At 38.3% G+C, this 67,104-nt stretch overlaps 1 protein-coding gene across 1 annotated transcript; it reads left to right on the top strand.

The window, feature by feature from the left end:
- The first annotated feature begins 39,043 nt into the window (after positions 1 to 39,043).
- Positions 39,044 to 66,817, top strand: LOC141561873 (putative thioesterase PNKD). Its single transcript, XM_074301964.1, has 10 exons — positions 39,044 to 39,159; positions 39,267 to 39,458; positions 57,204 to 57,319; positions 57,579 to 57,691; positions 58,240 to 58,298; positions 59,888 to 59,980; positions 60,533 to 60,696; positions 61,303 to 61,389; positions 62,185 to 62,300; positions 64,479 to 66,817. Exons 1-10 carry the CDS (start codon positions 39,044 to 39,046, stop codon positions 64,650 to 64,652), a joined length of 1,230 nt encoding a protein of 409 aa, XP_074158065.1. The 3' UTR covers positions 64,653 to 66,817.
- The last annotated feature ends 287 nt before the right edge of the window (positions 66,818 to 67,104 follow it).

Genomic DNA, 67,104 nt, shown 5'->3' with positions numbered 1-67,104 from the left:
GGAAATATGCAACATTTTATACTGATGGCTCCTGATATCACCAACCTAAGGCAAGAAGTGAATCTTCTTATTTCTTCCTCTTGGTATATCCTTTCTAGGACCACTTCTGACAATTTACACTCCTGGTAATGTTCTCTACTCTTCACTCTGATACCACATATCCATACATATTCAAGCAAAGTTTCTTAAACCATGGATCACAATGCCATATGTAACTGAATGTGGGAGTCATGAAATTATAATTTCTTATCAGTATATGTTTGATTGGTATACCTATGTTATACACCTATAGGCCCAAGGTAATATAAAAATTTCTTGGATAAAAAGGATTATGAATGGAAACAGTTTAAGAAGCCCTATAAATAGATATCTATCTATAATTTGGCTTTTTGTTTGTTTGTTTTAATGTTTTGATGAAAAGAGTGTAAAATTGGAAACAGTTTGGAAACTTTTATTATCTTCCTCTGACTCCAGATCTCAATTCCTTTTTTAAAATTAGGCATCCTCTGCTAATCTTTAAAGTCTCCTGGATGTTATATGTGCAAATTTACCAGTCAAAGTCTAAAAGAGGCATACCTATATGGCTCAGTTTTTCTGTTCTTGGCTACTTACTTCAGGTCAATTTTTTTGAGTGCATAGGGAACTCCATTGATCAGGGTTGTCCTCATTAAGTCCCTTCTACTTTCTGGAACTTTCTCTCCATCCTTTCTTCATTCCATCCTCATCAGCCAGTGGGTTATTAGAAAGCTAAATTTAAAATGGCAGATTTAATGTTGATCAGGTCTCCCTTGGTGCTGTTACCTATTAGGAAGTTTGTTCCATTAAGGGAAGGCTAAGTTTCCATTCTGTTCACCAGTTTGGGCTATGCTAATATTGACTAAAGATCATTTCATTGCCCTTCACACATTCTGGTGAAATATAAACACATTAGTTATCCTAGCAATCTTCTCTGAACCAGGATACGTCAGTTCAAACAAAGCAGTGTTTTAATTTGTTAGAAAAGGATAAACTAGGCTGAGTTAATGAGTTTGTTAATGAATTTCCTTGGTTGAGGGTTTTTTATGTATAACTAATGCAAGTTCTACCTGGTTCCTTCTTTTCCACTGTGGCCAGGTCTGCTTCTTACCCTACCACAACTTTGCCCTATTACCTCAATCCAACAAATTCTATTTGCTTTAATGAGGTAGCCTTCTGAGTCAGGGATGACTATCTGGACTCCTCCCTCTTTTTTGCTCACTGGAGCTTGGTTCTACCTCTCCCTTCCCTTCCCATCCCATTTTATTCCAATCTCCAAACTCTGGGTGTCTTTCTTTCCTGTCAGCTATATTTTCCATTATTCCTGATAGCTAGTCAACTTCATTTCTTCTCACTATTTTACACAATCAAGATAGAAAAGGGTGGTTTCCTGAGCCCACCAGTATCCTTTCTGTGAATCATTGATTCAGTGTCACTCAAGAAACAGAGAGAGCCCTTCCTACAATAGGAGCTTCAGGTCTGGGTGCAGCTAGGCTTCCGTCCTGGGTGAACCCAACCCCCCAAAGTTAGACTTTTCTCTTCATTTCTGACTTATTATGTCCCAATTCTTTAAAGTCAGCTATGATTCATGTCTAGAGTTTTCCCTAAAAGGGGCCCAGTGAAAGGTATATTCCAAGTTTAACAGCCTAAAATAAAACTTAGGTTCTTCTGAAAAAAGATGTCATATAAATACCAAGTTTCAGATAACTATTTATTTCCTCTACTGAACACAGAGAAAATTCTTAAAAGATAAACAGTTGGCATAAAAATGCTTAAAATAACAAACAATAACCTATCACATCAGAAGACTTTTCTAGTTCTTAAATTTAACCTTTGTATATTTTAAATGTTTTTGTATATGTGTCTACCCCATTAAAGTTTGATCTCCTTTGCACTTTGACCTCCTGGGGGCAGGAATTGTCCTTTGTTTTTTGGGGAGGGAGTTTTTTTTGGGGTTTTTTTTAATCTCTAGAGTTTTCAGTGCCTGGCACATAGTAGGCACCTGATAAATTCTAGTTAACTGACCATCCACATTATACTCTCCTGGGATGGAAAAACAATTCTCCAGGACTGTGAGACATAGTCATATTCATCTCTATCTGCAATCTCTGATCAAGTGAAAAAGTTCAGGTCTCCTGGCAAATCAGGACAGGACTGGGTTTTCTGCATCTTTACAGCTGTGTTATGTTTTTGTCATTGTGGCGTGGCACCCCAAAAGAGAATAATGTAACATTGGGGTGCATTAATCCTTATCAAACCTCACCTGAAGTATCAAGTTAAAGTCTAGGTTCCAGGATTTAAGAAGGACATTTAGTAAACTGGAGAATTTCAAGAGTAGGACCTCCAGAGTTCATGGCATATAAAGACCAGTTGAAAGACATAATAGTAATAATAATGATAAGTAACATTTATTTGATGCCTAAAACACTGTACTAATTTATTATTTCACTTGTTCCTCAATAACCCTAATAAATAGATGCTATTATCAGCATCCCCATTTCACAGATAAGGAAACTGAGGAAAACAGGTTAGGTAACTTCCTTAAGATCACCCATCTAGTAAGTATCTGAAATCTTATTTGAATTCAGATCTTTCTGACTCCTAACCTACTGTTCTGTGCACCATGGCACTTCCTTTGCTGTCCAAATTGTACTACATTATTTCTTTGCTCAGTGTTCAATTCTCTTTGACTCAAATCCCTGAACAAGACTGGATAACACAAAAACAGAAAACGTATTGGGTTTAGAGCTAAAGGAACTGGATTCCAGATTGAGCTCTGTTATTTACTACTAGCTCTGTATTCCTGCGCAAATCACTTACCCTACTGGGGTCCAGTTTTTTCATCTGTATAAAATATATAATGAACTCTGGGTCTCTTCCAATTCTAAATCTGTGAATCCATGATCTAGATTGTCATAGGGCACTAACAGTGCTGATCTTAAACTGACCATGAGTCAGAGCTGTGACTCTGCTATGAAAAGATTGTGAGGTCATTTCCCCATTATAGCCAGCCCTGCCCAGACTCATGTCAGAGTCCTGTGTACAATTCTAAAATGGCTTGCTAAAGAGCAGAGAAGGAGTTAGGAGAAAAGCCAATGGGGGAAAGAAGCAGATAAGAATTAGGTTTAGTTATCCACAAAAATATATATCTGAAAAGGAGCCTCCATTCTTTTCCCAACTCTACTGATCCTATCCTAACCAACTACTCCACTCCACAGGGATCTCTTTATTCTCTGAATTTCTACAGGGTTCACTTATCTGACATTTCCTATATGATCTTTCCCTGTAAATTCACTTTCCATTTATGCAAAGTGGCCTAAAATGCTCAGAGGATTGTTTCTCACTACAGAAACATAAGTCAGGAATTTTGAATAAAAAATTTGATTTTCTGCTTTTCTTCCTCCCTTTTATTTGCATGAGACATTTACAGAATTGCAAGCTAAAGAGAAAGTATGGTATTTGAGATATATATAATTCTTTTCTTTTTATAATAGCCTTTTATTTTTTTTTAATACATGCAAAGATAGTTTTTACCCTTGCAAAACATTGTATTCCAAATTTTTCTCCTCCTCTCCCCATCTGTCCCTTCTCTAGACAACAAGTAGTCCAATATAGGTAAACAATCCACTTAATTCTTGTAGGCTCAATACCAGACACATAGTAAACTAATCCTTCATGTGCCCTGGATACACAGGTTCTTTCTCTATATATATCTATATCTAATGTATATCAGGTGTTTGTACAAGTGATATATCATTTTTGTGAATGGGTTTATGGGAGAGATGATCTATTGCTACTTTTCTTATTCTTCATACTTTGGTTAGCTGTTTTTGCTTTGAACTAATAACATCCCCTGTCTGAAAAATAAAAGTAAAAACATTGATGGGGACTCAGGAATTATCAAGTCTTTTATATTGAATGTAGAACACCAAGTACCTCAAACCAGATCAGTTTTTTGCTGGACCCCTGAGTGAGTAAGGAGTATAATTCCTATTCATTTAAATATCATCCATTGTGCTTGGTTTGGAAAATGAAGACCTGGTGACCAAATTTAAATCTGAGCTCTGCTACTTACTATTTTTGTGACCCCTTCCAAGCCAACTAATCTCTGAACTTTCCTCCTCTGTCAAATGAAGAAATGGGAACAATGATATCTAGCTAAATTTATGATCTTCAGGAGCTATAAATGTGTATTTTATTTTTCCAAGTGAACTATAAGTCCCTTAAGGGCAGGCTTTTACCAACTCCTTACCAGCAAGGTAGCTTTTCATCTAACAGAGGATTAAAGAATGTTGATGGATGATTGAGAGTGAGTAGTGATTCTCTTTTATCTTTATTGAGACAAAATTTGGCTTCCAGGAACCAATGAATGAAAGTCATCCCCTTTCCTGCAATTTATAGCCTCAGATAATTACCTTGGGGTAAGGCCCTAAGGGGTCATATTTGCCCAGGGTCAAATGGCCACTTTGTATAAAAAGTAGGACTGGAACTCAGCTTCCTGACTACTCTGCTAAATTGCCTCTCAGAGGCAGCATATGAGAAGCAATGCTATGATTTCGAAGAGTGCTGGAGTTGCTATTGATGTCTGATGGAGAGGAAGGGCCCTTCCTGAAGAAGAAGGGGTCTAGTTGGCAGTTCCAGAAGGCCAGAGCCAGTTGGCAGTCAGAGCAAAATAGCAGGAAGCAGGTATAAAGTCAGACGTTAGCAGTTCCCAGAAAGGATCAGCAGAGGTCAGGATTCAACCACTTTAGCTTGACAGTCTCTATATTATAAAGCAAGAACTGAAAAGTTCTGCATGACAAATAATAATTATGAAGATAGTATTTATGTAACACTATTAAAGTTTGCAAGAACTTTCCAAACAACCCAAAAAGACCACTTTGCCTCAGTTACCTAAATAATTTGGAATAAAGTCTTTTCTGATCTCTCCAATATGAATTCTTAGAGAGAATTCCTGTCTGTCTACCCTACAGCTCCAAGTCTGATCTCCAATACCCTTCAACCAGATTTGAACTCACTTCACATGAATCTTCCTAACCTTTGGCCCCACCCTCTATCCACTGCACCACATATTGGCTCCTTGGAGATATGTAGTTCTTTGAATGTTGTTTTCTGCTCTTAGACCATGAGACCCTTGAGAAAGACTGTTTGCCCTTCTTTGTATTTCCAGCACTTAGTATGATGCCTGTCTGGTATCTAGTAGGTGCTTAATAAATGCTTATTGATTTATTTCCAAGCCTTCAATGACCCACTCCAATTAAGCAATAAATTGACAAACTTTTATCTGAGCCTATCTCCCAGCAGTAGCTAGTAGTATGTAGTATGAGCAGTAGCAGTAGTGGCAGTAGTAGTATGAGACATACAAAGACAAGTGAAATAATCTCTATCCTCAAATACCTTTCTGTTCTTGAGGGACCCAATATGGATATAGCCTAACTCTTTCTTGAGGCTTTTCCAAGCTATTCAATCATAATTATTTCTTCCTCTACCATTCAATTTTTACCTTTTCTTTTTTTTTAAACAGGATTTTATTTTTGCAAATACATGCAAAGATAAATTTTCAACATTAATCTTAGCAAAATCTTGTGTTCCAAATTTTTCTTCCTCTCCCCTGCCTCCAAGACAGCAAGAAATCCAATATAGGTTAAATATATGCAGTTCATCTAAACATATGTCCATATTCATCATAATGTGCAAAAAAAAAAAATCAGATCAAAAGGGGAAAAAAACACAAAAAAGAAAAAAATAACAAGCAAACTAATAACAACAATAATAAGGTAAAAATAATATGCTTTGATCCACAGTCTGTTTCCATAGTTCTCTCTCTGGATGTGGATGGCACTTTCCATCACAATACTTCTCTTTTTTCATGTGAATTTTTATTGATACGTTTTGTTTTTATATTACATTATTTCTGAATATATTCTTTTTCTTCAAACTATCCCTCGTAACAACAATTAAACTTAATAATTAGCAAAGGGAGCCAAGATATTAAAGAAATCTGACATTATGTGCAGTATTCTACATCCATAGTCCCTTACCTCTACAAAGAAATGAGAGGAATGTGTTTTCTCACCTCTTTTTCCAAAGGACATTTGGCCATTATTACATGGCAGCAATTACATTGTTTTCTTATGACATCCTTTCTATTTGCCTGTATTGATCCTTAATTCATTTCATATATGCTTTATCTCTTCAATTATAAGGGCTTTAAAGACAAAGAAGAGCAGATTTCCTGTTTCATATTTTATTGTATCTAATATTTTGTGACCTTATTTGGGGTTTTCTTGACAAAGATATTGCAATGGTTTGCCATTTCCTTCTCCAAATTGTGTTTATCATAATGTAATAAATAATTATAATAATATGTTATAATAATGGTGACAGCTGGCATCTATAAAGCATCAATTGCTTCAAGGTCCTCAGAGTGCTTTTTAATAATAATGATGATGGAGCAGCTAGATGGGGCAGTGCATAGAGCACCAGCCCTGAAGTCAGAAGGACCTGAGTTCAAATGTGGCTTCAGATACTCAACACTGCCTACCTCTGTGACCCTGGGCAAGTCACTTAACCCCAATTGCCTCAGCAAAAAATTTTTAAAAATTGGAAAAAAAATAATGATGATGATAGCCAGCATTTGCATAATACTTCAAGGCTTGCAAAGAACTAAATTTATGTTTTGCATGACTTCACATACAATTTCATATTCTTGCTTCTCAATGAAGAAGAAAGAGTAGGAAACTAGGAAGGAAATCAGAATTTTTTAAAAAAAATTTATAGTGAAGGAATATTTGATCAAATAAATTATATATGTATAAATGTTTTAAAGAATTTTATATTTTCTCATTTGAGGTTCACAACAACTCTGTGAGATAGATACTACAGAATTTGTACAATTTTAAAAATAAAGTACCTCCCTTAACCGCAGTCCAAGGTTCTTTTCTTTCATTTAGGCAGCTCTAGTAAGCTCATCTTCTTCATCAAACTATCCTTATCACCATCATTTCCATTATCAACAATTTCTTATTACTACCTCAGTTCTTCCTTTCATTACTTCTTTGTTGGACTATTCTCCTACTCTCCGAATTGGTTTCCTAGTCTCATATCTCTTCCAACTCCAATCCATCTTCCTCTCAGCTTGCCAGTGATCTTCCTAAAATCCAGATGTTACTCATCAGTAACTTGATGTTACCCCTAGGGTCAAATATAAATTCTTGTTTCCCATTTTAAAAATTTCATCATCTAGTCCTGATTGTTCTTTCTAAACTCAATTAGTATTAGTCTTCCCTTCACACTGACAAAACTGGCCTACTTCATGTTTCCCATATTGGATATCCATCTCACTTCCATGCTTTTGTAGACTGTCCCCCATGCCTCCAATGTTCTCCGGTCTTATCCCTGCTTCCTGGAATCCCTATCCCCTTTCAAAATTCAGCTCATGACCCACATCCCATGTGAAGTTTTTCCTGATTTCCCCAGTTATTGGGACACCTTTCCACCAAATCATCTCGTACTGACTTGTGTTATTTTCCCTCAGTAGAAGGTAAATTCCTTGAAGGCAGGAACTGTTTCATTTTTACCTTTAAATTCCCAGTGACTGTTACAATGCCTGGCAAATAGGAAGGCTTAATTAATTAATGATTTCAATTTGAATTAAATTGAATTATTACTGTGTGTGAGATATTGTCCCCAGTGTTTCAGAAATATGAAAAGCTCTAAAATACAGGCCCCACTGTTGCTTCCTGACCTTCCCTACTATTACAGCCTTCTGGGAACAGGAATAATGGAGAGGAAATCTGGATTTATCTAAGCTTGGCATAGGTTCAGCCTGCATATACTTGGCAGGTGTCCCAGGTAACAGTGTCGTAATACTCCATTCCAGTTATGTCCTGCTTTTCATAACCATTAGATAGAAAAGGAGAATAGTTTGTCATTCTTCCCACCAGATGGGGCACTGCTCCATCTACTACCAGGACATTTGAGATTGTTTTGAAAAATGCACAAAACAATCTCTTATGCACTCTGCCCACCCCCATAAGACCACAGGCTTCAAAGAGCTGGCCAAGAGGAACCCTCAAAAGCTGAGTTCTGAATTTGTTCAAGCGCAGCAATTCTTAACCCAAGGTCCATGAAACTGGTTTTTTGTTGTTGTTTTGTTTTTAGGAAATTAGGATTTCTTCTTTTAAAAAAAAAATAAAACTGTTTATTTACAAAGCATATGCATGGGTAATTTTTTTCATTATTGACCTTTGCAAAACTTTTGGTTTCAAATTTCCCCCTCCTTCCCCCCACCCCCTCCTCTACCTGATAGGTAGTCCAATACATGTTAAATCCAATATATATATATACATATTTCTAGTTATTTTGCTGCACAAGAAAAATCAGATCAAGAAGGAAGAAAAAAAACTGAGAAAGAAAACAAAATGCAAGCAAATAACAGAGAGAGTGAGAATGTTATGTTGTGGTCCACACTCTGTTCCCATGGTTCTCTCTCTGGGTATAGATGGCTCTCTTCATCACTGAACAAGTAGAACTGGTTTGAATCATCTCATTGTTGAAAAGAGCCATATCCATCAGAATTGATCATTGTATAATCTCCTGGTTCTTCTCATTTCACTTTGCATGAGTTCATGTAAGTCTCCAGGACTCTCTGAAATCATCCTACTGGTTGTTTCTTACTGAACAATAGAATTCCATAACATTCACATACCACAATTTATTCAGCCATTCTCCAACTCAGTTTCCAGTTTCTTGCTACTACAGAAAGGGCTGCCAGAAACATTTTTGCAGATGTGGGTCTCTTTCCCTCTTTTAAGATCTCTTTGGGATATAATAGTAGAAACAGTGCTGGATCAAAGGATATGTACAGTTTGATAACTTTTTGAGCATAGTTCCAGATCCATTCACAATTCCACCAACAATGTATCAGTGTCCCAGTTTTCCCACATCACCTCCATCATTTGTCATTATCTTTTCCTTCATCTTAGCCAACCTGACAGGTGTATAGTGGTAGCTTAGAGTTGTCATAATTTGCATTTCTCTGATCAATAGTGATTTGGAGCACCTTTTCATTTCACTACAAATAGTTTCAATTTCTTCATTTGAAAATTGTTCATATCCTTTAACCATTTATCAACTGGAGGATGGCTTGAACTATTATAAATTTGATATAATCAAAATTATCTATTTTGTGATCAATAATGATCTCTAATTCTTTGATCACAAATTCCTTCCTCCTCCACAAATCTGAGAGGTAAACTACCCTATGCTCTCCTAATTTGTTTATAATCTCATTCTTTATGTCTAGATCATGAACCCATTTTGATCTTATCTTGGTATATGGTGCTAGGTATGGATCCAGGCCTAGTTTCTGCCATACTAATTTCCAATTTTCCCAGTAGTTTTTGTCAGATAGTGAATTCTAATCCCAAAAGCTGGGGCCTTTAAGTTTGTCAAACACTAGATTGCTATAGTCATTGACTATTTTGTTCTGTGAACCTAACCTATTCACTGATCAACTTCTCTATTCATGAAACTGTTTTTGAAAATATTTTGATAACGTATTTCAATATGATTGATTTTCTTTTATAATCCTATATATTTTATTTTATGTTCTTAAAAGCGTCTTCCTGAAAGGGGATCCATAGGTTTCACAAGATTGCCACCTCAAAAAAGGTAACTAACCCCTTTGCTGTAATATGAAGAATATTCCATTCCCAATTTCCCAGCTTGATTTCAACCTTTCTATTCATATTACATAAGCAATCCACTTTTATTTTTTGGCCACAAAAAACAGTAGGACTAAAAAGAAAACTTTTAGTGCTTTTTTCCTTTGGGAACTTTGTTTCTGATCTCATTAAAAAAACAAAAAAACAAAATAAAATAAACAAACAAAAAAACCCAATTCTCAGAAAATCTCCTTAGAACATTTCCTTCCTGGGTGAGGAAGGGTGGGAGAAGCAGTAATATGAAGAAAAGGAGGCTGAATTCTGGAACTCTCTAGAGCTGACTTTACAAATAAAGGAAAAACAAACTAAAGTACTGGGGAATTAAACTTGTCTCGTGCTTCTCTCTAGATGCTGAGGTTTTCAGAAGCTGCCTTTCTCACTTCCCAGTCCATATTCATTTCTTTGCTCATTGCTCCACTGTTTAGCTGCTGTGTCTGGTTTTCCAGATCTAGCTTCTTTGGCTACCATGGTTCTTGGTATACATCATCACAGCAGCAGCAAGCTAAAGCTACTGCCAGCACTGGAGTCTCCAACTTGATCCTTCCATTTTGTTTCAGAAATCAAAACAAGTCCCACCCCTACCCCCAGCATTTGATTGCTGGCCTTTTCATCAAGAATACCTTAAAAGTTGGGGCAGCTAGATAGTGCAGTGGATAGAGCACCAGCCTTGAAGTTAGGAATTCAAATCTGGCCTCAGACATTTAACTCGGGTTTATCTGTGTGACCTTAGGCAAGTCATTTAACCCCAAATGCCTCAACCAAAAAAAAAAAAAAAAAAAAAAAAAAAAAAAAAAGCTTAAAAACTCCAGGTTTTTTGCTTTAGAAATTCTCCTCCAAACAACTTTAAAAGATGCTTTAAAATGAATTCTGGAGAGGCAGACTTCACAAAAAGCAAACAATTTTCTAGCCCAAGACAATTTAGAATGTCAGCAGGAAAGATCTACTGCATTGGAGAGAGTGTGGAACATAGCCCAAAGCAAGCTGCCCTAGCCCAGGTCACATTCCTGAAATCCAGCAGTAGCCTCAGGAGTTCTTCAATCAGCCCCATCAGGCACAAGCAGAGACTTCTGGAGCTCTCAGTTCACAGATGGTAGGGAGCTGGACAAGTGGTTAGAGAGAGATTATAGAGGTCCTTTTGCATTGGTTGTTAAATTGTCCATGCTCAAATCCGGGCCTATGTCCTGGACCAAAGTCCCAGGAGGAACAATGCCAGGGCTTGTAGCTGCAGGGGAGCCAGAACTCTGGTCACTGTTCTAAAAGTTTTCTTTTTAGTCCTACTGTTTTTTGTGGCCAAAAAATAAAAGTGGATTGCTTATGTAATATGAATAGAAAGATTGAAATCAAGCTGGGAAATTGGGAATGGAATATTCTTCATATTACAGCAAAGGGGTTAGTTACCTTTTTTGAGGTGGCAATCTTGTGAAACCTATGGATCCCCTTTCAGGAAGACGCTTTTAAGAACATAAAATAAAAGAGATCTTGGGATCACTCACAGATATAGAGCACAAACCAAAAGATCAGTAAACACACTTCTTAAATCATACCACCCTGGAAGAATTGAAAACTTATAGAGCCTCCCCTTCCTTCCATCCCCAAGGTCACTTTGAAAAGAGGTACATACATGATCTGATTTTTCTTGTGCAGCAAGATAACTGTATAAATATGTATACATATATTGGATCTAACATATATTTCAACATATTTAACATGTATTGGACTACCTGTCAGTGAGGGGGGGGGGAAGGAGGGGAAATTTTGAAACAAAAGGTTATACAAGGGTCAATGTTGGAAAAATTACCCATGCATATTCTTTGTAAATAAAAAGTTTTAATAAAAGAAAAGAAAAGAAAAGAGCTGAACAAAAAAACTCCCATAAAACCCTGAAGTTTGGGACAGTGCCCCCTCTATCCCAGGAACAGAGCCCAACTTTGAAACCAAATTAAAAGTAAAGAAATAGACTGGAAAAATAAGAAAACAACAACAACAACTAAAGAATCTGCCATAGAAAATTATCAGGATGATAGGGAAGATCAAAATACAAACTCAGAAGAAAACAAAATCAAAATGGCTACATTCAAAGAAAAAATGTGAATTGGTCTCAGTCCTAAAAAGAATTCCTGGAAGAGCTCAAAAAAAGTTTTAAAAATCAAATAAGAGAAGGGCAGCTTGATGGAACAGTAGGTAGAGCACTGGCCCTGGAGTCAGGAGGTTCTGAATTCAAATCCAACCTCAGATACTTATCACTTAATAGCTGTGTGACCCTAGGTAAGTCACTTAACCCCAATTGCCTCAAAAAAAAAAAAAAAACCCTCAAAAGGAAAATTTTGGAGAAAGAAATGAGAGTGTTACAAGAAAATCATCGGGAAAAAAGAGTCAAAAGCTTGCTCTAAAAAAAAAAAAAAAGGACATAAAAAATATTGAAAAAAATAGCACTTTAAAAAGTAGGATTGGCCAAGTGGGAAAAGATGCACAAAAATTCACTGAAGCAAAGAATCCCTTTAAAAGTAGAATCCAGGCACAGCTAGATGGTGCAATGAATAGAGCACCCACCCTGGAGTAGGGAGGATCTGAGTTTAAATCTGTCTTCAGACACTTAACATTTCCTAGCTGTGTGACCCCAGGCAAGTCACTGAACTCCAATTTCAAGGAAGGAAGGAAGGAAAAAAGTAGAATTAGTCAGATGGGAAAGAAGGTACAAAAGTTCACTAACGAAAATAATTCCTTAAAAATTAGAATGGCAAAAAAAAAAAAATAGAATAGGAAAGTAGAAGCTAATGACTCCATGAAACATCAAAAAACAATAAAACAAATATTAAAACAAATTAAAAGAATGAAAATATATAAGAAATATTAAATATCTCATTGGAAAACCATCTGACCTGGAAAACAATGAAGAAAGATAATTTAAGAATTGTTGGAATATAGATTTGTAATAAAGAGAGCCATCTACATCCAAAGAGAGGACAATGGGATCACAACATAGTACTTTCACCTTTTTCATTGTTGTTTGCTTGCTTTTTTATTCTTTCTCATTTTTTCTCTTTTTTCATCTGATTTTTCTTGTGTAGTATGATAAATGTGGAAATATATTTAGAAGAATTGCATATGTTTAACCTATATTGGATTACTTCCTATCTAGAGAAGGGGAATGAGGGATAGTGAAGGAGAAAAATTTGGAACAAAAGGTTTTACAGAGATGAATGTTGAAATCTATCTTTTTATGTATTCTGAAAATAAAAGGCTATTATTAAAAAAAAAGAATTATTGGAATAACTGAAAGTCATGGTAAACAAACAAAAAAGAACCTAGATAGCATCTTTCAAGAAATTATCCTATGCCCATCAATTGGACAATGGCTGAATAAATTGTGGTATATGAATATTATGGAATATTATTGTTCTGTAAAAAATGACCAACAGGATGATTTCAGAAAGGCCTGGAGAGACTTACATGAACTGATGCTGAGTAAAACAAGCAGAACTAGGAGATCATTATACACTTCAACAACAATACTGTATGAGGATGTATTCTGATGGAAGTGGAAATCTTCAACATAGAGAAGAGCTAATTCAGTTCCAGTTGATCAAAGATGGACAGAATCAGCTACACCCAGAGAAGGATCACTGGGAAATGAGTGTAAACTATTTGCACTTTTGTTTTTCTTCCCAGGTTATTTTTATCTTCTGAATCCAATTCTTCCTGTGCAACAAGAGAACTGTTCGGTTCTGCACACATTTATTGTATCTAGGATATACTATGACATATTTAACATGTATAGGACTTCCTGCCATCTAGGGGAGGGGGTGGAGGGAGGGAAGGGAAAAGTTGGAACAGAAGTGAATGCAAGGGATAATGTTGTAACAATTACCCATGCATATGTACTGTCAATAAAAAGTTATAATTAAAAAAAAAAGAACGTTAAAAAAAGAAAATATCCTAGAAAATTGCTCTTATATTCTAGAATCAGAGGGTAAAATAGAAATTGAAAAAATCCATATATCACCTCTTAAAAAAGATCCCAAAATGAACACACTGAGGAATATCACAGCCAAATTTCATTGCTCCCAGAACCAAAAGAAAACTTTGGAAGCAGCTCAAAAGAAGCAATTCAAATAGCATGAAGCCAAAGTCAGGATAACACAAGATTTAGCAATTTCTACATTAAAGGTTAAGATAACATGTAATATGATATTCCAGAGAGCAAAGGAACTAGAATTACAACCAAGAATCACCTCCCCAGAAAAACTGAATATAATCCTTCAGGAGAAAATTGAATATTCAATGAAATAGAAAACTTTCAAGTATTTTTGATGAAAAAAGCAGACATGAAAAGAAAATGTGACTTTCGAATACAATACTCAAGAGAAGCATAAAAAAAGAAAAAACAGGAAAGAGAAATCAAGGGACTCAGTACGGTTAAACTGTTTACATTCCTACATGGAAAAGATGATACTTTTAATCCCTAAGAACTTTATCATTATTAGGGTAGTTAGAAAGAACATAAATAGACAAAGAGTGTAGATATAAATTGAATATGAAAAGACTGATATCTACAAAATAAAATTAAGAGATGAGAAAGAGAGATACATTAGGAGAAAGGAAAAGGGAACAGTAGAATGTGGTAAATTATCTCATGCAAAAGAGATACAAAAAAAGTTTTATAGTGGAAGGGAAGAGAGGGGAGGTGAGGGGGACACTTGAATCTTATTCTTATCAGAATCGGTTCAAAGAGGAAATAACATACACATTCAGTTGGTATTGAAATTTGTCTTATCCTACATGATAGTAGGAGGAGAAGTGGGTAAGAGAAATGGGAAAAGGGATGACTAAAGGGAGAGTAGACTGAGGAAGGTGGTAGTCACAAGCAAATGGAGGATGGAGAGAATAAAAGGAGAGTCGGATAAATAGGGAGCAAATAGGATAGAGGGAAAAAATGCACCATAATCATAACTACAAAAAACTGTTTGCAGCAAGTTTCTCTGATAAAGGTCTCATTTCTCAAATAGAGAACTAATCAAATTTATAAAACTAAGGACCATTCCCTAATTGATAAATGATCAAAGGATATGAACAATGAACAGTTTTCAGATGATGTAATCAAAGCTAATTATAGTCATACAAAAACATTTTAAATCACTATTGATTAAGGAAATGCAAATTAAAACACTCTGAGGTGCCACCAGCACCTATCAGATTTGCTAATATGACATAAAAGGAAAATGACAAATGTTGGAGGGAATGTGGGAAAATTGAGACACTAATGAAGTGCTGATGATATTGCAAACTGATTCAACCATTCTGGAGAGCAATTTGGAATTATGCCCAAAGGACTATTAAAAAATTAGTGTGGCAATACCACTCCTAGGCCTCTATACCAAAAAATGAAAAAGAAAATGGGCCTGTATGTACAAAAATATTTATAGCAGATCTTTTAGTAGTGGCAAAGAATTAGACTTGAGGGGATACCATCAATTTGAGAATGACTGAACAAGTTGTACTATATAATTGCTTATTTGTTTTTTTCTAGTAAATTTATTTTTAATAAACATTATTTTATGAATATGTTGGGAGAGAAAAATCAGAGCTAAAGGGGAAAACCATGGGAGAGATAAAAAAACAGAATAAAAGAAATGAACATAGCATGTGTTGATTTACATTCAGTCTCCATAGTTCTTTTTCTGGATGTCGATCGTATTTTCTGTCCAAAGTCTATTGGAATTGCTTTGGATCACTGAACTACTGAGAAGAACTAAGTCTTTCATAGTTGATCATCACACATTCTTGCTGTTATTGTGTACAATGCATTCCTGGTTCTGCTTGTTTCGCTCAACATAAGTTCACAAAAATCTTTGAGGCTTTTCTAAAATCAGCTTGTTCAATTTTTATGAAACAATAACATTTCATTATCTTTATATATCATAACTTGCTCAGCCATTCTCCAATTGATCATTTTCTAATTCTTTGCTATGTGGTATATGATTGTGATGGAATACTATTACTATATGAAATGATGAGCAGGATACTCTCAGAAAAACCTGGAAAGACTTATATGAACTGATACAAAGTGAAACCAAGAGAACACTATATACCCAATAACATTAATATTATTCAATTGTAAATGACATCTATTCTCAGCAATAGAGTGATTATGATGAAAATTTTTATCTCTAGAGAAAGAACTGATGGAGTCTAGAAGCAGATTCAAACATTTTTTTAATGCTTTCTTTTTCTTGCATTTTTTCCCTTAATCTGTGTTTTTGTTTTCATAATATGACTAATATGGAAATATGTTTTGTATGACTGAACATGTATAATCTATATTAAATTGTTTGCTTTCTCAATGAGAGGAAAAGGGAGGGAGAGAATTTGAAATGCAAAATTAAAAATAAAAACAAATGTTAAACATTGTTTTGCATATAATTAGAGAAAAAAAGAATTTTAAATAAATATGTTTTTTAAAATTGGAACAGAAAAAAGCAGATCTATGGGCCTGTGTACCCAATATCACCATATTTTTCCACCCCATTCCCAGATTTGTTTGGTATCTTGAATACCAGCTCCCATGAAGGGAAGATGACAGACACTTCAATCTTATCCCATCCCCGGTGAGAGGGAAAAAAGAATGAGATTCAATATCCTTGTTGCTATTTAATTTCTTTAAAACATCAACAGTAGCCCTGTAGAGGAAATAATTCAAACAGACAAGTGGGTAATTCTTGGGCACTGGTTGCTGTTATACTTTATTGGTTCAAATGACCATGGATAAAAGTTAGGGGAGTAAATTGCTGTATGAGCAAAACTTGAATCATAACATATTCCTTAGAAATTTAGGACTTCATATTCTGAGAGATGCATCCCTATATTTCCTTATTCTTTTAATGCTTTCAGTCACTGATCCTCCCTTGCCCCTCTCCAAACATGTCACTCCGAGGTTCCATCTCTAGGTTCCACCTCATTAAATGTCAGCAGCATATAACAGTACACACAGCTTTGAACATATCTGTCCAAATTTCATTATATTCCATGGATTCCAGCGGAATCCAGTCTATTTCCCTGCTGAATATCCTATTATATTTCTCTGTCAGTGCCTAAGTGCACACTCTAGTTATTTTGACCTGATTTCTGATGGTCTAACATTACTGTAGTTTTTTCCTCAGAGCATCCTTTTGATATCACTGGAGTGATGGTCTCCTACAATCATCTTTTCTCCTGTATCCTTAAAATAACATGCTCCCAATAACACATTCTTAAAAAAAAAAACTAGTAAGGTTGACCCCTTAGCTTATCATGACAAGCAATCTAACTGGGAAAATAGGACACAGAGTTAAAATGGTCAGACATCACAGTACCTAGCAATCATCTGCTAAATGCAAGTTAATATTATGCGATGGACGTGGCTCTTTCCAACAATGAGAAGATTGAGACCAGTTCCAGTGGTCTTGTGATGATGAGAGCCATCTACACCCAGAGAGAGAACTGTCGGGACTGAGTGTGGATCACAACTTAACATTTTCACTCTTTCTGTTGTTGTTTGCTTGCATTTTTTTTCTTATTAATTTTCTTTCCTTTTTGATCTGATTTTTCTTGTGCAGAAAGATAATACATATTTATATGTACGCATATATTGGATTTAACATAAATTTTAACATGTAAAACATATATTGGATTGCTTGCCATCTAAGGGAGGGAGTGGGGAAGGAGGGGAAATTTTGAAACAGAAGGCTATGCAAGGGTCAATGTTGAAAAATTATCCATGCATGTGTTTTGAAAAGAAAAAGTTTTAATAAAAAAAATTCAAGTGAATACAATAAATAACATTAGAGATTCATGGAAAAGTAGAATTTGAACTAAGATTTAAGGAAGGTCAGGTCCTAAATCAAAGTAGAGAAAGTAGTAAGGGCATTTCAAGCATAGTGAAGTAGGTGAGCAAAGGTACACAAGGTAAGATTAGGTGATAGTGAGTAAATAAACTAACCTGATTGAAGTGTTTCTATAAAGAAATAAGGAGAGATAAATTTAGCAGTGCTTCTTGGTGGAGTTCTTTTAGGATTTATTGGTAGAGAGAATGCTACCTTACCTTCACCTCATCCTGTCTGAATATAGGATTGATTAGTAATCCTGGCTTCTGTATCCACTATTTAAAAAAAAAAAATGACCATCATCCTGGATCAGTTGCAATGTAAATATTTAATCTTACACATGTGTACATTAATCCAATTGTCAACATATATTTTCTGAATGTTCATATGTGTCAGAATGGATGTTGCAGATGGTCAATTTGAAAGAGTTTGAACTGTGTCAAATTATCTCCATATATTTCAGTTCAATATGACAGACTTTTATCGGACAACTCAGCAAACATTTATTAAATGCTTGCTTTGCTTCAGGCATTTTGTACTTAACCACTTTGTGACTGGGCACCTGAGCTGAGGGCATAAAAGTGAATAAGGCACAGTTTTCACCTTCAAGACATTGACTTCTAATAGGAGAGGAAAAACAGGGTAACTCACATCAACATTGGTGAGCCTTTCTTGGGAACAATCCTCTAAAGTAACTAGTGAATATTATTATTTCCATGTTCTACAAAGGGGTGACAGAGACTGAGGTGTGAAAATACTTGGGAAAGATCACAGAACTAGTGACAGAATCCAGTCCTCATATGTAAATAAATAGCCAGTTATCCTTTTTTTTTTATCTTGAGGGTTAGAGTCCAGTGTGTCAGCAATCTGGAAAATCTGCTTAAAATTTTTTGATCCTTTTAGACCAGAGAAGTCTGAATTATTATGGTATTAAAAGAGAAAATATGTTGATATTATACAATATTATATTCATATGTTTCTGAACTTTTTCTGTGTCATCTGTACTTTCCAAAATGTTCTCTTTAATCCTTATGCTAAAGAGAGATATATTGAAACCTTATTGGGGAAAGTCATGATATGGAAGAGATAACTATGTTAGAAGAGGGACTAGAGCTGCAATTTCATTGACTTTGGAACTTCATGTGAAGGAATTCCCTCTACCAACATAAATCAGCACTTTCTTTCTAACTTACTATAATCCTAGAGAGTAGACTAAAATAAAGCATCTTAAATTGTGGATTGTTAAATCCCATCTGAGGTCAAATAACTCAACGTGGAGGTCATGAAAAATTTGGCAACTATAAAAGCTATTCTACTAAGATTTAATTTTTTTAGTATTTTATTTTTTTAAATATATGAAAAGATAATTTTTAATATTCACCTTTATAAAACATTGTGTTACAATTTTTCCCCTCTCAGGGGGCAGCTAGGTGGTGCAGTGGATAGAGCACCAGCCCTGAATTCAGGAGGACCCAAGTTCAAATTTGATATCAGACACTTAACACTTCCTAGCTGTGTGACCCTGAGCAAGTCACTTAACCCTAGCCTCAGGGGGAAAAACAAAAAACAAAAAACCCAATTTTTCCCCTCTCTCCCTCCTTCTAACTCCCCAAGACAGCAAGCAATCTGATGCAGATTAAACAAATTCTTCTAAACATATTTCCATATTTGTCATGCTGAACAAGAAAAATCACATCAAAAGAGAAAAAAAAAAAAAAACATAAGAAGAAAACCCAGACAAACAACAATAACAACAAAAGGTGAAAATACTGTGCTTTGATCCACATTCAGTCTCTAGATTTGGATGTCACTTTCCATTGCAAGTCTACTAGAATGGCCTTGAATCATCTCATTTCGAAAAGAATCAGATCTATCAGAGTTCACCATTCCATAACAAAATTTAATTCCTTATGTAAAAATAAACAAGCATATCCATTTTATTAGTATGTACATTTGGTTTTGTCTTTAATAAATAGTAAAATTACATGTATGCCAAAGAATTGTTTTAAAGTAAATTTCTTTATGATTTATCATTAGTAAATGTTTGGTTTGTATATCTCTTTTATATATCTTTATACGCAAGATTGCATAAAAATTTCTTGGGCCAAAAGGAGTCAAAAGTGGAAAAAGTTTAAGAAACTTTGACCTAGAGCACTGAGAATGATTTGTCCAGTATGCATCAGATGTTAGCTCTATATCCATTAAGACACTCTCTCTTAATATGAGGTTGAATATAAACTATTCCCTAAAAAAGGGTACAAGGTTCTCTGAAAGCACAGAGGAGGGATAGGTTATTTTCAGTTTGAGGAAGGTCCCATAGAGGAAGTGATTGATTTAAGCTCTGATCCATGGGTAGGATGTTAAGAGATAAGATGGGGCCTAAGAGACTCAAAAAATATCAAGCAGCTCAGCTTGGCTGGATCATAGTATAGTCTGAGCGAAGGGGATAAACAGAAGCTTGTTGAAGGTGACAACCATTTGTTATTTTGTCTTTGTACCCACCTAGTGCCCAGCACAGGAATTGGCCCATAGAAAGTATAAAACAAATGTTTTGATGGTGGACCAAATGATTAAGGAAGGGGAAATAAAACTGAAGAAATGGGTTGGGACCAAGCATGGGAGGATTTTTACAAGAAGCCCTTCAAAGCTTTTTAGTCAAGGAGTAACAGGATCAGAGAAATTCCTTAGGAAGATTAATGTCTCTGCAGAGTGCAAGAGAAAATGAAGGAGACCAGATTAAAGAAAAGGAGAGCTATTAGCAAGCCATTCAAATAATTTAGAAAGGAGTGAATGAAAGGCGTTGGCAGTGAGTGTTGCATAAAAGGCAGAGTCTAGAGAAACACAGAGGGAACAGAAGTGACAGGACTTGATTAATTAGATGAGAAAGAGATTTTTAAATGGATCTGAAGTTTAATATCTAGGCAACTAGAAGGTAGAGGATATGACTCACAGAGATAGGGAAAATAGGAAGAGGAGCAGAATGGGAGAAAGATGATTTTACTTGGATGGATAAAATGTGTGATCTTAGGGAAATCATTTAACCTCTGTCTGTAAAATGGGGATAAGAGTCTTAAAATAAAATTATATTTCCAACCCCACTCTGTTCAATTAAAGGTAAACCCAGGAACTAAGACAAAAGGAATTTATTGGCACCCAAGCCATCAGGTGGTTGGACTAGAGCTGACTGTACTTAATTCCAAACAGGTAACTAGGTGACAAAGTGGAGAGAGCATCCTGGACTATGTAGTACCTGATCTTGACACCCAACCATCTAAAATTGACTGTGATTTCAGAGACAGTCAAATTATGGTCTGGAGTGAGTATCCAAGAGGTCCCAAGGACCACTAGAACCCAAATGCTAAAGCACCCACTTACTCTCATGAGCAATATCCTTTTAAAGTCAAGGGAGCTTTTTCTTTCTTTCTTTTTTCTTTTATTTTTTTTGTTAAAGCTTTTTATTTACAAAGCATATGCATGGGTAATTTTTCCAACATTGACTCTTGCATAACCTTTTGTTGCAAATTTTCCCCTTCTTCCCTCATCCCCTCCCCTATCTGGCAGGTAGTCTAATACATGTTAAATATGTTGAAATACATGTTAGAACCAATATGTGTATACATATTTATACAGTTATCTGGTTGCACAAGAAAAATCAGATCAAGAAGGAAGAAAAAGAAAAACTGAGGAAAAAAACAAAAACACAAGCAAATAACAGAGAGAGAATGCTATGTTGTGTCCCACACTGTGTTCCCATGGTTCTCTCTATGGGTGTAGATGGTTCTCTTCATCACTGTACAAGTAGAACTGGTTTGAATAATCTCAATGTTGAACAGAGCCATGTCCATCAGAATTGATCCTCATATAGTCTTGTTGCCATGTATAATGATCTCCTGTTTCTGCTCATTTCACTCAGCATCAGTTCGTGTAAGTCTCTCCAGGCCTTTCTGAAATCATCCTGTTGGTCATCTCTTATAGAACAATAATATTCAATAACATTCCTATATCATAATTAATTCACCATTCTCCAGCTGATGGGCATCCACTCAGTTTCCAGTTTCTTGCCACTACAAAGAGGGCTGCCACAAACATTTTTGCACATGTGGGTCCCTTTCCTCAAGGGAGCTTTTTCATGTTTCATCAAAGGTATATGGCTTTTGAATAATACCTGAAATGCATGATTACATCACTATGTCCCCTTCTAGTTGTATTGTTAGCTTTTCAACACTATGTAAATATCATCAACATGTAAACAATATAAATATAATATAGAATCTACCTATGGATTTGTATATCTTTGCATGTGCTTCTAGAATTCATGGTGTATATACAAATTACTTTCATTATCAGAAACCTAAATAATAGCTAATGAATCAAAAGGATGATCTATTCTTTTTTGATTTGTTGAAGACATGCCTCAATTTGTTTTACCATTTCTCAACTTGGGTGAGGGTCTATTTTTGTTTCTAGTTCTTTTTACAAAAAGTGCTGCCATAAATATTTTGGTGAATATAAGACCTTTCTTTTTGTCACTGAACCTCCTTAGGGTATGTGGCTAGAAGTGAAATACCTAATCAAAGGAAATCAACATTTTACTCATTCTCTTTATATTATTCCAAATTGCTTTTTAGAACTCTCAGGTCAATTGTCATCTCCACAAGCAATGCATTAGTGTACCTGTTGTTCTTTCTTTCAAGGCAATCAGTTTTAAGACACTTGCCCAGGATTGCACTGCTAGTAAGTATCTGAAATGAGATTTGACCTTGAGTTTTTCTGATTCTAAGGTTGATGTTCTATCCACTGTGCCACCTAGTTGCTCCTCTATTTTTCAATAAACCATCTGATATTGACTATTCATTGAATCAAAGATTTGGAGTTTGAAGTAATCTTAGAGACAACTGAGTTTAGTTTTCCTAATTTTACAGAATTGGAGCAGAGACCATACCCAGATATGTCAGAGAGTGACACAACCAGGATCGTGTAGTTAGCGAGTCTCTAAACAGATCTTCCTGGACTTAATGTATAGCACTCTATCCACTATAGCTTTGTCAAGTTTGCTAATTTTCTGGATATCAGTTGAAAATTTAGATTTACTTAGGTTTGCATTCCTTCTATTATTAGGGATTTAAGACATTATTTAATATGTAAAATGTCCCTAGGACCATGAACTAAAATAGAAAAGTATACGGGTAATTGACAACTTTTCTTAGAATCCTAGTGATAGCCCTGAAAGGCTGAGCTTTCTAGGATTTGCTGATTATAACCCCCCACCCATGAGTTTCTACTTTATTTTTTATAAAAGGGATTTATAAAGAAGATATAATAAAAACAGTTGATACAAAGCTTCCTCCCTCTCTTTGCCTCATAAGCTTAGGGTAAATTGTACCATAAATACACACAGAATTTGCAGGAAGAGTGGACACAAACTTAAATTCAATTACAATGAGGACAGAACCTATAAAGAACTTCCTAACTCCTTGTAGCAAAAATATTTTTGCTTTATGAAGCCTTCATGAAGTTCTTTGTGGAGTAGATAATTCAATCCACTAAGCTGGTATCTCTGCTGGTTTAGGGGATTTGCTGTTGGTCCAGTTTACTTTTCTACTACTATTGGTCATTACCACTAAAGGAGCTAGCTAGCTGCACCATTTAGCTCTTTTGTGCTCACATAGTTCCCTAGGGGCACATCCATCTGAGAATATTCATTCACCTAAGATCTGGAAAGACTAAAAAGAGACAGAAGAATTCATGTGTTTACAATTCCTAGAGCCATGTGGGAGATTGGGAGACACCCTTCCCACACACAGTTCTCAGTTCATAGTTATCCTGCCTCTTAGCTACTACAAAAAGAGGGAAAGCTTGGCAGATTGCCCCTATGATATACACATTCTGTTCTCCTGGCTCAGCAATCCCAGAGTCATCAGCTCTTCCATCTTCATGACCAATTAGAGAATTTTTCATATGAATTCTTCAGTCATAAATGACTGTTTTCATGTGGTTACTTGAACTGGAACATTTGAACACATTCCAAAGTCTGACCCTGCATAACCTAGCTCATTCCTAGTACACATAGGATTCTTAATAGTTTTCAGTACTTTGGTTTAGAACTGTTTGTTCCCATCCCTTGACCACCTAAAGTGATCCCTTTAAAAATTATTTTTAAAAATATTTATTATTTAATTTGGAATGTATTATGATACATGGTAAAATGAGGATAACATGGTTTAATGGATTACACAATGGACTTTGAAGTTAGGAAATACTGAGTTCCTGTCCTGCCTCTGACATGTGACTGTGAACAAATCATTTAACCTCTCAGTACTCCAATTAATTTTTTTTTTTTTTTGAGGCAATGGGGTTGACATGTGTTGGGATCACACAGTCGATAAATGTCTGAGGCTGGATTTGAACTCAGGTCTTCCTAATTCCAGCACTTTATGCATTTGCCACCTACCTGCCCCTTACAATTAATTTTTAAAGAATATAACTAACAGATGAAGTGCGAACCTGCAATAGTAGAGAGAATTGCTATACTGGGAGTTTCCTATAGTGATGAAATAAAATTTCTAAAACCTCCTCCATCCCCTCCAAAAAGGTGTAAGCTATGGATCCAATCCTATTTCATTTTAACCATGCTGCCATCCCCAATCGTTTTAGGAAAAGAAGGAAGGAAGGAAGGAAGGAAGGAAGGAAGGAAGGAAGGAAGGAAGGAAGGAAGGAAGGAAGGAAGGAAGGAAGGAAGGAAGGAAGGAAGGAAGGAAGGAAGGAAGGAAGGAAGGAAGGAAGGAATCTCAAAAGAGCAAAAGAATGTAGGAAAATTATTTATTTAATTTTTTAAGGGTAGGGAGATGTGAGAAAGTGATTTTAGATAGAGGAGGGAAAGATAGTTGAGAAGAAGAGTTTGAAAACAAAAAAGAGAGAAAGGATAATTAGTAGAACAAAGAAAGTCCTCAAGGGAAATGAGAAGGAATGTAATTAACATTGCAAGTCCTGTCTCAAGTGAAAGAAGGATAATATAAGCTTAGAGTACCTCAGTATCCTTTTGTGGCATGTTTTATGGAATTCTAAGGTTACAATTGTGTGTGTATATATAGAAATAAAGACAGAAATAGAAGTAACAGCTATCCAAAGGTTGAAGAACTTTATAGAGAAATGTTTCTAAATACAACCTATGTTAAAGATCAATAAAATGCCTAATATTATTTAAGTATAAGTTATTTATGTGTGGATAATTTTCAACAAATAGAATAAAATATATTTAAATACTGTTGTTAGCTTTATCATTGGAGTAAAATATAAACCCTCATCAAGGCATTATCTCTCAAATATAAAGGAAAGGAAGGAAGAGGGTAGGTAAAAATGCAGTGAAATGTTAGGGTAGGAAGAAGGGAAATTGAGAGACCTCATTCTGATGACCCCATTCTTCTCAGTAAAGTAGGAAGAAACAGCACTCAATACAGCCACTTCAATTAAAAAAAATTTTTTTATTGTGGTTGTTAATTATTGTGTGAGAATAATTTTGATAACCCATTCAATCTAATCAGTATCTACTCAGTTCATCATTATTTAAAGGGTATCAGTAATTCTATTAGTAAAGTAAGAATAGGATTAAGGTTGAATACGCTCTGATAGTTAATGCTGTTAGGATAAGAGTTTTGAAAAATTAATTCTCTAACTAATAAGATTTTTACTATGTAGATTTAGAGTTTTATACTTAGGCCTGTATTATTCTGCTTAGGGATAGAAACAGAGACTTGTTACACAGCACTCCCATCCTCCCCCATCCCTTTGTATCCTAGAAGCTTCTGTGTCCAGAAAACCACAGTTTCCCCATCCTTTTGCACCTGATGGTTGTTAACAAACAAGTGGAAAGCCCCCGAATCCTGTTGCCCAGTCACTGACTAAACACTCATGATTAATGACATGTGAAAAGCTTGATAATTAAACTTTGATGATTAATGGATATTTCCCTTGACCAAATGGAAGTTCCTTCCTTTAACCAAACATGAAATTCTACTTTCTCCCCTTGACCAGCCATGTAGATTTCCCTCTTCTGGAACAAATCAACCCAAGAATTGTATCTCCTCAAGCCAGTTTCAACATACTCTCAATTGTTATTAAAAAAAAAAAAAAAAAAAAAAAAAAAAAAAAAAAAAAAAGCCCAGCTCCATAACTACAGAGGCAAATCTTGGATCCAAATTCTTAAGAACCACCTAATAAACTAAAAATGCTCAGAGTATTTCAGTTCTTTTGTTGCATACTGGATTGGAATTCTGGGATCACAACTGTGTGTGTACATATGTAGAAAAAAAAAAAAAAACCCAGAAACAGCAACTGGTATTGAAGAACTTTATAGAGAAGTGTTACAAAATACAAACTCTATTTATATAGCCATTGTGTGGAGTTTAATGAGACATCGTCTGGGATTGAATAAAAAGATTGTCATGAATTTGTGAGACCTCAGTTGAAGTTAAATAATATAAATTCCTAGTGAACCACTGTTTTTATGATTTCCTTCAGCAATATCCTGAGGCTCAGAAAGAGGATAATTACTAAACAAAATAATTGTTTACACTTTAATTCAATCAAAAAGTATTGTGTGAAAGATACAATGTATAGCAGGTAACAAATGATGTGACTGAGGGAACAAAGATTTAATCTTCTAAGCATAGCAAATTATTAAGCAATGCAAGGCAATTGTCCAACAAACTGGGACCAGAGTTCTGCTGCTGGGGCCTGGACCCCAAATACAAGAGGAAACAAACATTAAAAACAATTCCTCAAATAAAGCTAATTAAGCAAACGGAAATTATACAATTAGTTGGGAGGGGGAGAACAAATAGGTACAATTTCCTGAAATCAAAGAAGTATTCCACCTTCTCCACGTATCTAAACAATCAAAGAAACATGGAAACCATATAGGATCCGTTTTCATATAAGACATATGGCTTGCTTGAGATATATAATTATGAGAAAACCCCTTGGGTTGATCTTCTTATCTGGTGTCTCTAAACAGTGGGTAGAAGTAGTCCAGCTTCCCTAGTCGAGCAGGGCTAGGTTCAAACAATGCAATAAGATATTTTTCCTAATTTCCACAATTGAACAGTTTTCTTCCAAAAAAGAAATTGAACTAGACTCATGATTGAATAGAAAAGGAACTGTGCTAGCTCTGGTCTTGAGTCACAAGTTCGAGTCAGTGTGGATGATTCAATTCCCAAAACTAACCACTTGTAGTCCTAATACCTTCAATTCCCTCATGCAGCTGTAGTCTAGTTTCAAAAACACTGGATTCTGAGTTAGAGGTCCCCTCATCCCAGAGTGGCAAACAGGGTTTAGAACTTGAATGGGATAACTCCATGTGGACCAGTTTTCCTTGGTACTCCAGTTTACTAGCTATATGACCACAAAGAGAACACTTTAGCTCTCTCCGGACCAAATCTTCGTCGTCGTCTTCTTCTTCTTCTTCTTCTTCTTTTTTTTAATTAAAGCTTTTTATTTCAAAATATATACATGGATAATTTTTCAACATTGACCCTTACAAAATCTTCTGTTCCAAATTTTTCCCTCCTTCCTCCACCCCTCTCCCCAGATTTCAAATAATCCAAAATATGTTAAACTTGTTAAAATATATGTTAAATCCTATATACATATATATACAGAAATATATACATATTTATAATTAGATCAAAAAGGGAAAAAATGAGAAAGAAAACAAAATGTAAGCAAATAACAACAAAAAGAGTGAAAAAGCTATGTTGTGATTCACACTCAGTTCCCACAGTCCTCACTTTGGATGTAAATATGGGCAGAAACTTCTTAAACTGTGGCAAATGCCCCATATCAAGTCATATAACTGAATGTGGGGGATACAAAATTATAATTTATTATCAGTAAATGTTTGATTTATATACCTATATTCCCATAAAAAATTTTCCCATTGGATTTTCCATAAGAATCTCAAAATCAACCTGTCCAAAACAGAATTCACTTATTTTCTCCAAAGCCTGCCTATCTTCTTAACTTCCTATTTGTATCTGGGACATCATTATCCTTATAAGATAGACCAATGCTTCTTAAACTGTAGGTCTAGATCCCATATGAAGTCACATAACTCAATGTGGGGATCACCAATATGTAATTTATTATCAGTAAATGTTTGGTTTGTATACTTAGTTTATATAACTATATACCCGGGGGGCACTAAAAAAAACTTCTGGGGTGAAAAAGGGTTGCAAGAGAGAACAGTTTAAGAAGCCCTGCTCTAGGCCTTGGTTTTTACATTAGTAAAATTAGTCTAACCCTCATTATAGACTTTTCCATTAGAGTGTAAATTCCTTGTGGACTGATACTTTTTTTTTTTTGGCCTTACTTCTTATCTTCAATATCCATCTTTAAGGGTTGTTTTGAGGATTGATGTAGATGTGTAATACATTTTCTAAGGCTCAAATTGCCTTAGCAAAGGCAGCAATTATAATGATTGCTATGGCTTTTTTCTTGCCTGGAGGAGTGTTCTAATAATTGTTGTGTTGTGTTGAATGCTAGGTTTTATAGCTTAGGAAAAACAAGTACCCCTGAAATAAAGAGCTGGAAAGGGGCCCAACAGCCAGGACCAAAGGGAATGTAGAAATCAGCAAGGTATAAAATTCCCACTCACAAACGCCTGGGGATTCATCTTCTAGCAGGTGTCTCATAATAGGTTCATTCTTATTAATTCCCATCTTTTTTCACTTCCCATTTTCTCCATCAAACTGGAAATATGTCCTCATATTATTGATTAGTTATAGCTTTACAGCCTTAAGTAGAACTTGATTTTTCTCCAGGAATTGGCCATAGTAGGTTCTTTCTAACCAGGCCAAATCCTTTCCTTGCCTGGGCTTTGTGAGATTGACATTAGTTGGGTATCAGATCCCTTGTAATCACAAGAAATGTTAAGGAGGAAACCCAAGACAATGGAAATATCAATTCAGTTAATGTTCTTGCCGACCTCCTCAGATCGAACTGAGATGCAGAATTTAGTGAGATTCAATGCCTTCATATAAGCCCACGATGGAAAGATATTATACCAGTGAGCATTGCCTATAGAGTATTATTAAGCCTGGTCCAGCACCCCTGGATATCAGTGCCTTAGAGAATCAGATTTTGAAGGAGAGATTATAATAATTCTAAAAATTATTATATATCTATGTACATATATACATATATATATGTATATCAAATGAGTGGCAGAAGGAAAATCTTGCAAACATGAGCCTCTGTTTGTGCAGGAAGTAGAGGTAGAACTCACTTGGAATTTTCAGAAAAGATCCAGAATCCTAATAATATTAACTAATATTTATATAGGATTAAAGTTTGCTCCTCACAACAATTCTGGGAGGAATGTACTACCACTATCCCCATTTCACAGATGAAGTCAATTGACTTGCTCAGGATCATCTAGCTAGTACAAATCTAAGGCAGAGTTCAAACTCAACTGTTTCTGACTCCAGTCCAGGGTTCTAACCATTGCACCTAATTGCCTAATAATTTGCCTAATAGCATTAAACATCTTTGCCCTGAATGAATCAGTGAGGAATTCTGTATTTTGAGCTGTGTGCTATATATTAATTGAAGGAAAAAGATCCTCTTCAGATTGAGATATGCCTATTCTAATAAATAATCCAAGACAACTCTGAAGGATTTATGATGAAAAATGTTACCTATATCCAGAGAAAGAATTTATGGTATACAAGCATACTTTTTTTTTTACTTTATTTTTCTTCACGATAATTTTTTTTGGTCTGTTTTCTTTCACAACATCATTATTACGAGAATGTTTTGCATGACTATACATGTCTACATAGTCTACACAAAATTGCTTATATTCTCATTGTGGGAGAGGGAAGTAGAGAGGGAGGAAAGGAGAGAATCTCAAAATTTTAAGAGGAATGTTGGAAATCATTTTTGCATATTTAGGGAAATAAAATACTAAATAAAAATGCCAATAAAATAAAATATGCTGATTTGTAGGACCCCTATAGGTTCCTATATATCCCCACAGGCTGTGTGGAATGCAACTGGGGAGCAAGACATTCAAATTACCTGGCCAGTCAATGTCCTCATGGCTACCTCAACTGAATGACTTTAGGGTTTAAGAACAGGGTGAAAAAAGCCTTCCACAAGAGGATTGGAATTCTGTTGTATCAAGTGAACCAGTCTGTATCCTGGAGTTTGCCCACAGACTAATAACTTAGTGTAATATGTGTTCCCTATTTTCCTCCTCCAAAATCTGGAAGAATCTTGGTATGTGGAAGTATTTTTGGTATTTTTTTTGAGAATTCAGATTCCCTACACTAAGATATAAGCATTCTTCCCTACACAGGAGTACTCACCTATTGGGAGTTCCTTTTTAGCATAAACCACCAGGTGGCTTCTCTGAGCTGCAGCTGCTCCAGCTCCTCTTCATTATCTCTTATGCAGGTATGAATTTGGACTGCCTGATGGTACCCTATCTGAATATCCCCTATCAGTCCCTCCATAATAGTAGAAACAAATAGGTCTATGTTTCCTAGAATTCCCAACCTTTAAGTGTATTGGCCCAGGTTCTTTCTTTTAGTGTAAGATTGAAAATAGAAATATTATCATAATTAAGTGATTTGCTATTTCATTTTCTAGTTCGTTTTACAGATGAGGAAACTGAGGCAGAGTTAAGTGACTTGACCAGCATCATACAGGTAATAAATACTTAAGGTACGATTTGAACTCGGGTCTTTCCAGGATTGGTGCCACATTCTTGTGAAAAAAAAAAATCTCACTTTTTTTTTTTTTGTACTAACTTTGTGGGAGTCACACAAACTAAAGACATTATAGATTAGAGTATATTTACAGAATGGAAATTTTTTTTAAAGCAATCTGACATTGCAAGGTCTGAAATTCCATCTCCAGTGATTACACAATCCTGTTAAGATCTATGTCTTCATCTTCAGTTTTGCCAAGGAAACAGATGTGTCCAGAGGCCATTTGCAGAACAGCTGCTTTCTGTTACCAACAGCCTTGGTATTCCTCCACATCACTATCCTTTGCCCCTCTGTTTGGAGGAGACATGAGCTTCAAAACCTCCATTTGAGGAAAGAATTCAGTTCATATATATTCTAATTTCTCACCTGGCTGCATTTTGTTGATCAATTGTTTCAGGAGGGTTCAACTTTCTGTGATACTTTTGGGGTTTTCTTGACAAAGAGCTAAAATGGTTTGCTGTTTCGTTTTCTAGTCCATTTTACAGATGAGGAAGAGTTAAGTGACTTCAGCATCATTCAGCTAATAAATATTTGAGGTAAGATTTGAACTCAGGTCTTTCCAGGATTATGCTCTATCTTTCCAAGAACTGTTCCTCCCTTCTCTTCCTCCCTTTAACCTTGCATTTCAGCTTCCTTTTATATGTTCTCCTTCACTGAAGCCTCTTGAGGGCAAGAATTAACTGTCTTTTTTATATTTGTATCTCTAGTGCTTAGCAGAGTAGACAGTAGGACATGAAACAAATATTTCTTGACAACTGCTTTCTGCCCAATCATCCGTTGAAACCTGAAATACAAGCATCACAGAAAGGTTCCTGATAGATTTCTGACACCATCCTTTGCTGCCTCTGGGCAGAGTGTGCCCATAAATTCATTCTATATATTCACTTTCTCTGTTCTCTCATTCCTCTTCTGGAATGATTCTTGGTAAATTAATGGATTTTTCCTTTGTATTGTTTCCTTTGCTGGTTATTGTTCTGCTACAGTACCTTGTTCCCTAGCACAGATAAAATGAGAGCTGTGGTAAACAAATTATCAACATTTTTTATTAATATTTCTTAACTTTATGCCAGTGCCTGGTCGTTAAAAATATCCTGGGGCAATTCAACGCCTGCCCCACAGTTCCTGTTCTATCTGGCACTTAGCAGATCCAGGAAATTGCAGGGGAAAGAATAAACTTGAAACTTGGGTTACACCAGCAATTACCCCCATGGATACTTGGAGGGAAATTGTGGGCAAAGATTCATTGGAAACAAAGTCAAAATATCTTCAATGAGTTGCACCTCTTACCCCACCATTATACTTAAGGATGGACATACTTCCACCAGGGATCAAATAAAAATAAGGGAAGAATGGCCCCTTATTATAGAAAAAAATAAAACATGTCTCAACTGAGTGTCAGTGTTATTTGTTAATGTCTCCTAGTTAGGAAGACAATGGTATGATTTTTCACTGGCCCTTTGAATATCTGGGTTGGACTTCTCCTTCCTACCCTGAACCACAGGCATTGAAGGATGATTTCCATTATTGTGTCAAGGGTCTAAGACACAGCACTCTAACCTGCCCTCCTCTGACTAAGTGGCCTATTGTGAATAGCTTTTCCCTTAGGCTATCAATATTACCCATAGCTCTAGCAAATGACATATTTCTGCTGTGTCCTTAAATTATGGCTTCATGGTTATGGAATATTATTGCTCTGTAAGAAATGACCAGCAGGAGGAATACAGAGAGGCTTGGATAGACTTAAATCAACTGATGCTGAGTAAAATGAGCAGAACCAGAAGATCACTGTACACTGCAACAACAATACTGTATGAGGATGTATTCTGATGGAGGTGGAGATCTTCAACATAAAGAAAAACCAACTCACTTCCAGTTGATCAATGATGGACAGAGGTAGCTACACCCAGAGAAGAAACACTGGGAGGGGAATGAAAATTGTTAGCACTAATATCTGTCTGCCCAGGTTACATGTACCTTCGGAATCTAATGCTTATTGTGCAACAAGAAAATGGTATTTACACACATGTATTGTATCTAGGTTATATTGTAACACATATAAAATGTATGGGATTACCTGCCATGGGGGGAGGGAGTAAAGGGAAGGGGGGGATAATTTGGAAAAATGAATACAAGGGATAATATTATAAAAAATATATAATAAAAAATTTTAAAAAATTATGGCTTCATGAAAGTGATACTACCACAGGCACACTGACATACGATTGAGAAGAGCTTTGAATTGGTCCACTCATACAAATCATTTAGTCTCTATCTGTCTGAATTTCCTTAATTTTAAATGGGAGTAATAATAGCACCTACCTCTGAGGGCTATATAAGGATGAAGAGAAGCCCCCTGAGCTTTTCTTGAGTTGTTTTACAAGATGAAGCCCCCTCTGACTTAACATAATTTGCTAATTGACAAGGATTAAGTGAGAAAACATTTACAAAATCTTTAGTACATTGCTGGGCATATAGTAGGCACTTATTAAAGGCTTGTTCCTCTTCCCTTTGCATGCTTGGTTTATGCCTCAAGAAAGTCAATGAATTTTTTTTTTTTTTTACAGTCCCAAACTCTTCATTTCAGTCTAATCTCCACAGCTGCCAAATTGTTATTCCTAAATCACAATTTTATGATGTCATCTCTCTATACAGCAAAGTCCAGTGGCTCACTGTTACCTATTTGGCATTCAAAGTCCTTCTGTGTGTTCCTAGGAGATGCATTTTACAAAAATCTTAATAACAGTTGACATTTATAAAACTTTGAGGCTTGCAAAAGCACTTTACACATATTATCTCATTTGATCCCCAAACAATCCGATTAATACTAACTTCATTTTGTAATAGAGAGGGAGGAAAAAAGGCAAGGCTCAGAAAGATTGTTCTTTGTCCAGGGTCATACAATTAGAAAATGATGAAAGTAATCCTTTTGGGGCTCATAAATCCCATCTAGTCTCTTCCTGAGGACTGAGGAATTTCCCATGGAGATGTTTAAGCATAGGAAAAAATATCCTGCCTGCAAGAGGGGCTTTCTACCAAGAAGGCATAAAAATGAATAAAGTGGTGTATGCTTAAATTTTTTTTTTTTGTTAAAGCCTTTTATTTTCAAAACATAAGCATGGAAAATGTTTCAACACTGACCCTTGCAAAACCTTGTGTTCCAAATTTTCCCCTCCTTCCCCCATCCCAGATGGCAAGTAATCCAATATACGTTAAACATGTTTAAATGTTAGATCCAATATGTGCATATATATTTATACAATTATCTTGCTGCACAAGAAAAATCAGATTAAAGAGAGAAAAAATTAGAAAGAAAACAAATTGCAAGCAAACAACAACAAAAAGAATGAAAATGCTGTTATGATCCACACTCAGTTTCCACAGTTCTCTCTCTGGCTGTAGATGGCTCTCTTCGTCACAAGATCATTAGAACTGGCCTCAATCATCTCATTGTTGGAAAGAGTCTCCTCCATCAGAATTGATCATCATATAATCTTGTTGTTGCTATGTACAATGATCTGGTTCTGCTCATTTCACTTAGCATCAGTTCATGTAAGTCTCTCCAAGTCTCTGAAATCAACCTGCTGATTGTTTCTTATCTTTTCTTCCTTCCTTCCTTCCTTCCTTCCTTCCTTCCTTCCTTCCTTCCTTCCTTCCTTCCTTCCTTCCTTCCTTTCCTTCTCTCTCTCTCTCTCTCTCTCTCTCTCTCTCTCTCTCTCTCTCTCTCTCTCTCTCTCTCTCTCTCTCTCTCTCTCTCTCTCTCTCTCTCTCCTAAGGCAATTGGGGTTAAGTCCAGGGTCACACAGCTAGGAAGTGTTAAGTGTCTGAGAACAGATTTGAACTCAGGTCCTCCTCTGACTTCAGGGCTGTAGCTCTATCCACTGCACCACATAACTGCCCCCTGCTGATTGTTTCTTACAGAACAATAATATTCCATAACATTCATATACAATAATTTATTCAGCCATTATCCAACTGATGGGCATTCACTCAGTTTCCAGTTTCTTTTCACTACAAAAAGGACTGGCACAAACATTTTTGCACATGTGGGTCCCTTTCTCTAAAGAAGAATATTTTAAGCCCTAGAATAAAAATTGTTATATGTTATTTTAGGAGCAGGAAAATTCTGCCCAACCCTTATCTCAGAAAAGGCTCATTCTGGGTTGAATTTCCCAGTCCGGAGGTACATTGGTTTCCTCCTTCCCAAGAGAAGTACTCCCCGTACCTACTGAATTTACTAGTTTCCCAGAGCACAGTGTTTTACATTGTACTCCTATCCTGGCTAGAATCTTTCAAATTTATCAAGTGCTTTCTCTCCCTAAGAGCTCCGCCCTAATCCTGATCCGATTATCAGATAAATACAATTGCAACACTTCCTGTGACATTCTTCTGGCTTGCCAACTCACAGCCCATTCTTGGAAGTAGCTGCCGAGCTAGGGAAAGTGGGAGTGAGGAGCCATTGGGATTACAATAAATGAAATGAAATAGCTCATAAATCAAGGGTCTTTTGAAAGGGAAATCATAATGCTTTGCATCCCTTTCTATAGCAGCTTTCTTCCTCTCTCCGGAGGCCTCCTTCTTAAAAAAAAAAAAAAAAAAAAAAAAAAAGAAGAAGAAGAAAGAAGAAAAAGAAGATATCTTTTTCATGTCTCCTAAATTTCTCTAGTGTCTCCCCATCCCGCCCCTTCCAGAGAGCCATTACATATAAGAAACACTGTTTTTTAAAGGAAAAGAAAAAAAAAAAGGGGGGGGGGGGAAACCAGTGGACTCATCCATATATTGGAAAAAGTCCAAAAATGTACGTAATGGTTCCTTTTGGGTTGGCAAGGAAGTGAAAATCGAGGTGATGCCCAACATTTGGAGAATGGCTGGAAAACTTGTGCAATATCATTGTAATGGGATATTATTATTGTGTTATAAGTAATGAAGGTTGGATTCAGAAAAATCTGGGAAGACATATGAACTGATGCAAAGTGAAGTGAGTTAAACCAGAACATTGTACATAGTAACATAGTAACATAGTATTGTAAAGATGATTAACTGTGAAAGGCTGGTGGTCTTCTGACTAGTAGACAAATATGACCAATACAATGATTCAAGACGATATTAGAGGATTCAGGTGAAAAATGTTATGGACTGACAGAGAGGTAATTATCTCAAGCCAGCTTGAAGCATATATATTTTTTTCACTTTATGTTTCTTGCTTTGTGTTGGTTTCCCCCCCCCTATAACATTGCTAATAGGGAAATGTGTTTTGTATGATTTCACATATATAACTGATATCAAATTGTTTGCTTTCTAAATTATGGGAAAGGTGCAGGAAGGAGAAAGCAAATTTGGAACTCAAAAAAAAATTAATTGGGCAATTAAATCTAAAAAGAAAATATTGACAATATTCCACACCCAGGAGCCTTCCACTTTTGCAAGGAAATAGAAAAGAGAAGTCTTCTTAAGTCTCTTCTTTGAAGCTAAGCTTTTCAGTCATTGCTGAATATTTTGTGGTTGTAATTTAAATTATTGTAGTCATTGTGTATATTTTCCTTCAAATCAATTAATAAACATTTATTAATTGCCTACTATGTAGCAGGAAGTGTCTCTGTTCATTTCAATTTGTGGCAGTTCATGTAAATCTTTCTATACTTCTCAGTATTTATCATATACATTGTTGTTTACAGCACAATGATATTTCATTATATTCATGTATCATAATTTGTTTAGCCCTGTTCCAATTGATGGTTATCTGTTATATTTCCATTTCTTTGCTAGCACAAAAAGTGCTGTTATAAATATTTTGCTGTATAGGTGGGAGTTGGAACTCAAGTTGGAAAACTCGGATTAACATAAGGGAGTCCGGTTTACTCAAGCCACAGTAGGCTTTAATGCTGTACCTTTGCATTTTGTTTAGTAAATGTAATCTATATTGAATCTGTAATTTTTTGGTTCATAAGAAGTTAGGGAAAAGAGATTAGGATCCAGTGGGAATGGAGATAAACCCATAAGTTTAAATCATGCTCAAGACTAGAACTCAGGAGGAAACTAAAAAGAAAGGCTGAAAAATGCAGGAACCAGGCAGATACTGTCTGCACATGTACAGAGGAAAGATAAAGATAGTCAGGTTTTAAAGCTTTGTGTTTGCACAGTTTTTCAGGTGATAGCTCAGGGCTGAGGGTACCACCACCTGGTGATATATATACATATCTACTATAGCCAAAATAGCTAGTCAAGTATTCTCCCTTACTGTCAATATAAGCAAAGACTCCTATGGATAGGACACAATCTTCTTTCTGTAAAGAGAAGGGAGACAGATGTTCTGAGCAACAATCCCTCCCCCAAAAGAGGGAACTAACTCCTAATACTAGGGCATTTATGAGAATTTACCCTTCAAGGAGGATAAGAGAAGGGACTATTTCTCTGGAGATTCCCAACTATGAGAGAGGGAGGAGAGTTCTCAACTTGTAGCTCATGAATTTGTTTGTTTTTTAATTTTCCTAACCATAACAATTCCAATATCATTGGTTTCCTTTGTAATCATGTATGTTTTATTTTGTGAGTTTATAAACATTATTTTGAGGAGGGGTGCAAAGGCTTCACCAGAATGCCAAAAGGGTCCATAACACATGCAAAAGTTAAGAACCTATATATCATATGGAGACCCTCATTTATCAGAATATGAGAATGGCCTGTGATTACTGAAAGCAGGAGGCTGGGAAAAGATGATCTTTGGAAGGTCTGACAAATCTTTCCTCCATCAGAAAGTAAAAAAAGGCAAGCACCAAGAAGCAATATGTCATCAAAAGGGAAGGTCAACATTCTCTCATCTTCAGTATGATATACTTAAAAGTCCAGTGACCTCAGTGTCAAAGGATCTGGGTTTGAATCCCATTTGTTTTCCTGTTTACAAAATGCTGTGGTTGAATTAGATGATCTATAAGACCCTTTCTAGATTTAGGTCCTATGGTTTATTTAGTTATTGCATGGGTCAATGGAGGTTTGATTCAGTTAAGATAAGGCTGCAGAATGCTCCAAAAAAAGAGAGGGGGAAAGGGGGGGGGGGGACAGGGAAAGGGAAAGGGAAAGGGAGAGGGAGAGAATGAACAAAACAGACCTTCTAACCTCTCTCTTGTGTGCTTGATTTTTGGAAAGGAGGAGTGGAAAGAGAAGAGAGAGAGAGAGAGAGAGAGAGAGAGAGAGAGAGAGAGAGAGAGAGAGAGAGAGAGAGAGAGAGAGAGAGAGAGAAAGAGACAGAGAGACAGAGACAGAGAGACAGAGACAGAGACAGAGACAGAGACAGAGAGACAGAGACAGAGAGACAGAGAGAGACAGAGACAGAGAAAGAGAGACAGAGACAGAGAGAGACAGAGACAGAGAGACAGAGACAGAGAGAGACAGAGACAGAGACAGAGAGACAGAGAGAGAGACAGAGACAGAGAGAGAGAGACAGAGAGAGAGAGAGAGACAGAGAGAGACAGAGAGAGAGACAGACAGACAGACAGAGAGAGAGAAGGACAAGGAGAACAAAGCAGACCTTTCTAGCCTCTCTCTGTGTTTGGTTTTTGGAAAGGGAGGAAGGAGGAGAGAGAGACAGAAAGAAAAAGAGACAGACTTTCTAGCCTTTCCGGTACTGAGAACAACCAATAGATACTTCCTTCTTTCAGTCCAAGAAAGCAGAGTCCTTTATTTTGAAACTCCTATTTGCAAAAACCTTCCTTAGCTTAGCTGGAAAATCAGCCAGGGAGAAGATTTGGCAGCTCTTCAGATAAGGGGATTGAGCATTCCTCACCTGTACTTTCAAAATGCCTGCAGTCCTGTGAAGTCAAGAAGAGGCACAAACATATAAGGCACAAGCTATAAGAGGCACAACAGGCCTTGGGAACGGACCAGGAGGGCAAAGGGCGCCCACCTCCTTTTCCTATAAATAGTCCCCGCTTTGCAGCCTGGGCAGATCTCATTTTGCTTTTGCTTCTCCAACCCACTGACTCCCTCTCGGCCCTTCCCTCCTCTTCCAGAGTGGAGGTGTGAGGCAGGAGTGGGGGGAGGGGGGAAGAGACCCGGACAGAATTCAGTCTCGAGAGCTCTGGGCACGAGAGGGAGCGGTGGAAAGACATAGGTTTGCCTCATCTGCTTCCTGCCTCAGTAGTCTCCCAGCAGGAGAGTAGCGAGCAGTAGCTGTGTGCAGCGTTTCCTGTCCTTCCTGGATCGGGGACAGAATGAACTTGGCCCCTGGCCTCCAATCTGATATTTGTAGCCTTTTCCATCCCCTCTCGCCCGCATCCCTCCCCCCTCTCCTCAGCCACCGTCGCATCTGCTCCCTCCCGGCTTCACGGGCCCACGGGTTTGAACCTTTTCGAAAGCACACATTATCTGGGTCTTTTTACCCCGCCTTCACGTCTCTGCACCAGAGCCAGCAACCTGGCGCGGAGCTAGCTCTCTTCCTGGAGGATGCAGTCAATAAATGCCTGTTGAATTGGAGTCCAGTGAATAGGACTAGAGGGAGCATGGGAGGGAACAACCGTCTCCCAGTCAGAGCCCCCCCGAAGAAGCCATAGATGTAGGGATTTCAAGGCTGAAATCGCAGCGGCAGGTCCCACTCCTATCTTTTTCTCCAAATCCCCTCCCCCTCCATTGCCTCGGCTGGGGGCAAAGTCAGAACGCCGCCCACTGCCGCTGCGTACAAATGACATCGGCCGCCTTAAAACCTGTCGGTGCAGGTCTTCGGGTTGGGAAGGGACAGCAAGCAGGGGAGGTGCTTGGCCCTAATGTCAATGGAGGGGGCGGGGCTGGAACCTCTAGGTCAAGGCTAGGGGCGGGGCCGGCCCCTGTGGTCCACTGTGTGGGAGCCCAGGGAGGGCTGTAGCCTAGCAGCGCCCCGCCCACGGCCCTCCCTCTCGGGTCCCCAGCAGAGCCGGCCCCCCAGCATGGCCCTGCTGGGGCTGCCCCGGCCACGTCGTTGTACCCGCTCGCCTGCTGCGGGCTCGTCTTTGTCGTTCTCCTCCTGCTCTTGTTAACCCGGACCCCGCTGCGGCCCGAGCCCGCTGGAGCATCCCCGGGCTGATCATGGCCCGCAGCGAGAGGCTGCTTTTTCGGATCGGGTGAGTGCGCTGCGTGAACGCGGGGGAGGGCTGGGCAGGGGGGCTGGGATCGGAGAAGGGAGACTGGGCCTGGCGAGGGACGGGTACGGGGGATGAGGCGGCTGGGGGAGGGGGGCGGGGGCGAGACAGACTGCGGGAACGGGAGGGGGGATGGCGGAGATGGGGGGGCAGAAACTAGAGGATGCAGGAGAGGGAGATCAGAGACGGGGGAGCTGGAGGGCAGAGACTGGGGCATCCGGATAGGAGAGGGGATGGCAGAGATGGGGGGGGGCAGAAACTAGAGGATGCAGGACGGGGGATGGCAGCGTTTGCGGGGCAGAGACTGAAGGATGCAGGACGGGGGATGGCAGAGATTGGGGGACAGAGACTGGGGGATCCAGGAGAGGGGAAATCAGACCAGGGGATTTGGAGGGCAGAGACTGGGGGATCCAGAAGAAGGGATGGCAGAGATGAGGGGCAGAAACTAGAGGATGCAGGACGGGAGATGGCAGAGATTGGGGGGACAGAGACTGGGGCATCCGGTTAGGAGAGGGGATGGCAGAGATTGGGGGCAGAGACTGAAGGATGCAGGATGGGGGATGGCAGAGATGAGGGGCAGAGACTGAGGGATACAAGAGAGGGAGATCAGAGATGGGGGAGCTGGAGGGCAGAGACTGGGGCATCGGGTTAGGAGAGGGGATGGCAGAGATTGGGGGGCAGAGACTGAAGGATGCAGGATGGGGGATGGCAGAGATTGGGGGGCAGAGACTGGGGGATACAAGAGAGGGGAAATCAGACTGGAGGAGCTGGAGGGCAGAGACTGGGGGATCCAGGAGAGGAGATGGCAGAAATGGGGATCAAAGGCAGAGGATGTAGGGAAGGAATTGGCAGAGAGAGGGGAGCAGAGCAGAGAGGAGGGAGATAGGTGGAAATGGGGGGATAGAAAGAAAGTAATCAAAGTAAGATAAGGGAGGTGAGAGTAAGGAGGTTGGGGAGAAAGTGGGGGGTAGATAGGAGTGAAGTAGCTGGGGCAAAACAGAGACTGAAGAAGCCTGGGAAGGGGGGGGGTGATACAGATATTGGGGGCAGGGAGGACAGTAACTGTAGAAGAAGGAGGAGGGGCACTGGCTTGAGGGGAGGAGGTGCTAGAAGAGAGGTGATGAGCTTGTGGGTTAGGGAGAGGAAAGAATTGCTAGGCTCCAGACAGTGGTAAGGCAGTGAGGCCTGAGTTGTACTAAGAAGAAGCTTGGAAACCTGCTCTTTTCTCCCATCATTGAGGGAGAAGAGGCTGCATCCCAGACCCTGGCTTTGTCTCTCACTTAAACAGCCTAAATAACATAACCCTTTTTTTCTGATTCTGGCCTGTGGTCACTGAGAGAGACCAAAAAGTTAAAGATTGTGGGATCTGGTCCAAATGACCCCCAAATTTCACTGAGCAGACCCCTCATTTCTTGTTTTATTGCAAAGTTCCCAAACACTTTAGGTCAGCCCTTGACTGAAAACTCTTTCTTTCTTCTGGTGATACAGAGAGGGATCTCTTGACCAGATCCAATCCCCTCCTCTTCTCCCACGCAGGAGAAAGGCAGAGATGGAAGAACAGGGAACTAGCAGATATTTAGTCATTGCTCTTCCAAGCAATGAAGGTCTTTCTCTTTCTGCAATGGGGGTAGGGTGGAGTAAGGAGAGAAAGAACATTAAATACATCAACGGCACAAAACAAAGGAGAAACCATGGATCTCAGCTTTTGGGCAGAAGCCTTGATGTTCTAATCAGAATTATGGGGGCTGGGAATAAGCTGAGAAGGCATGTTTGCAATCTCTCACAGAGCTCTGCTTGATATCTCAGGACATCTGATGCAGCTCCTAGATGCCTCTTCATGATAGCTGTCCAGTTAGAACTCCATAGAACACATTTATACAGACATTTTATTTGGACCTTGTAGCAACCTTGTGAGGTAGCTGCTATTGGAACCCCAATCTTCAGATGACAAAACAGACTAAGTGACATTACCAATATCTGAGTCAGAATTTGAAACCAGTACTCCAGAAGCAGGACTCTTATTCTAGCACCCTTTACTATCCCACACATTTGACTTGAAGTACAGTATCTGCAACTCAATCAATTGCTATTCTGATAAGGGACAAAATATGTGAAAATTCAGAAAAAAAAAAAAGGGGGGGGTGGTAAAATATAGTTTTTGTGATTCTTTTCCAGGTTTTCCTCCATATTATTCACATATCTAAATATACTATATGTGATAATTTTATGAGTATACAGAGGTTTTGTGTATCAAAATAACAAACTTTCGTGCTATAAAGAACATTTGAAAAATACATATATGAGGTGTGTGTGTGTTGTGTGTATGTGTGTGTATGTGTGTGTGTGCTTTCCTTCCCTTCCCCTCCCCTTTTTGCCCTGATTTCCATTTAAAAACAAAACACCTTCTCCTTGTTTCATCAGCATTTCACATCTCTACTTGGATGGATCAGGATGGCTTCCTTCTAACTCCCAACATTCATGAATTAGACAGTATGCAGATGATTTGAGGGACTTGAAATGAGACTTGTGATGGCAGAATTTTTATCCTCTCCAAAATCAGAATTCTGAGGGCTTGGGCATTCTAAAACTACTTGGTGTTTTAGTGGATTCCCAATTCAGTGGATTTTCCTCATTGTAAATATTAAAATCGTCTTGGTCCTCATATTGCCCAATGCTCAGAGCCAAACAGGGTGTCTGGCTTATAAACTCCCAGGCAGAGGTCTTCTGCAATCAGGGCTGGAACCATGGGTGGAGTTGGAAACATGGGAGGAGCGGCTGGTCTTGAGGGGTGGTGGTGACAGGAAACATCAAGGAAATAGGCAGGTGCTGGTGCTGTGGAGAGAGGCCCACTTAGGCAGGAAGGATGCAGGGGAGAACACAAAGGGATCCCAGAGGCTGAGATTTCAGCAGGAAAAGCACAGGAGATGGGGGGGGGGGGGGGTAGGGCAGGCTGGAAACCTGGATCTGGTATTGGGGAAACTGAGTGACCGAAGAAGGGAAGCTCAGACTTAGGGAAAAGACAGTCTTTGAAGAAGGGGGAATAGGGAAAGGAAGGAACGAGGAGATGGTATAGGGGAGCAGTGTTTGCTTGCCTAGGGAGTGCCTTATCTAATCTCTTCTTTCCTGATCTGACTTATTGCTAGTACCTTCTCCTTGAAATGATCTCCAATTTATCTTGTTTGTGAATAGTTGTCGCTCCCCCCATTATACTGTAAGTATCTCAAGTTTCTTAGTATCCCTCTGCACTTAGCACAGTATGTGCACACAGTAAGTGATTAATAAGTGCTTGTTGGCTTATGTACTTGCTAAATTTCTGCCAAGGAGGGCCCCTGCTCCCCTCCTGTCCTGTGCCATACCTACCTTCTTTGGTGCCTCTGCTATTATTCATTAATTATTCTAGTTGCCTCTTTAAGGAATGGAAGGTGAAGATGGGGAGAGGCAGGGAGAAATACAAAGATAGATAACATTCTCTCAACAAATTTATAATCTATTTTGGGAAATAGAGCCATACACAAGTAAAGAGAACAGAAAGGAAAAAATTTGTTAAGCACCTGTGTGCACACTCTGTGCTGTGTTGTTCGTTCCCATGATATCTGGGAGATAGTGCCATGACATGCCAGTGAATTAGATTCAAACGAGGGACAGCTGTACAAAGTCACCTGCCTCATTCTCTCTTTCAGACCCATCTGGGTCCAATGACCAGATACGGATCAGGACAACTGGAGATGGCCCTGGATGCACTGGGAGATCTTGACATTTAAAAATACGTTTTTTATTAATTTTTTTCTGATTACATAAGAATATTAACTTTTAAAATACACATTTCTTTATGAATCATGTTGGTAGAGAAAAATCAGAACAAAATGGAAAAAGCCTGGGGGAGAAAATAGTCATATCCTGTGTTGATTTGCATTCAATCTCCATAGCTCTCTTTATGGATGCAGATGGTGTTTTCTATCCAAAATTTACTGGGATTTCCTTGGATCACTGAACTTCTAAGAAGAACCATGTCTTTCCTAGTTAATCATTGCACAATCTTGCTGTTAGTGTGTATGATGTGTTCCTGGTTCTGCTTATTTTGCTTAGCATCAATTCATGTAAATCTTTCTAAAATCATAATTTTTTATACAACAATAATATTCCATTTCCTTCATATACCACAGCTTGTTCAGCCATTCCCCAGTTGATGGGCATCTACTCATTTTCCAGTTCTTAGCTACCATGAAAAGAGCTGCTGCAAACATTCTTGCACATGTGGGTCCTTTTCTCTCCTTTATGATTTCCTTGGGATACAGACATAGGCACTGCTGGGTCAAATAATATGCACAATTGTATAGCCCTTTGGGCAGAGTTCCAGATTGCTCTCCAGAATGGTTGGAACATTTCACAACTCCAGACCTTGAAGGCCTTTTTAAGCTAAGGCCTTTAATAGGTCTCAGTTTGACTGAGGCAATGCCCAATCAGTGATTAAGGCTAAGTAGCAATTAGGCAAAGAATGACCTCTTTCACTTAGTAAAAAAACATATTTATATGTGTGTGTATGTAAAATCTCATTTGATACATGAATTTATAGTATATGCTGAATGCCATCCTCACAGGGAGGGAGTAACAAGTGTCTCTCCTATAGGTCCTGCTACAAGACTCAGTTTCTCCTTTCTTCTTTCTTTGTGGAAGGTAAAGGAAAAAGTATATCCTCTAGAAATATAGCTCAAAAAAGCTTCTCCTTCTGTAGAGAGACAGCTAAGTTTCTCAGACTCAGAACCAGTTGGATTGGCAGTGTTATAATTATTTCACAGTATTATTATCTCTCTTTTACCATTATCTCTGTTTATTTCTCGGCCTCTTTATTAGCTGATAAGCTCCAGTCCCAGGCTTTGCCTTCAGCTAAATTTTCTATCTTCCCCAATGCCTAACATTATTCTGTAAGTAGTAAGCTTTTAATGAATACACAAGAAATCAATATGATGGAATGCAAAGAACAGTGGAGTTGGATTATGATCGGATTTTTAATCTTGATTGATTATTGCCTGGTGACCTTCACTTTTTCATGTCTCAGGTTTTTTTTTTATTTAAAAACTAAATTGGACTACATAATCTCTAAAGTCCTTCTGCCTCTAAATCATATGACAAAGTTTGTGAAATTCAGTTGAGTTCAGGCCTTCCAGCAAGCTGAGAATTTGGGTAGCTATCCACTTCCAAGAACTAGATTCTGTATCAACAGAATCAAACAGGGTTTATTATTTATCCAAAAGGAGAAACTCTTGAGTTGTTTTTCATTTTATGAATTTGCCTTCTTGCTACACTCTGACTTCTTTTGTGTCTTGTTTCTTCAGACAAAGAGACCACTGACTATCATATGTCTTGCAAAAGGCAACTCACTATCTGGATTTGATAAGAGCAACTGACTTGATTTCAACTAGAAAGTGAAGTGTGTGTGGGGTGAATGTTGAAAACTATCTTTGCATGAGTAAAGCGGGGGAGGATGGAAAGAATTGGAGTGAGTTGCCAATAACCCAGCATCCTATGCTTTTTAAACAAACAAAAAAAAATGTATTAACAACTTTTTTTGAACTTCACATTCCTTTCTGAATATATCACTTCCATTTATAGCAAACTATTCAATATAACAAAGAATTGTTGTTTGTCCTTCATTCTTGAAGAAGACCATAACATTAGGAAGATGATGTTATGATTTGCAAGTGAACTGTATTTAAATGGTTCTCCTCCAGAACCATCTGGATCCAATGGCCAGATATAGATCAGGATAACTGGAAATGGTCCTGGATGTAGTGGGAGACGGTGGCCTTTTTAAGCTAAGGTAATACCCGTTCAATGTTATGGCCTCTTTTACCTAGTCAAAAAAATAAATCAACATGGGAGGAGAAAACCCTTAGGGTTTCTGGCTAAACAGAAGTAATTGCTATTTACACTCACTCTGTCAAAGTGAGACTTGGGCTGGGCCCTATTGTTGGCCAGTCAGTAAGAGCCAAAGTGATTTGGGTTTAAGGCACAGTCCATAAAAAAGAAATCTAGCCTATTAAACCCCAAGATATCTTGCTAGGTTTCAGTCATCAAATGTTATATTACTCTGAACAGAGCATCCCCATCCTCTGGGTATGATTCTGGACAGAGGAAGAAGGAAAGAGGGAAGGGAGAGAAAGGGAAAAGGAGGGAAGGAAGGAAGGAAGGAAAGAAGGGAGGGTGGGATGGAAGGGGGTGCTGCTCTGTACAGTTTGAAATGGCCAATTGGGTCCCCAGTGGGGCAGCTACTACTGCTCACAGGTTATTTGTCCTCTAATCTCAACGAGAACAAAGAATAAATATAACAATAACAATATAACAATAAAATAAGAATAACAAAATTAGTGTAATAAAGTAACAAAGAAAAAAAAGGTAGTTCAAGAAAAACCATTAGCATATCAGACAGTTATGTTGTATGCCATATCCATAAGTCCCCCTGCCTTTATAAATAGGGAGAGATCATGCTATGTTTTCTTTTATGTATGGAGTCTCCCATGTATCTAGTGCTAAGGTGCCACAAAATGACATACCTCCAGTGGCATAGTGTAAAGGTTATGGGTTCTTCCTGTGGGTTTTGTTTGTTTTTTCCTGAGACAATTGGGATTAAGTGACCTGCCCAGGGTCACACAGCTAGGAAGTGTTAAGTGTCTGAGAACAGATTTGAACTCAGGTCCTCCTGACTTCAGGGCTGGTGCTCTATCCACTGTACCACCTAGTACCCCTTTCCTCTGGTTTAAAGATTCTTAACCTTCCTTGTGTCATGGACCCCTTTGGCAGTAAAGTTGTTGGACTCCTTTCTTAGATTAATATTTTCAGATGCATAAAATAATAGACAAAGTATTACAAGGGAAATCAGTTTTATTGAAATATAATTATCTTTTTTTTTTTAAATTCATGGTCCTCAGGTTAAGAAACCCACACTAGTTCCTCTTTTGCAGCTTTTTGAACCTCAAGTTTTCTCACCGTAATTTGAAGATAGGTACTTGTCAGCATACTATTTTGCAAAGCATTATATAAATTTTAGGTATTATTATTATTATAATTAGGAACAAGGACTGAGATCATGATTTTTTTTCTTATATCTCCTATAGACCTGGTCCAATGTTAGGCTTATAGTCTGTTTTTAATAATAGTGAATTGTTTTGAACTGATTAGGGTCAAGCCTGAAGAGAGAGAGAAGAACCAAAGCCAGATGGTTTTGTTGAGTGATTGGAAGGGCTGATCTTTTCTATAAGCAGGGATGAAGATAACTAAAAAATAGCCTTTTGTAGAATTTATTGATTGTAAGGAATCTGGGTCTTTTCTGTTAAGACTGGATCTTTCTATCTCTCTAGATTTTATCTCTTTTTGTATCTTTCTTTTTCATTCTCTTCCCACCCATCTCTCCATATCCTCTATAACCATCTCTCTCCTGAGGATGTTGTTTAGTCATTTTAGTTGCATTTGACAATTTATGACCCTATTTGGAGCTTTATTGGCTGGTTTACCATTTCCTTCTCTGTCTCATTTTACAGGTGAGAAAATGAGACAAATAGGGTGAAGTGACTTGTCTAAGTCATACAGCTAGTAAGTATCTGAGGCCAGATTAGAGTTCTGGTCTTCCTGACTTCAGGTCCAGTGATCTGTCCACTGTACACCTCATTCTTTGTACCCATACTTTCTGAAGAACTATGTCCTCTGCATTCTTATTTTTTGCCCTTTTCTTGGGTATAATCAAGTTCTGGAATTCTTCTTCCATCCTTTCTCCCCTAAAGGCACATGAGACTCCAGGTAATTTCATTTCCTGAGTTCTCTAATTTTCTCATTATGGAATCACATAATGACAGAGTTGGTAGGAATTCATGTATATATAATATATATGTATATGTCATGTGTATATATATTTTTATATCATGTAGTGTAATCCATGCCCAAAGAAAGTCTGCTTTACAATATATCTGACAAGTGGCCACATAATTTTCACTACTACTGTGGTAGCCCATTTCACTTGTGAACAACTATAATATTTAGAAAGATTTTAGAGGGTCCTTCCTTGAGATTTGTGTATACACTTTCTTCTGGGAGGAATATCAACCTGTCTTTGGAGCAAAGATAAGTCTTGATTGAAGCAGAAAAGCAAACATCACTATTCTAAACCAGGCCTAAATGAAGCCAGCCTATTGATTCAGGCTCAAGGGTTAAAATACCATGAAGCACTTGTGGGGAGAAAAACTCCAATTAAATACCATTTTACTAAATTAGAAATTAAAAGAAACCAGAAAGATACAAGGTTAAAATAAAATACTGCCCAGTTCCTCCTGCAGAATCTGCATAGCAACACCCAGAAAAGCATTCTCCTGAAAGGAAGAAAGAGTAAAATGAATTTTCCATCCTTAGTTTCCCCTAGTCTGTCTTTTTATACCTCAGGCTGCAAGGAAGAAAATAGCCACCCTGCCCCCTTAAAAGGCCAGCTTGTACTTTGTAAAACAGGTGATACTTATACCACAATTGGTACTTTATGCAAATCACCACTAAAGTTTCCCTGCTTTCATTCTGTGCTGGTCATTTTGTCATTCTTGCTGGTAGCTCCCCTTGACAAATGTTTTAACTGTTCTTCAACTTCATAGTTGTCATTCTTCTTTTTTTTTTTTAGCCCCTTTTCACCATGACAAGAACACAATACCTCATATTACAACTTTCATTCTCATGTCTTACCAGCTCTTACCAAGAGGATTAGGCTTTTTTTTTTTTTCTTTTAAAAGAATTCAGGACTAAGACATTGGTTCAATAAATGGGACTTGTCACTAGGATTCAGGATAGTTCTCTTTCCTTCATCCTTTTAGAACCCCTCCCTTCTGTCCTTCAGTCCTGGAAAAGATTTCTGTATTTGGTATTCTAGCTAAAACAGAAAAAAAAAAAAAAAACAACATACAACTAACCCTCCAAAATCCATTTGTTTTTAAAGCTGACATGATGAGTATGATAGCTAGTTAGAAGTGAAGGAATAAGGAAGCAATGCAGACCAGAGTTGATCTGAGGTCCCACTGACCACTGGGACTTCCCTAGCCTGAGCTTGGAGTTGATAGAGAGAGGGGAATGAAAAGGAAAAAAAAAAGAATTGGGAGAGAGACAGAGGAGGAGAGAGAGACAGTCAGAAGAGGAGAGAGGAGAAGGAGGAGAGAGAGAAAGAGAAAGAGAAATGGAGGGAGAGGGAAGGAGAGAGAAAGGGAGAGAGAAGGGGGGGAGAAAGATAGAGGCAGAGAGAAGAGAGAGGGAGGGAGGGGGAAAGAAGGGATGGATTTGAAGGAAGGAGAGGGAGAGACGGGGAGAGAGAGAAAGAGAGAGACTATCTCTTCCTTCCCTTCCTGCATCTCCAAAAGAAGGAGTAAGCTAGCCCTAAATCTGGCCCAATGGATGAAGGTACTTGGGATCATTAGAGCTTGCCTTTGCTACTGGATGGGCACCTCTATTGAGAAAGAGGAAGGAGGAAGGCTCACTTAACTGTTTATGCTGCTGTTTGACTTAAGGTCTAGGAAAAGTGATAGAGGAATATTTGTGTCTCTCTCCCTCTGCGTCTGTGAGTCTGTTTTCTGAGTTCAACCGAACTTGTGTACTTCGGAGTTTAATAATAGCAGGGGCAGCATCGACAAGCAGACATTTTGCATTCTGTGCTCTTTGTTGCATAGAATAGTCATGGTTGACTTCCCATCCCTGTGTCTGGCTGGCTGTTGTGGTGGAAGGAGGCGGGGAGAGGGTAATTATTTCAGGGCAACTGGTAGGTTTTCTCATCTTCGTTGCTGTTTCCTAGCAGAGAGTTTTCTCTTACTGTTGGCTCATGTTCTGGGAAACTTGATTGGGAAACTTATTTCTTCCCTTAAATGCATAAGATTGCCTTCAACCATTATAAAGCCTCAGGTCTCTCAGCTTTCTAGGGCCCATTTCTTTCTCTTGGAGAATGAAGAAATTGAGCTAGAAAGAAGGCAGAACCTCACCTTGGAGCAGAGAATTCAAGTTTTTTTCAACATTGGGCCTTGTAATCTGACATTTATGAGTGAGTTCATGTGTGTGTGTGTGTGTGTGTGTGTGTGTGTGTGTGTTTTTATTGAAGATAATGTTAAACTGAAAACAAGAATTCATTAGCTATTTAAAAATAGGAATTTCTTTTTAATAGAATCTCAGTTGGAAGGACCTCAAAGGTCAGCTAGGCCAGTTTGTACTTCACTAAGAACTCTCTCCACAGCAGCTGGACTGGCTAATCTATTTATTATGTGTCTTTTATGTTTAAAAACAAAATGAAAAACAATTCCTGACCTTAAGTAGCATATGTTCCTCCTTCATATTTAAGAAATGGAGAATGAAATTTAGGAAAAACAGCCAAACTGAGTTGTAAAGGGAATATAGAGCATGGTAAAGTGAAAGAAATGCTAAATTTAGAATCAGGGATCTATTCAAATCTAGACTGTGCCATTTAATTGACCTTGAATCAGTCATTTTCCTCTGGGCCTCAGTTTCCTCAGCTGTAAAAGGGGATTGGACTAAATGTCTTCTAGGTTTCTTTCAGTTCCAAGATTATATTCCTATGACTTGGAGAATAATCTGTATTTTTATGTGTCATTTCATCCCTCCCTTACCCAAATTAAATCCTATCTTATAAAAAATAACTGGTCAAAAATATCCTATACAGTGATTAAATCTCACTTTGTATACCATTGTCTACCCTAGTAGCCTTTTGCCTTTCTTCAGGAGATGGGAGATAGCCTATATTTCCTATGTGACTTTTTCCAATGTAAATATATTGATTATACTTCTTCCAACCCATTTAATTTGCTAAAACATAAGAAAGCATCACGAATGGATTACAGAAATGTGCTAAGTTGAATTGGAGTTGTCCTGTGGATTGGAGATTGGGAAACATAAATTTTAAGTGTAAAGCTCTTTTCAAGGTTATATACTTGTGGTATTTGAGACTGAAGATAAAATCCCCGCCTGACATCATATCTGTCAATAAATTTATTAAAATACACTGTGGAAACAATCTCTCATTTTGGATTTTCTATCCTTTTCCGTGTACTTCCAGTACCCCTTCTCCTCCTCAGTTGTCTTCCTCCCTGTCCACTTTTGCTGGATAATCACTGACCTTTTTCTTCCTTTTTATCCCAGATTCTTATATCTTCTTTCTAAGGGACACCCTATCTGCATTCCCCCAGAATTCCTTTATTCCCAGATTGCTGCCTCCCAAATCACAGAATCTCATATTTGGAAGAGATCTCTTGTAGTCATCCACCGAGGAAATCTACATCTAAACAAAAATCCTGTCAACAAATACATCTGATCAGTGGCCATCCAGCCTCTACAAGCAGAATTCCAGTGATGAGTAAACCCCATCCCAAAATAACCCACTTTGTTTTTGAATGGCTTTTGCATGCCTTTATCTACCTTAATATCTCTACTGACCTCCAATTGCTTGCTGGTTATTTTTCACCTGCACCTCTAGGCTTCTCAAATACAACACATCCAAAGTATGTTGCCTCCATATTTCCCCATTCCTTTTAGGTCATAACTTGGAGTCATTCTTTACTCTGTCCCTCTCCTCCCAAGTCAAATCCATAGCAGGTCTCCCTCCAGAAAATCTGGTCCCTTTCTCTCCAGTCACACACCATACACACCATCTCAGACCCTAGTCACTTCTTTCCTGAAACTACTGCCAAAGCTGCCATATTGTCCTGGTCTCCAAGCTTCTACTGCTTCCTTCATCTTCCGTGTATCTACCAAGATGGAGTCTCATTCCTCTTATTTAAAAGTCTTCAGTGGCTCTCTATTAAATCCAGGATGAAATAGAAACTACTCAGTTGGCCATTACAGCCTTCTACAATTTCATTGCAATGTAACTTTCCAATCGCATCTCACATAACTCTCCTTCAGGTATTTTGTGTCCCAGCTAAAATGAGCTACTAATTATTTCACACATTCCATTTTCTATTACCTTTCCCCAGATTATTTGTCCAAACTGGTTCCTTATGCCTGGAAAGCTCCTTCCTCAGTATTTCAGAATCCTTATCTTCTTTACAGGCTCAACTGGGTTTAACCTCCTCTCAAGCCTTCCCTGGTTAGTGTGGATCTCTGCCTCCATCTCTGTCCTCAAATTACCTTGTATTTATTTATCTGAGTTACATCTTCCCAGTAGAAAGAAAATTCCTTCCTGGCTCTTTTCAACAGTGAGGTGATTCAGGCCAATTCTAATAAACTTGTGTTGGAGAGAGCCATCTGCATCCAGAGAGAGGACTGTGGGGACTGAATGTGGATCAAAACATCATATTTTCACCTTTTTTGGTCGTTGTTTGCCTGCTTTTTGTTTTCTTTTTCATTTTTCACCTTTTTGTCAAATTTTTGTGCAGTATGATAAATATGGAAATATGTGTAGAAGAATTGCATATGTTCAACATATATTGGATTACTTGCTTTCTAGGGGAGGGGGTGGGGGAAGGAAGGAAAAAATGGGAACATAAGGTTTTGCAAGGGTGAATGTTGAAAAAACTGTGCATATATTTTCAAAAGAAAAAAGAAAAGAAAACTCTTTGAAGGCAGGGACTGTTTCTTTTGGTTTTTGTATACTCTGAACCTAATAGAGCATTTGGAAAAAAATCTTTGCTGTTCAGACCTTTGATCTTTTGCTAAAAATCTTAGCTGGGTCATACTTTTTTGTCTCCACTTAATATATGTGTGTGTGTGTGTGTGTGTGTGTGTGTGTGTGTGTGTGTAAATCTTAGCTGGGTCATATTTTTTTGTCTCCACTTAATATATATGTGTGTGTGTATGTATGTGTGTGTGTGTGTGTGTAAAATAAGATTAATTCATGAATTATATTTTAATTATAACAAATATAAAATAAAATGAAATTGTATAAAGTGAATAAATTTGACCTCAAGTTGGGTGCCTGATAGATGGTGCTCTTAATGAAGAAACTCCCTCTACCAACTTGTGTTGATCAAATTTCTGCAACTTAATAATGTCAAAGTTACCTGGGCCACTAAGATGTGCACCTTTTGCTAGAGTTGCCCAGCCAATTTATATCAAAGGTCACATTTAATTCCCTAACTTCTTGACTAGTGGCCAGCTATCTACTTCATGTCAGCAGACTTTCACCTCCCATGAATAAGTACTTAACAAGTACTTGTTGAAGGCCACAGAATGAACTTGAATTAGATTGTATTCAGTCAAGGCTCATCTCAAATCTGACTCTAGACTTACATCACTTAACATTTGCTCTTAGATTCAATTTTATTTGTTTTATGAAAGGGAGTGAGTATGCTTTCACAGAGGCAGATGAACTCAACCATTGTTCCAATCTTGGACAAATAGCCAAATATATTTCAGGTGGGGCCTTTCCAGTATCTTTCTGCTAAGAATACTTTCTATTGACTCTGGATATATCTTGTATATCCATAGTTTAAATTTGAATTTTTATTTTGAACAATCATATATTAAGCACCTACTATGTGCTAAGCATTTTACAAATATTATCTCAACTTAATCCTTACAATAAGCTTGGGAGATGGGAGCTATTATTATCTTCATTTATAGATGAGGTAACTGAGGCAAGTATCTCATTTAATCACAACTCTTGGAGGTAGGTGCTATTATTTTATCACAATATTATAGAGGAGGAAATTGAGGCAGACAGTTTAATGACTTGTTCAGTCACTCAGCTAGTAAGTGTCTGAGGCAAGATATGTATTCCAATTTCCCTTAATTCTGGGTCTAGAAGGGCTCTATCCACCACAATACCTAGCTGCCTCTAATTGCTTACATTTTGTCTCCTCCTACACACATACACACACACACACACACACACACACACACACTCACTGTGCTTAGAATGTGGATTGTGTTTTTGCCCTTCTCTATATCTTCAGCACTCAACTAAGTGACTGGCCTAAGTAAACATATAAATGACTGACTAGTTCCTAACTAATTAGAAAAAAAAAAGTCTTTCTTTTCCTAAAAATTTTATCTGACCCATATTTTTTTTCTCTTCACTGAGAAAAAAAAGACAAGTAAATAAATTTGGATTAATTTTGGATGCCTGAGTCCTCTGGAACTACATTTTAGTAAAAGATCCAGAAACCAAACTTCTGGGATCGCACTTGTCTGCCCTCCAGTTCAGGGACCAAGTAACAAAACACCAGATTATAAATTCCATCATTACATCTGATGCAATGTCACCCTGTGAATTATTCAATGTCCCTGGCATTAAGCTGCCTTCAGAAACAGAGAAACCTTTTTATTTTATGAGAGGGGAAAATGAGACCCCAGAGAAATGACCAGAGCTAAGATACAGGGATCTAGCTTCTCTCCTTCTTAAGGAGGAAACCTCAGGCATCTGGTGCCTGGTAGTTGGAAAGAGCAATCAAAGACCCATTGTAAAGAGCAGTAGTGTCTCAAAGCAATCTTAGAGGGGGGAGAGTTGGGAGCTCAAATTGCCTCATTCCAGCCCAGTTGCTCCCTGATGCTGACTGTCCTTATTCTAATCTCCTCAGCTTCCTCTTTCAGAAATATTCTTTGCTTTACTCTCCCTTACTCATCTCTCTACTTCCCCAATCCCACAAAAAAAGAGAACTGGACCATCCAGGAATCTTTGGTGTCTAGTTTCCCTTGATGTAGAGGTCAAGTTGTGATCTAAAGGGTTGGGGAAGTTTCCAGGGGAGAGAATTAAAAAAAAAAAAAAAAAAAGAATATACAATGACTGAGTCTGGAAAGCAAAGAAAAGGCCAGATGAGGTATGATTTATTGTATAGAGGTTAATTATTGTACTAGTATTGTAATGCATTGTATAGGGTTTGTTAAAATTCATTTCCATATAGGGAAGATAGGAAAAAAAAAAAAAAGGAATGAATAAGAAGGCAGGATTATATCATAGACTTAAAGGACCTGGAGTCAAATTCAAACTTTGCCACTTACTGCATGTGTGACCTTGAATAAATCAGCCTTGGGCTCCACTTTCCTTATCTATAGAGTAAATAGATTGAAACCTGTAAGGTTACTTGTAGCTCTAGAAGCATGATACTGAGAAATGACAAGAGGAAGTAAGAAGGTTAGGAATACAAAAGAATTTTTAAAAGTTAAATATTTTTCAATTATTATTTACTTTTTCCTCTACTCCTGAAAGAAAGAGAAAGGAAGGAAGGAAGGAGGGAAAGAAAGAAGAAAAGGAGAAAGGAAAGAAGATAGAGAAATAAGAGAGAGAAAAGAAAGAAAGAGAGAGAAAGGAAGGAAGGGAGGAAGGAAGGAAGGAAGAAAAAAAGAAAGAGAAAGAAAGAAATGAGGGAGGGAGGAAGGAAGGAAGAAAAGAAGGAAGGAAGGAACCCTGGCAACAAATAAGCATAGTTAAGCAAAATAAATTCTCATATCATCCATGTCCAAAAATGTGCCTTGCTTTGAGTCCATCACCTTTTATAGAGAAGAGGTGGGTAGTATGCTTCTCTATTAGTGGTCTAGTATCATGATTACTCAGTGAATTGATTCCCATTCTTAAATCCTTCAAAGCTATTCATTTTTAAAAAGATTTTTATTTTCAAAAACATATGCATAGATAATTTTCAACATTCAACATTCACCCTTGCAAAACCTTGTGTTACATATTTTTTTCTCCCTCTCTTCCCCCCCTTCCTCCCCTAGACAGCAAGTAATCCAATATATGTTAAACATGTGCAGTTCTTCTATACATATTTACATAATTATGCTGCACCAGAAAAATCAGATTTAAAAAAATGAGAAAGAAAACAAAATGCAAGCAAACTACCACAAAAAAAATTGAAAATTCTATTTTGGGATCAGTTCCCACGTCCTCTCTCTGGGTGCAGATGGCTCTCTCCATTACAAGACCATTGGAATTGACCTGAGTTACCTCACTTAGTCATTTAATAAGTGATTGTTTACCACCAGTTATATATAAGGGGCTGTGTCAATTATGGTGGGGAAAAGAGTAAGACTCAGTCCCTTCCCTCAAGGATTTTTAATTTGTGACAGTAACGAATGACCCAAATTTGAAAATGAAAGAGAGAACTTTAGAATGCCAAAGTTGGAGAGGACCTTTGAGATGCTCCAGCTCACCGAAGACTTCATACATGTATTTGCAGAAGTACAAATTAAAGGACTTCTCCAAGGAGGTCAAGGAAAGAGGGAACAATGTTCAGAAATATTGAAAGTAGCATTTTTTATTATGCTAAAAAGCTTGAAATAACGTGAGTGCCTATCAGTTGAGGAATGTCAAAAACAAACCATGTCATAGAAATATATGAATATTATTATTCAGTAGGAAATGATGAAAAGAATAGATTTAGAAGAAAATAAACCTGAAAAGATTATGTAACAGGCCAGGCCTGACTGGGCTGGTAGTTCAGGTCTGAGATTAGAACAAAATAAGGAAACCTTCTTAGTTATAGTAGGGAAGAACATTTAGAACAAGGGAAGAATGCTCTTTGAGAATACAATGTTGATTCATGTAATGTTCTTCTCTAAAATGCTATCTTCTCTGGGAGAGGTTTCTTGGGAAGCTTCTGGAGGCAACCTTCGTTTCAGTTCAGTAATCTCCCCAAATGCAGCCAGGTATTAAAAGTCCAAATCCTTTATTGTCTCCTTCCAAGTCTTGTCTCTTTTCCTGGGGCCCAGTGAGCTTTAATAAAGGCTTATCTCTCTCCTTGCTTCCAAGAGCTCCTGCCGCTAGTCATTTGCCTCTGCCAGCTTTTTATATCACTAGGAAACCATTATTTGTTGTAGGATTAAATCAGTGCTAAACTAGATTTAACCATTGTCTCCTCAATTCCACTTAGTACCTTGTTTCAAGTTCTGGCCCATAATATTCCTTGTAGGATTAAATCAATCATACTGAACCATGCTAAATTAGATAAATATTGTCTCTATCAATTCCACTGTCTTAGTATCTTGTAAGAATCCTAACAGATTCAGTCAAATATAGCTTCCTGGTATTAGTCATGCTGCTGGGTTGATGATCTGAAATCTCAGAAAGGAGCTTCTGATTTTTTTTGATGGCTTTTCTACTCAGGTGACAAGGAACCTACATTAATGGTTCTCATCTTTAGCCAGTCAGGGGTTGGAGAAAAAGCAAATAGTGATCATTTTGGCAAATTTATGAAGAAGAAAGAGGGGAAGAGATGAAGAAAAAGGAAGAGGAGGAGAAGATGAAGAAAAAAAGAAGGAAGAAGTGGAGATGAAGAAGGACAAAGAGAAGAAGAAAAACAAGACAAAGAAGATGTAGTACAAAAAGGAGGAAAAGGAGGAAGAAGAGGAGGGGAAGAAGGGAACAAATCAAAGAACTGAGTTATATTCAATAATATAGCATATTAGAATTGTATTAGATATTAAAACTATATTAAATTCAATATATATTTTAAAATATATAATAGAACTTTATAGTTTCATGTACAATCCTATTCTGTTCTTTTGAGCATGAAAATTTTCAAGTTTGTTGATGTTTTTCAAGTTTATTAAAATAAAAAATGAAAAAAAAAATTTTAATGCCAGACCACATGAAGGCCTGAATTTAGTATGGGAAAGGCTAAGAAGGTAGAGTTAGAAAGAAATGTGGTGGGAAAAAGAGGCTTTAGAACATTCATGCAGGACAAAATAAGAGTAGCTGCCTGAAACAAAGAGTTAGTATTAGGAAGCAGTGAGGAAGACAAAAGTAGTTTATTTTTCCTGATTCTTCAGGTACAACCTGTATGCACGTACCTGGCTGGGTTATCTCTTATACCGAAAACAGCTTCAGAGGGCACGTCATCGCTTTCCGGATGGTCATTCAACTGTCCAGCCCCGAGTCTTTAATGGTAAGCCAGATTCAATCTTCAGATTGATCCTGATGTCTTCCTCTTCACTCCTATCCCTGCCACCCCTCTGTATGCAGATGCTATTCCATTTGATGAAGTTGTCTATGTGCAAGACAAAAATGAAGTCCTCCTTGCCTTCCATCCTACACTCTCTCCAAAGATCCCCTCCAATGGGGAGGGGAAAATTTCCATCTTTCCATACTTTTTCTTAGTGCTCCTCCTTCTCCTGAGTCTCAGCACTGTTTTTTTGCCCCTCCAGGAGTGAAGGTGCTGCCCATTCCAGTCCTTCTTGACAACTATAGCTACCTCATCATTGACACACAGTCCAAGCTAGCTGTAGCTGTGGACCCTTCGGATCCAAGGGCTGTACAGGTGAGAAGGTGTTTGGTTCCCTATTGAATTTGCCCAGTATTTTACTTTACCTGACTACTCACACTCACACTCACATATTAAGGGATTGAGGATAGGGAATAGGAGCATCTGGATTCTCCCCAGATGCCTTGGATGCTAGGTCCTAACCCTCCCCAAAGATGGAAGGCCCTTCACCCTTTTCCTAATGCCTACCCTGCCCTTCCCTCATTGCTCACACCTACCACGTGTTCTTTTCTACCTAAGGTAAGGGATCTTTAAGAACATTCTCTGTTATTATCTCTTGGTGGTCTAAGGCTCCTTTCCAACTGTTGATGGGTATTATAAAGTAGCTGCAGTTAGAGACAGGACAAGTAAAGCAGATGAGACAATGGGAGGGATGGGATTGGCACATAATTATTCCAAGAACTCTTCTCTCCCTTACTACAACATACACATAATGCTGAGGTGTTGAATGTCTCCTGTTTTCTGCCTCTATTTAGCTTTCTCCCTTTGATTCTTCTTATGTTTTCTCTGACTCACTTCCCTATCTCTCTGCTTCTCTCCCTCAGGCCTGTATTGAAAAGGAAGGAGTCTCCTTGGTTGCCATTCTCTGTACACACAAACACTGGTAAGGGCACTGACCCAGAAAGTCCATGTCCAAAGGTTGAGGAGGGAGTGCTGAATGCCTCCCTTTCAGTCCTTCCCTCTTCCCGTCCCTAACCAAGCTTTGTGCTCAATCAGTAGGCTCCAGAGTGCAAGGTTAATGGTGAATCACCCACATAAAATTGACCAGGAAAAGCTGGGGTGGGAAAGGCTTGGGATGACTGGTCTTTGCTTTAGGTCATGCTTCAAATGGCACAGGATAATAATAATAATAATGCACGGTTTTCAGATTTGCAAAACACAATACTAAATATTTTATTTGATCCTTATAATAACAAAGTTGGTACTTTTATTATCTCCACTTTATAGATAAAGAAAATGGAACCAAATAAGGTTGTGATTTACCTAAGTTGATACAGCTAATTGTCCAAGGCAAACATTTGAGTTAAAATCTTCCTAACTTTAATTCAAGCTCTCTTTTTCCTGCATCACCTAACTGCCTCACCTAGCTAGAAAAGGGAGAGGGAGGCCACAGGCATAGGGAATGAGAAAGGAGTCTATAGGATGAGATGGGCATGTCTGCCCCACCTGAGACAATGCAACCCCCCCCCCTTAGACTTTTATTTATTGTTCATTTCTCTAGCTTTAGTTCCTGAATCAGAACCTTTTGCCAGGGCCAGGCTACATCCCCTATTGCACTTTGGGGGTTGGTAATTGGGTCTTTATGGCCTCTATCTGCATCCTCTGTGTTCCGGTTCTAATCTTCACCTTCTGGGCTTAAGATTCCTTGAATCTTTGAGATTCAGCGTGCTGGATCTTCAGGGCACTTTCTGGCATTTCTGGGCAGAGGAGTAGGGACCTTTTAGTCCCTGGACCTGGTTGGTATATCCAGAGAGTCCTGTGGTGTATTTGTGTAGTATTCCAATAGTTTTTTTTCTGAGTGTAAAACAGTGTCTGCTATCAATAAATTCTAACCAGATAAATTCCCTGTGAAGAGGCAGCATGTGGATGGTGAATGGAGTACTCACTTTGTAGTCAGCAAAACCTGGGTTCGTATGGCCCAGAAGCATATTAACTCTGTTAATCTGGGCAAGTCACTTAAGTCCCAGGCAACTCTCAAATGCAGGACTTGCTCTTCCCCTTCCCCCGAACCATTCTTTTTATTTATTATTCTTTCCTCAATAGCACTTTATTAAATGCAGGACTTCTGAAGCTTTTCTCTGTATCATGGACCCCTTTAGACCCCTTCTCATGTTTAAATGCATAAAAAAACTACTAAGATTACAAAGGATAACAATTCATCTAGAAATATTGTTAGTAAAATATTGCAAACAAACTTATAGGTCCCAGGTTAAGAACTCATGGTTGAAAAGCTTTAAAAATACACAAAATTTGATTTTTATTGTGGAGAGGTAGATTTCATGATGATGAAATTATAGGTCTAAAACAAAAGAAAAATGATTCTTAAGAGGTTGAGCTGTTTCTCTTTCTTAAATCTTGAATCTACCTAAAATACATGTCCTCTTCCTGACTCAAAACTGCAAGGATCAAATGAGAAAATACCCACAAAATGTAATGATTTCTCTGTCAATTGCCTTGCACTGTGCACTATAGGGACCACAGTGGGGGCAACAGGGAATTGAGACGACAGAATAGAGGATGCCGTGTCTACGGGAACCCTCAGGATGGCATTGCTCATCTCACTCAGTAAGTAGCCTCCCAAGGTACCCTTCAAGTCCCTTTCTTTCAAGAATTTCTCTCATGGAGACTTTAAAGAACAGTCCCAGCCTGCTCCCAGAGCCAGAGTCCACTCTCTTACTGAGTATTCTCCTTTTCTTCTTTCCCCTTCCTCCTGCCCCCTTCTTTCTCCACCAAGCTGGGCTTCTGTAGCCCAACAGATATCAGTTAAACAGAAGAGAGACTTTGAAGATTCGCTTTCCCTGCCTTTTCACCCTCTCCCTGCCTCCTACACAGATTTTAAACCAACTGAGCCCTTGAAAGGCAGGTCCAAACACATCCAGACCATTTCTGGGCCCCAGAACAAAGTAATATTCTTTCTTCCTTCTCATCAGGACTTCTGGAACAAGAGTTTAATCCTCTGGGTCAGAAACCTTGAATGCCTGGGTAACATAATCTGTCTTTAATCTAGGAAACCCTCTCCAGAGTCTACTTTTGCCCACTTATCTTGCAATCAGTAATGAATATGAGAAGGTTAAAATGCATGCTGATGTGTTTCCTTCTCTGTTCTCCTTTCTCCAGTCCCCTCTGTCACCGGGATATGGTGAGCGTGGGGAGGCTTCAGTTCCAGGCTCTGGCCACTCCAGGTCATACCCGGGGCCACATGATTTATGTGCTGGATGGAGAACCCTACAAGGGACCCTCCTGCCTTTTTTCAGGAGATGTTCTCTTCCTCTCTGGCTGTGGTGAGTCCCACCCTCAAGTGGATGGGTGTGAGGGATACTGGTGAAGAGAGGAAGACTCCTAGTGAATAAAAGGGAGGAAGGCACAGGGCCAGAAAACCAAGGGCCCATCAGGTTAACCAGAGGATGCTCCTGTCCACTTAATGAGAAAGGACCACAAATCCAACATGTAATGTAGCACAAAATCAGTTAGTTTTTCCTGATATCAAGTAAAGAAAATCAAGGCATGATCAATCAAGGAATCAGGACAATTCCAGAGGTATTAGCTCCCCAGCTCCCTATATGAAGGTCAGAAAATTGTTTAAGGGGGAGGAGGCTGAGAAAGAATCCCAAAATGGTGACTAAACCCTCCAGTCTATTAGTCTCCTCTGTATTTTCATTGTATATCTCATCCCATTCTCCTCTTTCCTCAGGCAGAATATTTGGAATTTTTTTAGCTTTTTATTTTCAAAACATATGCATAAATAGCTTTTAACACTCACCCTTGCAAATGCTTGTGTTACAGATGTTTTTCTCCCTCTGTTCCCCCCCATCCCTCCCTTAGACAGCAAGTAATCCAATATATGTTAAGCATGGACAATTCTTCTATACATATTTCCACCATTACAGGCAGAATATTTGAAGGGACACCTGCAACCATGTTGAATTCGCTGGACCTCATCATGGGCCTGGGAGATGATACCTTGCTTTGGCCTGGTAAGAGAATCATTGCTTCTACTCTATCTTTACCACTGCTCTTCCTTCTCCCTCTGCCTCCCAACTTGGGGGGGCGACAAAAACTGTCCTCCAAGTTAGAAAAATTGTCTCTATGAGATATTGGATACAAACAAGGACTTCAAAGTCCAAAAAAGGGAAAAAAACCCTGATAACTAGATCCCAAGATCCCAACTCTGAAAGAGATAATTGTAGCCTGGATTTGCCAGCTGAATCTGACACCGGGATGATTTTTACTCATTTAATCATTTTTCTACTCGGACTCACCCCTTTGTAAGCAATTTGGATTACATTCCTTCTCTTCCTCCAAGGCCAGTATTTTTACACCTCCCACCTAGCTGACTAGCACCAGTAGAAGAAACAACATCCTGCTGGAATATATCCAGAACAGATTGCCCAACTTGGGAATGATGGGAGGGAGGAGCACTCAGAACTAGCTTCTGATTAGCAGAAACCCAGCTCAAGATGTGACTCAAGGTGGGGTAGTGGTTAACTAGTAGCCACAGCTCAAATGAAGACAGCCTCTGATTGCCCAGAGAGAAATCAGTGTGAGGTCCAATTTTTGATTGCCTGTATTACATATTAAAGGGTGGGTTCTCTGTTGATTGGAACTGGATCCAAGACCTGCTCTGGAGAGGTTGCCTGTGGTTCTACACCTGTTGTTCTCACTTTGATCACTCCACCCCAGCTGTTGCCCAGTCATAGACTTCTGAGAGGAGGGGAATCTTTTTTTTTATCTGGTGATATCCATCCTTATTTCTCCCCTGAATGGTCCAGGTCATGAGTATGCCGAGGAGAATCTTAGCTTTGCAGGTCTGGTGGAACCAGAAAACCTGGCACGAGAGAAGAAAATGCAGTGGGTTCAACAGCAGCGCCTGGAATACAGGAGCACGGTGAGGGAGAAAGCGTGGGATAACTGGGAAGTGAAATGGTAACAGCAGTTGTAATAATTCACCTTTTTAGCTCTTCAGAACAAAGCTTCTTAAACCATGGTTCGTGACCCCATATGGAGTCTTATAACGGAATGTGGAGGTCATGAAATTATGATTGATTATCAGTGAATGTTTGATTTGTATGCCTGTTTTATATATCTATATACTAGGAGTTGCATAAAAATTTCCCAGGCTAAAAGGGATCATGAGTGGAAAAAGTTTAAAAAGCCCTGTTTTAGAGTAATCAGAGTACTTTCCTAATAATTTTCCAGTGGGTAAAGAAGGGAAAGTTTTATCTCTCCTTTGCAGACAATAAAGCATTCTCTTCATTTGACTAATGTAAATTGAATACCAGAAAAGTAAAATGACTGTGCACGTGGTCAATAACAGAGAGGTCTTCTTACTCTTGAGTCCAGAGCTTTTTCTAATCTGCCAGATCAGTTCTTAATGAAAAATAGAAATTACAAGGCCACCTCTCCACTCAGGCTATCCAGGAATACCAATTTTACTTATTTCTCTGGAAAACACTAGACTTGGTCTCATGAGAACTGGTTTACCTGGCTCTCTTAGTTACTTCAACAAATATTTATTTTTTTTAAATAATAGCTTTTTATTTTCAAAATACAGAGTCATGCACCCTGGCAAAACCTTATATTCCAAATTTTTCTCCCTCCCTTCTCCTCACTCCCTCCCCTAGATAAAAAATAATCCAATATATTCAACAAATATTTATTAAGCCATTAAGCACTTCCTCTTTTTTTGCCAGGCACTGGGCATATAAGGATAAAAATTATACAATCCTTAAAGGCAGTGACTTACAGTCTACCGAAGAGGATTATTATGCTATATTCTTCCCAATGGCTTTGAGATCTCAGACAAAGTCCACACAAGTCTTTTTAAGTAGAATGATAGAGAACACTTCACTATCCTTGGACTCAGTGAGCAGCCTCATATGACCTCTATCCTTCAAGTATTAAGAGAACTGGCAGATAAGTTTGAAAAGCAGAAGTACTCCAAAATTGGAGAAGGGAAAACATCCTGATTTTCATAAAAGGAAACACATAAAAGGCCAGTGAATTATAGGCAAAATTCAAGAGCACATTATTAAAGGAAGGGTTATTGACCACCTAGAAACTGGTCATCACTGTGATCCAGGATGGCCTCATTAAGAAAAGGAGACCTCATTTCCTTTCTTGACAAATTCCTAGATTGGTAGATCAAGGGAATTCTGTCTGTGTGGTTTTCCTAGATTTTAGCAAAAACATTTAAATAGCCTCAAGCTTTTCTTAAACCTTATGAGATCTTACAAGACTTATAGAGAGATAGCTAGCATAAACTATGTGAATTTTTAAAAAGGTAAATGGTCAGGACCAAAAAGTAGTTATTGAGTTGATGACAACTTAGAGAGAGTTCTGAGTGGAAGAATCTGTTTTTGGACCAGTAGCCACCTTTATCGATGATTTATATGACAACGTAAATGAGCAGATGATACAAAACTAGGAGAAAATACTAACATCCTGGATGAGAGTCAAAATTCAAGAAAAGTTTAACAGTTGAAACACTGGTTCAAAATTAATCAAATGGAATATAGGAGAGATAAATGTAAACTCTTTTCCTTGGGTACAAGAAATCAATTCCACAAATACAAGATAGGGAAGGTATGGCTAGATAGCCACAATTTATTTGAAAAGGCTTTGCTGTTGTGGTAGATTGTAATCTAAATAAATAACTCAATATGGCAGCTGAGAAGGCAGGGACATGATTGCTGTCTTCAGGTATCTGAAGGCCGTTCAGGTAGAAGAGAGATTAGATTGGATGTGCTGAGAAGGCAAACCTGGGAGCTATTGGTGAAATTTCAATGAGACTTGATGTCATGAAAAACTTAATAATATGAGCTATCCAGAAGAATGGAGTGTCCCCAGAGGTAGCAGGTGGCTCCCTTTTAGAGTTCTTTAAGCAAAGGTTGGCTGACCACTTAGATATGTTATAGAGGGATTCTTGTACAGGTGTGACATTTGGTGATTTGGCATAATGAGTATAATCACAATTAAACTTGGGAGCTCTGGGCTCCCCAGCTCCAAGCCCAAGATTCTTCCTTACCCCCTGTGTGCTAATGCTGTCTATTGCCTCACTCCCCAGTGTCCATCCACCATTGGAGAGGAGAAGACATACAATCCATTCCTGAGAACCCACTGCCTTGCTCTTCAGGAGGCTTTGGGACCCCTTCCTGGCCCTGGTGGGGATGCTGGCCCCTCCAGAGCGCGACTCCTTGAAGAACTTCGGAGGCGCAAAGATCAGCACAAGGGCAAATGAGACCCCTATTTGCTGGGGGCCCTTTTAATTCTCCACTCCCCTCCTTCCCTATCATTAGCACATTTGCCCTTCCCAATATTGCCTCTCTTCCCCTCACTCTGACAGAGGAAGGAGCAGAAAAAGTCATCGACTTCATGGTGGACTTCAAAAGGAGTGTATGGATGGAAAGAGGTCTCGAGGGGAAGGGGACTGGTTACAAATGATGGGGTTCATGGGTAGAGAGAAGAAGAGAGAAAGGAAGTGAAGAATATTCCTTCTCCTTCATCTCCTCCTGCTACCCATCTTAGTCCTGGGGTTTCCTTGAAGGGAGGTTGGGAGCTTAGAAGGAAACTGGACGGTTGAGGTCTTCTGGGTCAGTCTTATCTCGAGCCTTGTCTACCCCCTGACCTCCACCACTGGAAGCCTCCATCCCATCCAAATTCTGGATGTCCAGTGTTGCCTTTTCCCACTGAAACCCCAAAAAAGTGGCCAGTGCCAGATGAGGCAAGAGGAAGAGGATCAGACTGAGAGGAGGGCCACTGGGATTTAAATCTAGTTCCCTCTAATCTTTCTTCACACCCTTTCCCTAGGGAATTTGAAATAAAGTCCTTCAAGGGAATCGGCTAATGGATTTCTTTTGGAAAAGGTAGTGGTGTTCAATGGCTAGTTTCGGTTCTCACAGAACAAAACAAAACCTCTTTGTCCACTGGTTTCTTTGGGGCCAACATCTAGAAGGCTCTTTTTTGTAGGACCAACACAAAACAGAAAGGAGAGAGCATCCCTTTTCTCCTCAGATGCTCCTCTTCCTTTGACTGTACTTCTTGCTTCACTACCATCTCCAACTTGTAAAAAGAAAATATTGCTTTTAAAGACCACCTTGCTGGACTACAAACCCAAAACTCCAGAGAGGTATTGCAAGTTCTTAAAAATAGGGACCTGCTGATTCTTTTAGGTATCACATATTTCAGCATCGGGAGCCTCTAGAAGTCTTGATGACCAACCTCTTTGCCTCTGTCCAGCCTGGGAGCCTCTCATTCCGAGAGACCTCTAAGCTTCTTGTTGCATTGTCCCCTGCTTCTTATTCATGAGAAGTCTTCATCTCTAACTAACCTAAACCCTTCTTGCTGTACTCTCAATCTATTTGCTCCTATCTTTAGTTTTGATGGAAAATATCTGGAATGTGAAATAACCCTTCTAACTGGAAAACAATTATTGGACCCCATCCCTTCCTTATCTTTTTTTAAGCTGGACCTCTCATTCCATTGGTATAATGAGCTCCCCAAGAAGATGTTGCTTTCCCCAATGTAGATGGCCACTTGCAACGGGAATAATCTTGAGAATTGACTGTGTGTTTCAGAATCTTCCTGGCTTGAAGACCCGTTCTCCAGCCACTTCTGAATTTCATTATAAATATTGACTTTTTAATGGTTTCTTTTTGGTTTTGTTTGTTTGAGAGAGGTAACAATCAACTCTCCTTTGCTTACATAGGATTATAGCAAGCTTGAAGTGATGATAATTTTGAAGAATGGAGTGAGAACAGAGTGGCAGATTTCCATTGTCCTAAACTGTCTAGCTTTTAAAGTTTAGGTTAGCACAGTTACTTTAATCCAGACCTCCAGAATAATAAGACATTATTGTTTGAAATCAATGGTTTGCCTGAGGCGTGGTCATCCAGACAAGCTTCTGCTTCTTCTTAAGACATTGTCTGCTGTAGACAGGAAGGTCTTTCTGCCCCTTCTCTATAACCTTTTATATCTGAAATTTTTCCTTGTTATAAACTCAGAACTTTCTTGCCAATTGAAGCTTACCAGCTTGAGTCGGGGTTTCAGAGACACATGCTAAAGAGTTTGACCTTGTCTCTCTTCCCCCTCCTAGAGCAACCTTGTTGTGTGAGACAGTCCCAGGTATGCCCAATACAAGAGGAATTATCAGTCAGGAGGGTGCCTCTTTCTGGATCCCCTTTTTGCCACAACCTAAGATCATTGTACTAGAACCTGTGTTACTCTTCTTCCCTTCTGGGTGCCAGTTGGTTTTTTGCCCTGTGATCCAATTGTGTACTGTGATCCAATTGCACCTTTCTGCCCTGTGTTCCTTTATTTCCCCACCTGTATCGTGTTAAACTACAAGCCTTCCCTTGTGAGTTAATGTATCCCTAATAAAAGTCTCTCTCTATTTTTTTGCATTAATAGTTGTTCTTTTTTTTTCAAAATTCCTTTAAGTCTCTATAATGGAAACTCCCAACATGCTTCATATAGAATATCAAGAGTTCTAGAAGGCTGTGAACATATTTGGAGGGACTGCCTATGACATTTATGGAAAGATGTCATTAGTCAATGATCATTTTTTTTAATTTGATTTTTTTTAAAGTTCTACATGTACATTCATTTGTTACATATTTTCAAATGAGTCATGTTGGGAGAGAAAAATCAGAACGAAAGGTATTTTGTTATTTTTCTTCTGTTTTTTTTTTTCT

Source organism: Sminthopsis crassicaudata, chromosome 3, assembly GCF_048593235.1.
Source record: "Sminthopsis crassicaudata isolate SCR6 chromosome 3, ASM4859323v1, whole genome shotgun sequence".
NCBI lineage: Eukaryota > Metazoa > Chordata > Mammalia > Dasyuromorphia > Dasyuridae > Sminthopsis > Sminthopsis crassicaudata.
Note: the sequence above shows the minus strand (reverse complement) of the source record. Positions and strands in the feature narration are given on the sequence as shown.

Bases quoted from the DNA above. Each gene is read 5' to 3' on its own strand.
- LOC141561873 (XM_074301964.1), top strand. From the start codon at position 39,044: ATGACATCGGCCGCCTTAAAACCTGTCGGTGCAGGTCTTCGGGTTGGG. The intron at 57,320-57,578 runs GTAAGCCAGATT...TTGCCCCTCCAG, and splicing joins CCAGCCCCGAGTCTTTAATG to GAGTGAAGGTGCTGCCCATT. The intron at 59,981-60,532 runs GTAAGTAGCCTC...TCCTTTCTCCAG, and splicing joins GGCATTGCTCATCTCACTCA to TCCCCTCTGTCACCGGGATA.